This window comes from Actinia tenebrosa, unplaced genomic scaffold (assembly GCF_029948245.1).
Source record: "Actinia tenebrosa isolate PJP-AT-01 unplaced genomic scaffold, QUT_ActTen_1.0 PGA_scaffold0__85_contigs__length_37466705, whole genome shotgun sequence".
Classification (NCBI taxonomy): Eukaryota; Metazoa; Cnidaria; class Anthozoa; order Actiniaria; family Actiniidae; genus Actinia; species Actinia tenebrosa.
In genome coordinates, this window is record NW_028292569.1 from 29,741,706 (window position 1) to 29,813,794 (window position 72,089).

At 35.4% G+C, this 72,089-nt stretch overlaps 5 protein-coding genes, 1 long non-coding RNA gene and 1 pseudogene across 8 annotated transcripts; 3 read left to right on the plus strand and 4 right to left on the minus strand.

Moving 5' to 3' along the window:
• Window positions 1-10,232: 10,232 nt before the first annotated feature.
• Window positions 10,233-11,492, minus strand: LOC148914040 (uncharacterized). The gene has a single exon (XM_089026036.1). It carries the CDS (start codon window positions 11,490-11,492, stop codon window positions 10,233-10,235), a length of 1,260 nt encoding a protein of 419 aa, XP_088882162.1.
• Window positions 11,493-19,379: 7,887 nt separating this feature from the next.
• LOC148914041 (uncharacterized) lies at window positions 19,380-20,208 on the minus strand. Its single transcript, XM_089026039.1, has 2 exons — window positions 19,611-20,208; window positions 19,380-19,483 (listed from the first exon to the last, which is right to left on the minus strand). Exons 1-2 carry the CDS (start codon window positions 20,206-20,208, stop codon window positions 19,380-19,382), a joined length of 702 nt encoding a protein of 233 aa, XP_088882165.1.
• A 63-nt stretch (window positions 20,209-20,271) lies between these two features.
• On the minus strand, window positions 20,272-23,337 carry LOC116299442 (uncharacterized). Its single transcript, XM_031708102.2, has one exon. It carries the CDS (start codon window positions 23,335-23,337, stop codon window positions 20,272-20,274), a length of 3,066 nt encoding a protein of 1,021 aa, XP_031563962.2.
• Window positions 23,338-25,894: 2,557 nt separating this feature from the next.
• On the plus strand, window positions 25,895-30,961 carry LOC148914042 (uncharacterized). Of its 2 annotated transcripts, XM_089039572.1 has the most exons (10): window positions 25,895-26,263; window positions 26,353-26,888; window positions 26,965-27,322; window positions 27,461-27,658; window positions 27,848-28,034; window positions 28,300-28,551; window positions 28,821-28,992; window positions 29,251-29,399; window positions 29,486-29,686; window positions 30,084-30,961. In XM_089039572.1, exons 1-10 carry the CDS (start codon window positions 25,910-25,912, stop codon window positions 30,248-30,250), a joined length of 2,574 nt encoding a protein of 857 aa, XP_088895698.1. In that variant the 5' UTR covers window positions 25,895-25,909; the 3' UTR covers window positions 30,251-30,961. The 2 variants fall into 2 exon arrangements, with proteins under 2 accessions (XP_088895698.1, XP_088895701.1); XM_089039575.1 differs by lacking the exon at window positions 29,486-29,686.
• On the minus strand, window positions 30,462-31,680 carry LOC148914043 (uncharacterized). Of its 2 annotated transcripts, XR_016121628.1 has the most exons (3): window positions 31,508-31,680; window positions 31,147-31,401; window positions 30,462-30,874 (listed from the first exon to the last, which is right to left on the minus strand). It is a non-coding gene; the product is annotated as an uncharacterized LOC148914043 (long non-coding RNA). The 2 variants fall into 2 exon arrangements; XR_016121627.1 differs by having other exon boundaries at window positions 31,147-31,680.
• An 11,659-nt stretch (window positions 31,681-43,339) lies between these two features.
• Window positions 43,340-44,476, plus strand: LOC148914044 (uncharacterized; the record flags this gene model as incomplete). Its single annotated transcript, XM_089026050.1, has 1 exon — window positions 43,340-44,476. A coding segment is annotated over one exon (1,137 nt), but the record flags the coding sequence as incomplete, so codon positions are not given.
• A 4,207-nt stretch (window positions 44,477-48,683) lies between these two features.
• LOC148914045 (galactose-3-O-sulfotransferase 3-like) lies at window positions 48,684-51,163 on the plus strand (annotated as a pseudogene).
• Window positions 51,164-72,089: the final 20,926 nt, after the last annotated feature.

Genomic DNA, 72,089 nt, shown 5'->3' on the forward strand with positions numbered 1-72,089 from the left:
GGACACTGATAATTGTGGTGGTGGTTCTGACAATGACAATGATGATTGTGGTGATGGTGACACTGAAAATGATGATTGTGGTTGGTGGGGACAATGACAATGATGGATTGTGGTGATGGGTTCTGGCAATGACAATAATTGGGGTGACAATGGTGATGGTGACAATGACATCATGATTGTGGGGTTTGGTGGACAATGACAATAATAATTGGGGTGGGTGATGGTGACATGACAATGATGGTGTGTGATGGGTGACATTACAATGATGATTGTTGTGATGATGGTGAACAATTACATGATGATGTTGTGGTAAGATGTGTGGAGTGACAATGGACAATGATGATTGTGGTTGATGGTGACAATGACAATTACAATGATTGATGTTGATGGTGACAATTACAATGATGAGTTGGTGGTACAATGACAATAATAATTGTGGTGGGGTGACAATGACAAGACTATTGTGGTGATGGTGACAATGATTGTGGTGATGGTGACAATGACAATGATGATGTTTGGTGGTAAGTGACTAATGACAATGATGATTGTGGTGATGGTGACAATCACAATTGATGATAGTGGTGTGTGGTGGACAATCACAATGGCGACGAGTGTAAAAAACCCTGTCATGACATAGTATGCAAAGGTTAAGGTACACCGTCACCGTGGTTTTCCATCATGGTTTAATGGTGATTTAATAAAATACATCGGCTACAATATGCCGCCTACGATCTAGCTGTATCATTTCCAATCGTGCGAAAACTGCTCTATTATCAAGGAAATGACAGATGCTCTAAAATGCGAAAACTTAAACCAAAGTTCTTACCGTATTGAAAGGTTTGAGTGAACAACGTCTTTACGGTGTTTAATCCTTCGACATTTGAACCTTAATTAATGCATCGATTGATGACATAACATTGGCTTTTCTAGGAGCAGACCTCTTATTATCCAAGTCTTTCAAGACGCTATTGTAAGCATTTATGACATTCATACTGACATTCTTGTCGTACAGGAGCTGTGGAAGATTAAATACCAGAAATAATAATAATAAGCCTTTGTTTAATATGGCACTATTTCCATTTAGCCCACAGCGCTTAACAATAATACACAAGCTAGTTATATATATAATAATAATAAATAAGGAAAAAATACATCAAATAAAATTTAAGATAAAACCAAAACTAAATCGAATGTATGTAAATCATTCCCTAAAATCCAAATATCCTAGCTTATAGAAAACTATGATATAAGCATTAATACAAAAAACAATAAGATCAATATGCTAGACTAAATAGATGTGTCTTTGGCACAGATTTAAGAGAACCTAAAAGCCTTGCATGGCGTACACAGCCTAAATAAAAACAGAGGTAATGAAACTTTTCCTCTTTCCCCAAATTCCCATTTCCTGGCACTAATGAAATAGTTGAAGATATAGAAATATAGGTAAGTTGTAGTGCTTGGGAACTATTAAGCACTACAACTTACCTATATTTCCTGACATAGAATGAAGAAGGTGAACTCTATTTGGAAAACTGAGAAGTCTAAGACCATCGCCGATAGAATTTAAAAAATTAAAATTGAACCTCCATCTAATGGAAGGTTGTTGGAAAATTCCAAGCTTGTTTTGAGCCAAAGTCTATTGCAAAAGACTTACAATATTGATGATTGAAGAAACATAGGGCGAAAACTGAAGAGCTCTGATAGGATAATCTATCGAGTATTGACCAAATTAACACCAGCGAAGCTTGCATTGAACGGGCCATGATAATTGAGAGTTGGGACAAAATTGAAACTTCCCGAGATATCTTTTATGCTGGGCTGCCTCGGCTTGCAGGAGGTGCATTACTAAATTTTCCTGAAAAAACAATTGATAAATCTGTCGTTCGTTAAAGATCATCCCCACCGATCAAAATTATTCATACCCATAAAACAAATTGAAATATAAGGCGCACGTGGATGGCCTGACTACCATATTCATATCAGAAGACAGAGACAAACAAAACACAAAAACACGCGTTGTGTTCCTAAGCTTGCTTCCCTCTTACTCTAAATCTTCCAGCGGGTTTATATTACAGTACAGAGACATGCGCGCGCATTTCATATTCAAATATAATTTTTAGCCAGACGACGCGCGCGCTTCCCATTTCCCGCCCTTTTGGGAATTCCAAATCAAAATCCCACATTATGTGTATTACTAATGTTTGTGCATACCTCTTCTGGGGTTGTTCTCAAGGTTAACAGCAGCAACACCGTATCGCGAGGTTTTCGCAAATTTGAGGGAATTAAGATAATACTGAGCAGTAGTCCGTTTCAAGAAAGATAAAACGTCATCAGGAATGTTGCTCTCATGCGAGATATTACGAATCGTTATGTTCATTTGGTCTTCAAGCTGCAAAATACAAAATTTTATAAAAGAGTTTATAAGACATTTGTATTATAGCGTCATTTACTACGTCTACCAAAATCCCTCGTACACCTTCTTTTGTTCAGTTAATTAGCGCCAATTGTCTTACTCTTCTCATGAAGGAGAATTGAATTTGAATAAAAAAAAATGCGAAGCATTTTGCCAGTGGTAGTCATCGTGCAAACGACCTATTACTAGTACGACATTTCCACTCAGTCTTGTTTATGATTATCCTTATTATCTTTTTTATGATTAGAGTTTATTATTTTCATTGTCATTGTCATTGCATTTTTTTCTGGCATGAATATGTAGATAAACATATTTCAACAGTTGCAATACTCACAGAAATTTTATTAGCTCTGGAGTCTTCTTTGACAATGCAAGGCACATCTTTTTTGCCCAGTACTGGTGGAAGTTGATAAGCGAGAAGAACTATAGCAATGACGTCATCCACCGCTCTTGCTGAGCTCGAAGCATCGATTTTTGCTCCTACTGAACCAGAAATGACTGTATAGTTCAAAAGTATGACACCGTGGTACGTTGAATCACTGGGTATAAAACTATAAATAAAAGCAAAAATGAACAACATGAACGAGATGAAATAAGGAAAAGCATCTTCGTGACCACCATTAATAGCTCTTTCATTCCAACTTCCCTGTCTTTGCTCTTCTACGGGTTTTTTGTTTACACTTCCTTTGCTTCATTCTTCTATTTGCTTTTCTTTCTTCCTTTCTTTTATTTTTTACATCTCCATTTCCCCCGTATCTCCGATCTTTTCCCTCTTGTATCTCAACCTCTCTCTCTTTCGCTTCTATTTCTCGAATTTCTTGTTTTTCTTATAACCTTCTAATACTTTCTAATTTCCTTCTACTGATTCTAATTTTTCCGTTACCTCTCTTTATCTTTCCTCCTATTTATTCATTTCCCCTCTTTCATTCCACCCTTTTTCAATTCCATCCATTCTTTTTCTTTGTGCCCTCCATTCCTTCTCGCCCACCAACCCCCTCCCCCTCCTCCCCCCCACTCATCACAATTTACAACCAAAATGTTTCCTCACTTGATTCTCGATGTTTTTCCCAGTACGAGCGCAGACGATGGAGAAATACCACTGACATCGACCCAAGGACTTCCGTCATGGTAGATCAAAGAACCACTAACGTTGGAAATCGACGTAATTGCGATAGTGTCTCCAGATGGAAACAGAGAAGGAGTGATTGTCTGTAGTTGTTCAAAGTACCAAACCGTTTTATAGACGATTTTGGACTGGGGTGGTAAGCAAGAAATGGTGTTATTGATACAGCCTCCGAGTATGGGACAATTCGTTTGATCTGCAAAAGAAAAGACATCGTTTCAGCTGAATTCAACCATAAGGAATCCCAATCCATTTTATGGTTGCTTGAGTTAATAAAGCTTGGTTCACATCTCATGACATACATCTATCAAAAATACGCTCATTGTAGGCTCACTTTATTTTGATATAGTAAAGAAACTCAACTCAGAACTACACATAACACTCTCGGTTGTGTATGTTGTATCTATGCCAAGAAGTCCCTCGTGCTTTTATTGTAAAGTATGTTTTACCGCTTGTCTTCAAAGCAAAAATCAAGATGTAAAGGTAACTAAATACTAGCAGACAGAAGCGCGGAAAGAGCAACAAGAATCAAAAGAAATTTGTTTTTTAAAACTATGAAATTGGGGAAGGGTGATGGTGAAAGGGAAGAGAGAGAGGGAGCGCCGGCCTCTCCTTCCTTCTCCCTCCCCCTTCCTCAATCTCCTATAACGCCACTACACAGGCTACTTAAAATTAGATTTACCACATGTAATCAGAATTTAGCCAATCTGCTATATATCTGCACACACTTGGTAGTTGTATTTATAAGCTTTGGTTGCCTGCGTAGTTAACAATATTCTTCCCACTACCACCCCCTATGTCCGGAACCTAATCAAATAACAATATAACACTGGTACTTACATGGGGGGCATTCTCCCGGTGCAAGACAGTAGTCTGAAGACCTGATACAGCGGCTGGTCTTAACACAAAACGTCTCTCCAACAGGACACTGCGAGCATGGAGAGCCATTTGGAATACATTTACGACTGAGATAAAAGAACAAGTATTAATATAAAAGCTATGAACACAGTGTGTGGACCATGTGACACAAAATCCCTTGAGATGTGAATAACGATGAAACTACCACCATGTTGGTTGATCTAACAAGAGAAGCTAATGAGGAATGGTTTGTTTTCGTCAACCAACATGGCGGCTATGACGTAACACGCGCATGCCTCATATACAACAAGCCCTGCACAGGTCATTTGTATTATGGCATCAATTAGAAGAAACCTGGAAAACACTTTGGAAAAAGGAAAAAATTCGAAAAGCATTATTTTCAGAAAGGTTGACAAAGCAGCACAAAAAAAGTTGTCTTAAAGAGTGACTTTAAGAAAAAACTGACTAAGGATTAAAACGCAAAGATCACTTAACATCTTAACAACACCGATAAGAAATTGTAAACGTTTACTAATGTTTACTTAATTATTCACATCTCCACATCCAGGAATTTCAACCGAACATGTGAAGGGAGACGGTGTAAGGCAAAGCAGGTAATAAGGAAATATTGAAATGAGATCTTGATGAAATATTTGAAAGGAATACCTTCGTTTCGCTACATATGTTTAGTAAAAAGGACCTCCCCCAATCTACCCCGAATGCATTCCTGCAGGTTTGCCAAAGAACAAAGTATTTTTTACCTTTTGTCGCATAAGTAAAATCCCTCATGGCACGGTTTTAATTTTCTTTCGAGACATTGTGAGAAGTTCCTGTTTGCTCCACACTTGAAGCCACCGTACAAGGTTTGTGGACAAAAAACCTTTTTAAGCTGGCACGGAAGAAGAAAACCTGTTGACCAAAACCACACGAGAAAGGTTAATAGAGATATATTTATTGAAACGATAGGACACTCTTTAAATGAAAGGTTAACGAAGAGATATATATCGAAATGGTACAACACTTTTCTTAGATTGGGGAATCAAGTTATCACTTCTTCCACTCTCCTCAAAACCTAGACTAAATTCCAAATCGATTTGTGAATTGGCCGCGCCCTAACTTTAATCAGCTCAGAGGTAACTTGTCTCAGGGTTTGGAAAAATTTGACGACTTTTAAATTCTATCATTTATTTTCTTTTTTCAAGAGCATTGTGCATTTCCACAAGAATAAGCCAATGAAGGTAAAAAATATATAACAGCAACTTGAATATCTCCCATTAAATAGAATAGTTTTACTACTAACCTGTGCCGTTGTCAGAAGCGCCAGTGAAGTTCAAGGCAGGGGGATCTCTACATGGGTCTCCCTTCTTTACACAAGCGAACTGCTTTGGACAGAAATCATGGTGAGGTCCACAAAATATATCAGCTGTTGACATATTGTATGTGGCATTCAAAGCAAGAAGAGGGATGGGGATAGTGCAGTTGTCCATGTTTGAGATACACGAATATGATGCAAGGCAGAACTTTTTGCCAGCGGGACACGCTATTCCAAAGGGACTAACACTGGTATTTCCGGCGTTCATCCAGTTTTGCAAAGCTCTCATGGTGCAGTTGTTTGAACTCGGTATGCAGCTCATCGTGAAGCGACAGAAGCTTTTGCCTCCAGGGCATGATTCACCCCAAGGTGACTGAGCAGACATTCCATCCTCGTCCAAGTTAATACCACATGGTTCAGTTTGACATTCGTTAGAGAAAAAGCAGAATTTTTCTCCCGGTTTGCAATGCGGGATGGTGACATTATTCTTTCTGGTGAAGTACTTGGTCAGGTTTCCTGGTGCATTCACGATCAATGGGCAGATTTCATTTAGCTTTCCACACACATCAACCTGTTGAAATATTTTCCCACATGGTGTATCCTTACAAGCGTCCATCTTGCATTTCTCTCCCATTCTGATGCATCTGTATCAATTTTAAGTCGTTTAATTTCAAATTAAACATGAATAAACTATTTGTTGCACAGGGGTCCATAAAACATTTACATGCAAGAGTGTTTCATTTTACACCTGAATCATATAAACTTATGAAATTATATGATATTCAATCCCAAATAAGTTGATTCCATTTTACGACACCCTGCCCACACACCTCTGACGTATTTCGGCTTTCGTATCCGTATTCTTCTATTTACATAAAAAAGTTAGAAGTTACAAAATTAGAGGTTACATAAAGTATAAAACAGACAATTACCTATTGCGGTCGGGACAGAAAGTTTCTCCTGGTGAACAGCAGTGATCAGAAGCATTGATGCACCTAAAAAAGCAAATTATGACATATTTAAACAAAAATAACAAAGTCATAGTTATCTAGGACGCCACTAGAATACGTAACACGATCACCCTGGATGTTAGTCTGCATTTCATCCAGCTAAATTGGCCATGAATCTAAAAGAGTGTTTGTTTCTAAAGCTGCCGTTCGAAAAACTAAAATTAATGTTCTTTTCATTAGTTTTTTCCTGATAAAATTTTTCTAGGTAAAACTCTTAGTTATTTGTGAAGTCACAGTAGTGTTGGCTTAATGACACAAGATAATACTGTTTTCAAATAATATTTTTATAGATTAAACTCTTACTTCTTTGTGAGTTCGCAGTAGGCAAATCGAGGTGCAAAACAACGATATTTGGTGACATTTCGCGTAATCAAGCACTTGCCAAGAACTGGGAAACACTTGTCAACACCATACTTTTTACGTTGACAAAGGGGATTGGAAATCTTGCAGGCTTGCATCCAACCTTCGATAGGAAAAAATATGCATGATTGCAAGGTAACAAGCCAAGGTGAACGACATAAATAGAGGGTGATAATTGAGTAGTGTATGCTTACCGGTTCCTGTGTCGTTTACTCCAGTGTAGTTCAAATTAGGGAAAGCATTGCACTGACTTCCACCAGGGACGCATTTCAACTGGTCGAGACAGAAATCATCGTGTCGTTTGCAGAGATCGTCAATGTGTGAATGATTTCTATAAGACGATCCGTTTACAGAAATGTTACCAGCATTTCCATGTGGAGTCATCAGGTTGTATTGGCATGAAGCATTGGCACTGATGCAACTCATCGTGGCAAAGCAGAACTTGGTACCAGCATTACAGACATGACCATTTGGACCATACGTCATGTTACCGTTCGTTATCCATTCATATATTCTTCGAACGGAACAGACAGCCTCACACTGCATCGTCAGACCACAAAATGATTTCCCTCCAGGACATGACATTCCCCAAGGGGAACTAGGGTTTCTGTTATTGGGGTTTGAACTGTTGTTGTGTGGAGCACTGCTGTTATTGGATGGTGCACTATCTAACGTACATGGAGCACCAGAAGGGGTACATAAACCACTGAGAGGACAGTAGGTACCGTTGCCATGATAAGCCATTTGGTTGACGGCAGAAATTGCATGTGAAAAGGTCGAAGCGTTCCCATTTACTAGAGCATCACAAACTGTAAAACGACCTCCGCACAGAATGCTGGAATTGGAGAGAGTATCCTTGCATGGGTCTGCACTTGGTTGGCAGGGGACTGATGGACTTTCATAGGGACAGGGCTCATGGAAGGGAATGCATCTGTTAAATTCAAGAGCAAATAGAGTCAGATCTATAGATTAAATTTATTGGTATTTATAACTTTAGTCATATAAACAGATATTTCCGTGCTTTTGGGGTTTTAATGTTTGAGCTCAAAACAAAGCAAAACAATCAGTTAACCATGGATAAGCTTAGTTTTGTAAGTGAGGCATGGTAGGTTCTTTTCTGTGTGTATCTTTATTATAAAAGCTTTACCTTCAAACAACAGCCCTATCGAGACTAATTATTTCGGTTAAGAGTTTTACTGGAATTTTGATAGATAATCTAATAAATATTCTAACAATATTCTTAGTCTTACCTTCCTTTTAAATGACATTCGTAATGATCACGAGGGCAGCAAGTCTCGTTGCTAAACATACATCTTCCGGTTTCGTTACAGAAGATCTGATTAGCACCACAGGATGGTAACGTCGCATTTGGTGATGTTACGTTAGGTGATGTTACGTTAGGTGATGTTACGTTAGGTGATGTTACGTTAGGTGATGTTACGTTAGGTGATGTTACGTTAGGTGATGTTACGTTAGGTGATGTTACGTTAGGTGATGTTACGTTTGGTGACGTCGTTGGTGGTGATGGAAGTGGTCTTGTATAATTTTTTCCCTCACAGTGAGAGACTTTGGGAAAGCAATGAGCCAAACCAGCCAGGCTACGAGTACACACACTTTGCCGTACTTGACAAAGCTGCTTCCAGCCTATCACCAAAACAAACGTTAGTAAGGTATTCTCCTCGTAGGTACAGGAGCTGAAAATTAATGTTCAATGAGACAGATTTTCTGAATAGGGCATTGAGGTGCAGATGAATAAGAGTATTTGACAAAGTTCAAAAATTAGAAAATTTGTAGCTTTAAAGTGTAGGACTTGTAATTATCCCATTGTTTAGTAACTTACTGAATTATTTTCGTATTTAAGTCAAGAACTTGTATAGAACATCCCTATGAAGTACTAATGGTACTTAAAGGAATGTCATGCGGTTTTAAAGTCTATGAAAAACACTACGCCTTCCAATTCAATTTCTGATTCTTTGTCTATGGATCCTTTCCAACATATTCTCATAGCAGCTCATTTTGGAGGACAATATAATGAATTTCAGTCGGTTTAAATTGTCATTGTGTCATCATCCTTTGGTATAGGAATTGCGGGGTTTCGATCAGATGATCTTTAAATTTAATTATCTACTCCAAATGGTGGTCAAACACTGACCACTATGTGCTGTCAACCAGAAAGAATGCTACTCAAAGCGCGTGCGATGCATCTGATGAACATTCTGCACAAGACGACGAGGTGACGTCTAGTGAAAACAATATTGTCAGGGGTCTAGAAAAACAGTAATCTAAGAGTTTTTACGTACCTCTCCCAGGGTCGGGTCGGTTAGTCATGTTTACAGCTGGAAATGTATTGCAGTAGTAGTCACTGGCCAGTTCGGGCGCAATTTAGCCATAGATTTTATTTTTGATTTTGCAGCTGGTTTTAGGCTTGATATCATCCGATTAAAATATTGCCTAGATATTATTAATGAAATAAAAAATGAGAAAACCAAATGAAGCTCTAATAATTGATTTATGTTTTTAATGTTACCAAAGATAATATTAGACAATTAAGGTGTGATTTTTAACCACCCCACATCCTAGGTTTCCGATGCTAGGTATCCTATGCTAGGTTAAAAACTAGGTTTCCTATGTTAGAGCCACATCCTAGGTTCCGATGCTAGGTTAAAAATAATGATATATAAAAATGACTTAAAGAAATGGTTCTTTATTAACTTAATAAATGGAAAATAAAAAGAGATCAAATAGAGATTATTCCTTTGTTGGAAACAATCATGATAATAGGCATGTTATTAAAGCAGTTAACCTAGAATCAGACGAGGAAACGTATTATCATAGCATGTATGCGTGTTGTAAACATATTGGGGTAAACTGTGGTATAATTAAATTGTGTGCAGAAGGAAAGAACCATGTTAAGAGTGGTAAATCTAAGAAGGATGGACAGAAATACAGATTTGAATATGTTGAGGAACTACCAGAAGGTGTAGAAGTTTTGAAATCTACAGACATGAAGATTGAATAGTAATAGTTTATATTTCATGGTATAAATATTTTTACATCATTGGTTTTATCAATCAGTTATGTAATTTGAATAACTTTGAAGGTCAAGAGACCGGCACAGCTGTGCTGTGACGTCATGACACACCAGTGTCGGAACATTTACCGAAACATAAACCAAGTTAACCCAGCGGCTCCAATCGTGACTAATGTGAGATTTATATCATGTGTTTGTGATGATTTTGTAGGTTTTATATTAGGCTTATCAGGAATACTAGGTTTATTAGTTGTATTTGGTGTTTTATTATTAGTTTCTGGTTTATCAACTTGATGTGGTAGCTTCGTCTTTGAACCTCCCATATTATGTGTTTTGTTTTGTATAAGATCGTTGTTAATATTATTAATACCAAATTTCATATCATTTGTTGCTCGCTGTAATTTATTGTTGTATCCAACTACTGATTGGGTATTTATTATCATATTGCTTGGTAAGAGCCAACACCCAGGAGCCAAGGCATAATCTAACTTAACTTTTGCCTGTTGGATTGCAAATTGATATCGTTGAATACTTTTAGATATATCATTTTCTATTATTGCAGCTTCAAATAATGATAGAAATTCCTGTTGTGTTTCCTGTGTAGCTCCACTATTACCAACTATTGGACTTCTAGTGTTCATTTGTGCACCTAAAATGCAATATACATAAGTTTCGATAGATCTATTAATCCTACCAAGACCAGCCTTAGTTAAACCATTCCCTTTTTGTGGAATGAAATTTAGATATTGTGTAGTAGCTTCATCATTATATATATAGTTTATTAACGGGTTACTACCACCATAAACACCACCCTCATCTTTAAATAATGGTCCATTTCTAACCTTTTTTGTACTTGTCTTATTAGGTTGGAAGAATGTCCCCTCATCACTAGTAACAGTATGATATCCTGTATTCCACAGTAGCCTCAATGTATGAACTTCACTATCAGTTAATTCATGACCACCAATTCCCCAATATGCCCAAATATGACCTAATCCATTATTATACCCATGAGTATATCTAAAATCAGCATCCTTACTTATACCAAACTCAGATTTTAGTCTGTTCAATACGACTTTATTATATTGACCATTCTTGCTATCAAACATCGTATCACCTGGTAGTATATAATTTAATTCATATAAGATTCGTCTAACAGTGAAATGGAGGTGGAACATAAATATTGGATTATCTAATAAGTCCATTCCAACCCCACAACCACTAGTAGAGCACCACAGAGCGAAATTAAGTGCTTGCGGCCAATATCTCATGTTAGGTCCTGCTAACCACTCATGTGATTCTTTTGCTGAGGTATGATGTACAGGTACATTCATGAATATGTCTCGCAGTTTTGCAGTGAATGTGTTATTTTTTGAGACGAGCATTGTTAATTTTAGATCATGTTTCAACCTATTATCAAACGATACAGCAGGGATTGGATATTTTTTATTTGTAAACATTACAGCCTTTGGGAAGTTAGATTTATCGGTGTGATTTACTTCATTAGGTATATATTTTTTACCTAAAACATTTTCTAATACAGTACCAACATCACCGATATAATGATGGATAGGTCCACCTATTTTATCGATAAAGACATCATACCCCATACCATTATAGTTGAAAGTTACACCCTTAGAGTATATATGGAATTGAGATAAGTCAGCATGTGGGTAATACTTTTTGAAAGTTTTAACATTTTCTTCTGTCATCTTATATTATAATTAAATAATATAAGATTAACTTTTATGTATTTAATTGATTTCTTTGTCATATCTAATCTTATACATGTATCCACCATACGGGTCTCTGTTGAAGGAAAGAGTTATTTCTTTTGATTTACGAGTTGGTTCACGAGCTCCTTTTTCAAATCCTCCCTTAGTTTCTCTATGTCGACGGGTTCGTTTTTTAAAAAGTTTTCGTTTTTTTTACGTCTGATACTAGATTTAAGCTTTTCATATTTTGTCGACTCAGTCATGATCAATTCGAACTCTTTCTCATCAATTTTATTATCATGTAAGGCTTTTGAGACGATGTCACTTATACTATTTTCCTTTGATATGATTAGTTGGATGGTTCTCTCATGCTTTGATATCTTCTTAGTGAGACGTTTTACCGCGATACCACAACAAGCTGATGTCAGTCCTAGGATACCACCGACAGCACTAAGAGGAACACCAACGATAATGCCAGGGCCTGTCAGACTTGTCCCAATCCCTGAAGCTGTTAGTATTCCACTAAGAGTTCCTGTAGTTACTGCACTTCCATGGAGGAATGATCTAATACGTACATACTTCTTTCTAACATGTTCATAATGTTTATGCTCTTCTCCTAGTTGAGATAATACAATATTTACTTTGTGCAGTCTAAAGTTTCCACCATCTACTGGTAATTTAGGATAAATTTTTGGTTCTTCTAGAAATATATCTTGGTTTGACATCTTAATATTATATATTAATATTTTATTATTTATATGACTTCTAATACTAAATGCATTGGGTATAAACCATCATTGATTAATTCATTGTTAGTGTCCGTAACCCAAAGTTGAATACTATTAATATAATCATTACTAATAGGTATGTTCAACCTCTCCGGATCGTAACTTATTTCATTATTAAAGCTTTTTGTGTTGATATACATCAGAACTTTGGAATATTCGTTATTTTGCATAACATTATTTGAATTGATGATACTACAATGTATATATATATACCACTAGGAATTTGGGCAAATGTTAGTTTATTCCTTGATTCTGCTTTAAGATTAGTATTAAGATTTAATAGTTTCGCTAATGGATCATTTAGCTTAATATCTATGCTCGGTATTAGATAGTTTCCTTCTATGCTAACAGGTTTTGTACCAAGAAATATTTCTTTATCGATTATGCTTTTTATTTGTGAAATATTAGAGTAATGACCTTTAGGGAATCTTATCACTTCACTTTCTGGATATGTAATGGTTCCTTCACTACTAAGATTAACCATCTTATTCATGAAATTACAAGATATCAGTGATATATGCTTACTTCTTTGAATTGGGTCATCGAACCAAATAGTGTTATCAGCTACTGTTTTTTCAACATGTAATATTGTCATTATATATAATATATACTCATCTTTTCTTTTTATATCTTTCTACGACATACAAAACGACAGCCACTATGAGAAGCCATGCGTTCTTAGCAAGGAATCCTACGACCTCCCCAGCAGTCCTGAAAAAGAATGAAGCTATAGCTCCAACCATCCCTGGTAATATATGAGCTAGTTTCTGTCCTATGGTTTTCAGAGAATTTCCAACACCATTAGCAACCTTTGCTAACCCAGCTTTCAAGTTACTTACGATAACTCCTATGATAGTACCGACCGCTAAAACTATAGCTGTTACTGTTAGTCCATGACGTTTTATGATCTGTTTGATCCTATCTTTTAGCGACATCTTTTCCTCTATGGATTCTATCTCATTTTCGAGTGATTCCCTTTGTGATTCCAACTCTCTAATTTGTCTCTCTAACCTACTTTTGATCTGTGTTTGGGCTTCTAGATTTTCATTTAACTTGTCGTTTTCATTTATTAGATCTTGCTTTTCTCTTTTTAATCTATTAATATTCTCATTTAAATCATCATATTCTTGACTATTTGTGTCAATACCATGCGTCCTTTCATATGCTTGATCTATTTCTCTTTCTAGTTCACTAATACGACTTTCATTAGATGAAATACTAATATTATCAGAGTCTATTTTCTGATTCGATACTTCTACCTTCGGAAATATATGCTGTTCTTTTTCTTTAATATTTACTAATCTCGAATTTAAATCATTCATTTTCTGCTCAGCTGATGGTCCGAGGTTGTTTTTTATTTTATCTGTCATTTTACCGAATGCTTCTGGTTTGAAATCTTCACCAAACTTTGTGAATACTGAATACCACTTTGCTTTATTACTATAATAAACTTCAACGAAACCATCTGATTTTGGTCGTATATCTAAACCATTTTCTCTGGTTATTTTGTTATCAGGGAAATACATATCTAATTGTTCTTTACCTTTATTATATCGTTCTATGTGCTCATTACTCCAACCTAATACTTCTTTTAATTGTTTCGGTAAATTAGTATCATAAGAACTTAATTTACGCCAAATACTACCAGTGGGAGCTTTAATCTCTAATACACCATTATCAGTTATACGAAAGTTTTTCATCAATTTATTGTAATCACCATCATATTTAAACTCTGGATATTGATGACTTATTTCAGTAGCCAGTATGTTAGCATATTTTATATTTCTTTGTTTTTCTTTCATATCCTCAAGCTCCATATATACAGGAATATTCTGTCCTTTGTTTCTCAATCTAAAGGTATTATTAATTCTATCTATAGCATACTTATACCCATTTCCAAATTTTTGTTTCATCCTAGAATAAAAACTTTGACCGCTTTCATCCTCCTTAGGTATTAGACTCTCATATTCATCATCAACTATCTCGTTTATATCTGCTTCCCCATCAGGTGACAGTGGATCAAAATCAGGAAATATTTCACCTTCCATCTATTATATACATATATGATAGATAGATTTTTATATGATTTACAAGAATTTGCTAGCAATATAACCAACACCAAGCATTCCTCCCCCGACATACATCATCTCATATTGTTTTTGTTTACTACTGGGCTTATAATAGTCTTTGAACTGTGGTTTATCATTTATATTAAAATTAATATCTGGGTGTGCTCTACTATATAACTTGAAAGCCATATCTGTGTCATTCATTAGATTATCAGCTATTTTCTTATCAGTATATTCCTTAGTAAGCCAGTCTTGATAAGCTTGTCTCTTCTTCTGATATTCACCCATTTGTTTTTGATATTCTTCAAGAGCTTTATCATGTCTGATTTTTTCTTGATCCTCGTGTTGTTTATCTAATGATTTTGCTAGATACATACTACCTGTGAAGGCTGTTGCATTAAGAACTGCGCCAGCTACCATCATGACTACTGCTGATGCCATTAATATATTAATATAATATATTTACTTTTATATGATTACATATTTTTAGGGATAATCTTCTGATCTTCTAAATATTGTTTCAAATACATGGTTGTACCCAATACAATAACCCATTTTCCATAATTAGAAATAGAACTAGATGGGTCTCCAAGAAAATTTTCTTTCAAAGCTTTTTTACCCACATATCCAACTCCAGCAGCCAATCCAACGATAACAGCAGAGTCCATAGCGGTTTTAACTAGTTTGTTTTCAGTTGTTGTACTTGACATTTTATATATTATATATATACATTTAATTTTATATGTTTTTTCTATTCCATCCCTATTTTCCTCTTAGGTATATTAGATGGTTTCGAAAATGGTTTATCCACTTCATTTTTTATCTTGGGTTTAGGTTCTTCATTATCTATATTAGATTTAGGTGTGGGAGTTTGGTTATTGCTCTTATTCAATCTTAGATATAAATCTAAAGCTGTTAGTGTGATGCCAACTAATGTTAATGCAGTTGTAAGACTTATTTCAGGCATCCATTTAGTATTACTATCATCTTCTTCAACAACATTCTCTCTTTCAAGAGCATTTTTAGCTTTTTTATGATACTCAGCTAGGCGTCTTCCAGCAGCAACCTTCTTAGGATCCTTTACACGTTCTACTTTTTGCTCAGGCTCCTTAGTTATTTGTTCAACTTGTGTATTATCTTCAGACATATAATATATAAATATAATAAATATTTATATAATTTCTATTACTATTTTCATTTCTGCTCAAGAGTGCTCAAGAGTCTGCTCAAGAGTGCTCAAGAGTCTGCTCAAGAGTGCTCAAGAGTCTGCTCAACAGTTTCATTAATATACTTATCCATATCATCTAATGGTTCCTTCTTATTGAGACTACTAAGATCTATATGTTTAGCGACTTGAAGTAGCCCACTCGCTAAGGCGACTAAACGGCCACCTTTTAAGACTACATACCCAGCTGCATTAGATAGCTCTTGTCTTACTAATGGATTTTCTTTCAGATCAGAAGATAGTGATTCCTTATTATCGATAGGTAAGAGATAACTCGCTAACTCAATAGCAGCCTCAAGGGTTGTATCAACTAATGATCCTGTCACATGATTACCCAAAATGACTTGATATCGGTTATAGTATTTTTCAACGTCTATCGATGCTAATCTCTTAACATCTCCGAGGGACATTTTTTGTCCAGTATATGTTTCTATCGTGCCAAGAACTGCTAAAATAGATAATTGTTCACGTTTCTCTTCTATATCAGCAGTACTATCATCTTTCTTAACTGTTGATTTCTTCTTTTTAATATGTTTCTTTTCCTCTACTATTGGTTCTTCGGGTATAGTTTCTAATTTATTATCAGCATATTGATCAAGTATGGATTCCATATTATATATTATATTAATATTTAATTTTTTAAACCATTTGGAATCTCCACGTATGTATGAAATGGATGACGTAGGCAGAAACAAATCCTAGCATATTTTTCTGATTTTAGTATCTTCATATAATGTTTCCTATGCTCAGCGTCTAACTCTCCACCATATTCATCAAACAATGTCTGATTCGATATTCTATTCGGTGTGAAAAAACTAACTATACAACCTATATTATCCCTAAACGGTTTTGAGATTGAGGTTAAATGCTGTGTTAACACCCAAACTGATATATTAGAATGCCTTGCACTAAATGCTAAGTTTATGAATTGATTTGACCGTTTTTTAACCTCACTACTGGATGCAATATCATCTAAGATGACTAGCGTCGGATAACCACAAAAAACAGTTTCGATATCTAGTAATATTTGGTTAAGATCATCTATATCACTACTATCAGGTTGTACAACTATAAATCGCGGATCATTATTAGCAAAACCTCTATATGTTTCATTTCTAGAGTATGTTGGACAAACTAAGATGATATATTCGAATATACATTTATAGGAATCTCTTAGGATATCAACTAGGAATTGTGTTTTACCACAGTTAGTAGGTCCAACGATTATACAATTGTAGGGTATCCTATGTATTAACTCTTCCATATGTATATTATAATACTAATTTTTTAATACATTATTGCTTTCAAATCAGAATTTTCAACTTCAAGAACAGCATCAGCTACTATATACATATAGCATCTAATCTTTCCTGCTGTTTTTCCTACAGTCCTAGTCATCTTTATACTTACACCATCTCCTATAGTGTTAAGATGAAGACCTGCTCCATGTAGTATATCATCATAGTATGTTCTTGTATCAATCCATATAGAGTATTTACTATTATAGAAATCCTTTTGTGTTATATTATCACTTAATCCATATCGTTTGACAGCACTATCCCACATGTCTGTAGGTAGCATACCATTTTCATATATTTTCTTAGACATACCATCAATATCGATCTCTATCTTCGTTATATTTGGATTTACGAATTTCTCACTATCTCTAGCACCATTTTCATATGGTTTCTCGAACAACATTAGTATTCCTGTTAGACTACGTATAGGATTATTTATACTTTGATTAATAATGCTATCATTTACGTTATCTATCTCGAAATCTTTATATTTTTTTATAAATTCGTAATAAAAACCCTTTCCTAGTTGGTAGCTCATAGCTGCTTCTCTAGATAGTTCTCCACTTAGGATACTCTCATACTCTAGTTCTATATTATTAAGTTTATAAGAGAATGTCTTAGTTTTATCAGACGTGGTACTAATATTTTTATCCTCAGTTAATTTGATCTGGAATTCTATTACGTTTCTCAAACCTCTCATATTAAGAACACCATGTTTATCAATGATTTCGTGTGATAATGGTATCTTATATTTTTTACCATATATTTCACCCAATCTTACTTCCTCAGCATCAGTTGACTTATCACCAGCATCTGTCCTTATCTTACGCATATCCTCACTAGATACACCTTGAATAAGCATATTGTCACGTTCTATGACTAGTTTGAATAAGTCCTTATATGTATAATATAAATCATATCTGGATAAATTTAAAATTTCTGTTCCACCATATGAAAATTTCATATCCTCTATTAGATTACGTCCTATATTATTAACTACTGTCTTATTAGTTTCATCACTAGTTATATCTAGATCAAAAATTAAACCTATACTGTTTGGAACATATACGAAATTATCAGATAGTTTTGGTATGGTTACACGTAATGTTTCACCTGCCTTAGCACTACTAGGATTGAATGTTACTCTATGTAGTTTCCTTTCTGCTTTCAAAGCAAAGGTCTCCTCGATTCATGGTTAACATCTAGCACTTGTGATATTGATTGACTCATTATATATAGTGTATATAAAATATCATTGTTTTATATATTTTATATATTTTATATATGGATAACAGAAAATTATCGAATCATTATTATAGTCCACAAGGCTATTGGAAGGGTTATGAAGCTATTAATAAACTAGCTGATGTCACCAATATTGATAAAGCTATAGTGAAAAAGTGGTTGGAAAAACAAGCATTATGGCAGATATATTTACCACCACCGAATTACATCCCAAGATATCACTGGAATGTTGAAAAAGTTAATCAAATACATCAGGCAGACTTATTATTTCTACCTCATGATACCGTAAAACGAAAGACTTATAAATATGCTCTTGTGGTCGTTGATATTGCAAGTAGATACATAGATGCTGAGCCTTTGACGTCTAAATACTCATCAGAGGTATCCAGAGGATTTGAAAAGATATACTCTAGACGTTTGAAATGGTCTGAAACAATTATCATAGACCCTGGTACTGAATTCATGGGTGATGTCACAAAGATAATGAAAAATAAATCTGTTAAAATACAAAGATCAGAAGCTAATAATCATAGAGCCCAAGCATTAGTCGAGCGCGCTAATCAAACCATTGCTGAGAAACTATTTAGCTATCAGTATGCAAGAGAAATGAAAATGGAAAATAATGAAAGATCTCGTGAATGGGTTGAAAGACTGCCAGCCGTCATACGAAGTATAAACAGTGGTGTAAAAAGAATAACTGGAAAGGCTCCTATTGAAGGAATTAAATTGGAAAAGGTAAATGAAAATCATGTGAAATATGAAAGACCTGTTGGTCTAGATGAAATTAGACTCCCTGCTGGCGTAAAAGTTAGATATTTGTACGCTTATGGTGAGTTGGAAGGTGGTAATAAAAGAGCGACAGATCCTATATGGTCATTAGGAATATATGACATATCAAAGGCTGTCGTTTCAGCTAACCAACCTGTATTATATTACCTCTCTAATGGTGCACCTAAAAGGAATTTTGTCAGAGAAGAATTACAAATTGTACCCGAAGATACTGTTCTACCACCTGATAATGTTTTAAAATAATTTGCTTGACTTACTTTGTTTATAAACATTTTGTGAAGCTATTCTATCATAATGATCGATTACACCCTCATAACGTTTTATGTATTCACCTCTTTCATGATCATATAGCCATTCATCAATATTTTTATAACCATAGGCATCTGTATGGATACCATCTGCGTGTATATCACGTTTGTCATTATCTCTTGATAAAGCTACTTTATTAACTGTTTCGGTGTAAATTTGATGTCCGTGGCTCCTGATTACATTCATCTTTCTCATAATTTGTCGTCCTTCAAATAAGCATTCCTTATAATCATCAAATGAAATATGGTTTTTTACAACTGATTTCTTAATACCTTTGCAACGCTTACCAATATGTTCTTCTGTTTTATAAGCATATAGTTTAGATCTCAATCCTACAAATTCAGTAATCTCTTGGCCTGCTGTCTCATCTTTCATCATACCAATAACCTTTTTATTAACCCTTTGTTTTACTCCTTGGTGATCTTCTGGATAATTACTTGTATCAAACTTTGTCTCGATATCTTTCTCGATATCTTTATAAAAATCATCTGTTTCAATCTCATACATGAGACTGTCAGTATCTGTGAATAGTAGATTCGATCTATTACCATATTTTGGTTTAACATAATTATAATGGAAGTCGTACATCAAATTCTTCGAAATATCTAAGATGCTCATACCTACGTATATAGGTTTATTGAAAACTAACTCTGTTTTACCCATATGAATAGCAGCTAAATTTTCTGAGAATATTGTTCTTTTCTTATAATTAGGCATATTAATTAATTAAGCTGTCTGTTTTTCATTTGTTACTAGCCTAATATCCTGTCTATTGCGTATGTTTTCCATGGTCTTTCCAAAAACGCTATTGTTCATCAGTTTGAAAAAGTTTTTTTCGAAATCGTTTTTAGCCTTTGTACGGAGTTCTGTGTTAAGACTAATATATTGTTTCAACCACTCAGACTCATGAAATGTAACACCTCTATGGATATTCGTTATTTTCAATCCAAGACTTTCATACAATTTCAACGTCTCATGGTGTACTACATATTTCGTCTTATCAGCTAGGTTAGGAATAAGTTTTTCTACTCTATTGATCATTAGCCTCTCAGGTGCTAATGGATACTCATTATGAAGATTATGTAATTCAACAGGATACTCTAAATCTACTTCTAGTATACATGGATGCTTTTTCCAATTCTTGAGCTCTAGTTTATTCATCCATTTAAACCCATGTGTAGGTAACTTCTGTGACATAGCCCACCCATATAAATTATTAGCATCTAGGTATTTGATGAATCTCGACTCTTCCTTATTATTGAATGATTTCATGTATTTGTTATTAGCTTTTGCATAACGTTTACTAATCATTGAGATCCCTCCTCTTATTCCAGATTCTATCATTAATAGCATTTCACTATCTGACAACAACTCAAGATTAATTTTCGTCTTTTTCAGCATAGCATCCCAAGATAGTCCCGGAGCTGTGTAATACCAACATGGATCTAACTTATAATTCTCCATACATACATCTCTGAACGCTTCAAACACATCAGCTAATAGTATTACATCACTCTTAAGATATAGATCATGATACTCTTTCATAGATCTTATTTTGAATGTTTTCCATATTTCTTTTGCATGTTCGTAATCATCATCTGAAATATCACGACTATTCAACTTGCTATAAAATTCACTTTTTGGAGGTAGATATGTTTCATTTAATTTGTCTAATGAGTTGACATAATCATATGGATAAACACCTTTTCTCAACAATAGTCTCAGCTTTTTCCCTCCATAAAACTTTCTTAGATTCGATGTCATCATATCAGATGGATTTTCACAATTCTTACTACCAAATAAGCATGATCTACACTCTCCACATTTTTTATTATTTCTTACACATGAGCAAGTCTTACATTTCCCACAATCTGTAATATTACTAACTAATACATCCAACGATGAAGCCATAAATTTTAAACTATCTATGAATCTAATCTCACGTTTAACATTGCACACTTTACCATTCTTGTCTTCAAATGTATCTACTATTATCTCCTTTTTGAAACTAATATACTTTTCTTCGTTGTTTGGTATACAATCTATTTTACCATCTGTAGAACCTAGATTTTTGATAAATAAATGCGCATCATAACCTGCTAAATTATGAAATATCACTGGTATATGCTTCGGCATTTTGTAATTCAAATTACACTCGTTATGTGCTGCACCTCGATACTTACCTGTAAGATGATCATGATCTAATACCTTATCACCATTCAACTCCTCATCACAAATATGACATCGTGTAGCTTTATCATAATTCATATTATCCTTGTCCGTCATATTAACCTTCTTATTGTAATGATATTTTTTATAGATATTTTTAACAGCCTTTTCTACCGATTCTACAAATCTTTGACTAATATCCTCATCCTCTGACTTAGCAGTATATCTATACAATTTTGGTTTATATATACTATCATCATAACATTTTACCATATAACAATAACCGGATGGTTTATGTTTTTGGTATCGTTGAGTATATGATCTTTCATCATTTTGTTGGCATGTATCGATACTCTCTGTGAAGCATTCAAAATCTGCATAGATGGTAAAGGGAACTCGCATGGAGTGCTTATAATTGTTAAACGAGATTGTTGACCCCTTTTTTGGTAATGTAATCTTAACCGCCTCGTGGTTCTTACAATACTCGTAGTGTATGCCTAAAGCCTTCTTAGTCTTAAACGAGTTTAGACACCTTTCACAATAATACCTACAATGCCCATTTTTAGTTATTTGAGATGATATTAACCTACTCATATTCTTTATCCAGCAATAGTGATTAGCCTCTTCATTCGATATTAATAATAGATTTATCGTTTTCTTACTATCTTCATTTTCAACCTCACTTATCCCAATAGGTACAGACTCATTGATATATCTATACACGTTTACTCGATATCCTGGATTATTACTCTCAAATTTAGTAATCTTATCCAGCTGAACAGGAAATTCGATATCATCCCAACATAGTTTTTCACTATTATTTCTAAGAGCTTTAGTTATCCTTTCATTATCCCTTTTTTCAGGAAATAATGCTCTTGTAACTGACCACTTGAAACATTGGTTATCTTTATTCTTAGGATTAATAATAGCTTCTTTACTCTTCAATTTTCCTGGCAATGGAATATAAGATTTTGCTGTTATAGGCTTATATTTATCTATATGAATATCTAAATTCTCCACTTTATTGAATATCCAACCCGATCCACTATTTTGGAAATTACTAATCTTTTCTAATATATCACCTGTCAATTTTTCATAAACATCTTCTATATTCGTAGCTTGTACAATAATGACTATATTACTATGAAAATATCCAAATGTGTATACAATCTCTTTTTTCTCCTTTTTATAAAATACACACTCTAGTACTAACTTCATTTTAATTGGCTTTTGCTGTTTTTTAACCGTTCTAATAACTATGGCCTTATACTTTTCTATAAACGATTTGGGGCCAATCTTTTCCTCACCTTTTATTCTGTAAGACGATAAAAAACCCTTCATTGCTGACTCTTTCTTGTATGCAATATTCATTTCCTTTTGTTCAGCTACTAGCTTCTCTTTTTCGTTATAGATATCATTTACTGTTTTCTTCAATGCTTCCACACGTTCATTTACAGTCTTCTTAACATCTGGTGGAACATATGATATGATCCAGTCAGCAAACTCATTTAATTGCTTCTGAACACTGTATGCAACTGTTTCGATCATATTCTTATTAGATATATTCGTAGTTTTTACCGGTTTTAAAATTGGTATATCAATTTCTGGTACTGGTTCATCCATTATACTATTTGACATATTATTATTATTATCAATAGTCTTATCCTTATATCTATTTTCCGAACGCATTTTCTTTATAATATACTATATAATTATTTCTTTAAGCCACTTTCATACAAAATTTTTTTTACCCTAGCATAGGAAACCTAGGATGTAAACCTAGCATATAATACCTAGCATAGGATACCTAGCATCGGAAACCTAGGATGTGGGGTGGTTAAAAATCACACCTTAATTGTCTAATATTATCTTTGGTAACATTAAAAACATAAATCAATTATTAGAGCTTCATTTGGTTTTCTCATTTTTTATTTCATTAATAATATCTAGGCAATATTTTAATCGGATGATATCAAGCCTAAAACCAGCTGCAAAATCAAAAATAAAATCTATGGCTAAATTGCGCCCGAACTGGCCAGTGACTACTACTATTGCAAGTGCTGTTCATAGCAATGCACCCTCCTGTCTTGCCGCAGAGTTTTTCGTTGTTCTCGCAGGGCGACCCGGATGATGCATTGAAAGGCACTTCACACGACGCGTTTACAGAAGCAATACAGCTCAATGTCGCTAAACAGAAAGTCTGTCCAGTCGAGCACACCTGTCCGTAAGGTCCATACGTCATGTTTCCATTTAACTGCCAATCGTATAGAGCCTTCAAGGAACACGTAGTGTTGACTGGAAGACATGACATCGAGACAGAACAAAACTCTTGGCCTGCACTGCAATTGGCTCCCCATGGGGTCACGTTTCCTCCAAACCGAGAAGCGACTGTGTCGACATTACAGGTGGAATTTGGTGCGAGACATTCTCTTGTCAAAGGACAGAAAACCTGACTATCATTACAGCGATTGGCTTCAAAAGAAAGAATTTGATGAGATGCATTGCCATTCTCGATTGCAGTACAGATCTCATTGAGAGAGGTACAGATTTGATGCGCCTTTACTAATTCAAGACAGGCGTTCAACTCTGGTGGGCATCCATTCTAAATTGGAAGAGAAACGAGAAAATTATTCAAAGATAAATTATGTGTATGTGTTCCCTCAGTTTTACGGCTAAATTTTTTGACACTGAAATAAAGTTTATGTATGTACGTATGAATAAAAATATTTGTCCTTTGCTTAAGAAAATTTTAAAATTACTATAAGAAAAATTATAAAAGTTGATGTAAAAAGATGTTGTGTGGAACCTCGGGAAAAAAAGGTATCGCTAATCTCCACCGCATAGTACAGCAGCGGCGCAGCTTAAAGCCCCGTTTACACTGGCGATTTTTGCTGCGGTTTTTGTGGTAATTTTCAGAAATATTAAATCTTTTGTCTCGTCCTTCTTTACTTCTTTACCATTATTTATTATGGACAAAATCGCCGTATAAATCGCTAGTGTAAACGGGGCTTAACTTAATAATTTAGGAAACTATATTTAATGTTTAAAAAAAGTTGGAACCTCGAGAAAGGAGTTTGTCAATTTGCATTGACAATCATCTTTTTTTTATTATTGATTTTTCCAATATCTCATATTTTTATTATTCTTAACTATCTATTTTCTTGAGTAAAGTATATTCTTGCTTTACAATGAAAACATACATGAGTTTCTTAAGAGTATAAGGACCAAAGAGCACGTGGAAAAGGCATTGTAGTCATATTAAACTAAAGTGATTTTCTAGTTTTTTTTACACGGTATTCCATCGTCTAATCACTATTCCAATTAGATAAGAAATAGCTAAAAAGCAGAATTGCTACAAGAAATGTTGGGGAATGTCTTGGGAGAAAAAACTTAATTGACTAATTCCCCCTCTTTTATTTATGAAAGAATATGAAAGCGACGGATATATAAAGAGAAGATATAACTATTATTATGCCCAAATGAAAACGAATTAATTCTAGACCTCTGTATGGACATGCGAAAAGGAAAAATCATATAGGAAAGATGTTTTTGAGTGTTATTTTTTTAGTATTAGCATAAAGATAATCCGAAAGGAATATAGTATTGTACATATTACATGCAAGTTTTTTACTAAGAAAAACATAAACTTCAACTGCAAAAAAAGTTTTGAAATCGAAATAAAGATAATTTCTTGGATCTCGCGAAAAAACGAGGAAGGCATGTGTCTTGAATAAAACTGTATTTTTTAAGATTTTTTTAATGGAAGTCTTTGTGCAAATACTTGAGATGCTAAAACAATACATTTGCATTAGCATTAGAATATTAGCATAACAATAGACCAATGGTTGTTTTTTGTAATTAGCGATAAATATTTGGTGGTTGTCATGGTGACTGGTTTATTGACGGTTCGTTGCCAGTACACTTAGAGCGTCAACTACTAAATTGATTAAAGTGTATATCAGGTCTAGAATTTTTTTACGGTTTTGTCATCTCTAGATGATATAGATAAATATTCCAAAAAAAAATTTTCGATTTCGAATTTTTTTCACCTCGAAATCAGCCTTCAAAGTTAGATTTCTGGCGATGCCCAGTCGTGTTGGCCGTGTTTTGGGAGACGCTAATGGACTGGCACTAGTTTTTCTGTGACGTAAATTCGGTGACACAGTTTAGATCGGCCTTTCGAAGTAATGTAAATATGCCTAGTAGGTGCGTGGTTGGAGGGTGTTCGAATATAACGAAGAAAGGCATAAAACTTCATACGATCCCTTATTTTAATGATGACCGACCAATAGCAAAGGCTAGAAGGAAAAGATGGGTCGATTTTGTGTTGAAAAGACGAGCAAAATGGACGCCTACGGCGACTTCGGCAATATGCTCGGAGCACTTTTCTCCAGAGGACTACAGTCAGCGTTACTCTTTCGGAGAAGACGACAGAAAGCTGGCACACTTAGTAAGGGATGAGACCGGAATTGTGTCATACCCAAAACTTTACCCAGTTCCATCGACTAGTTCAGCTGAAGCCAACAATTCTCAAAGAAATCGCCGAAAGGTAAGTCGTCGATTGATAATAAAAAAATGTCACACATATTGGACTTATATATGCCCCAACTGTAGCACTATCGTTTGTTTACTATATAGATTCTTAGAGACATGATCGCTGCTAGTACTGGTGAGTCCAGAGAAGCCGTGGGACCTGTTAGGGAGCTTGAGAATGAAGACAGGTTACCTGTAGACAATGCAGAGGAGCCTGATACAGTAATCAGTACCGAGGATTGTTCTTCAGCGCGGGATTTCAGCACCCAGACTCCAGATTGCTTGGCTTGCAAAAAGCTCAAAGAAGAAAAACGATTGCTACATAATAAATGCATCGATTTAAAAAACAAGATCGATTCTCTGGCAAAGGAACCCACTCCAAAATCGTCCTGTGGTATTCAGTGTAATTTAACACAGCTGAACGACCATGAAGAAGGTCTTGGAGAAAGGATCGGAGAGAATTTGGAACAAGACGATGAGTATGTAAATATGGAAGTGGAGGAAGATGATGAGGACACAGTTGACTATGACATTACAGAGGAAGAGCCTGAGAGTATCCCTGATGACGTTGACTATCACCCCTACACAGATACAGAGACAGAAACTGAAACGGAGGATGAAGAGCATATGACAGGAAAGAGGTATGGAATAAATTTGATCTTTATAGTTTAAATCTTGACAAAAAATAATTTGTTTTGCTGTTGTTTTGTCTTACAGATTCAATTCAAGCAACTATAGCACTAGAACTGAGCCTAAGTACATTGTCTTCTTGTCCAAGCTGTTATTGTTGTTCTCCTTCTGCCACTCCTGCAAGACTGAAAACCCTGTTGTGACATACCGAGAAGTAGGGACTATGGTCAATATCACTACTACATGCCAAAACCCCAGATGCCCAAAGAAGGAAAATACTTGGAGAAGCCAACCCAACATGACAGGCACTAAGATCCCAGCTGGTAATATTCTCCTGTGCTTTGCTGTCCTAACTGCAGGTGCTTCTGCAAGCAAGGTTTTCAAGCTATTTCAGCACATGGGAGTTGCCTGCATCACACTTACTACTTTCTTTAAACATCAAGGGGTACACAATGTTTACAAAATGCTTTATTTATAAAAATGATCTATCATAGTTGAATTTAGTTGAGTAATGCAAACAAGGGCTCTGTACCTGAGAAGTAGGAGAATTATTTTCCATGTAAATTTATTTTTTGAATTTTAGGAAAAGCTGTTTCCTTCCATCCTGCTGTTTTGGAAAAAGTACCAAAAAGTAATGCTAAGTGAAGTAAAGTCACTGCCAGAGCCCCTAACACTATCTGGAGATGCCAGGCATGACAGCATGGGGCACAGCGCCAAATTTGGAGTATACTCAATCTTCCTTTGTAATTTGCCGAACATTATTCATTTTTCCCTCGTACAGGTATGTTATCATCATTGGATGTTATGATTCTACTATATCTGTCCTTACTGCCAAAACAGGTAGTGAGAATTAAACTTGTAAAAAAGCACTTTGTTGACTTTACATTCATTATGTTCTGTACACACATTCTTATTTGACTCTATAAGATAATTAATGCTAATCTTTGCATTGTGCCATTGTTCCTTTTAGAGAAATGAAACTGGTAGCAGTACGGCGATGGAGTACGTTGGTTTCAATAGGAGCATCAACTTCCTTCTTCAAATTGGCCTTACAATTGGCACCTTCGTATCTGACAGACATCTCTCCATTGCCAAACACATGCGAGAAAAGCTGCCAAATATTACTCACTATTTTGATCTTTGGCACCTAAAGAAATGTATGAATATCTAGTGGTATTATTATTAATATCATATTTTATTAATTATTGGTGTGACATATTTTAAACCTCTACACCACTTATTTAATGAAGGCAAAGCAAATATTAGTAAATATTTACTACAGTTATCTTTGAATATCTCTTGGTCAACTATACCTGTTTTCATGTCACCTTTGGAGTCAGAATGATTGTTTATGAATACATTTATTCTAATGGCATATGTATATTATGATAATAATAGTAATATATTGCATTTAATTTGCAGCTGTCAAGAAGGCTCTGAACAAAGTTGCAAGAGAAAAAGGATGTGAATTAATCAGGGACTGGATTCAGCCTTGCTTAAACCATCTCCATTGGAGTGCGACATCAACTGTCTGTGGAACCGGAAGAATCATCTGGTCAAAATTCAACTCCTTCAAAAGCCACATTCTTAATAGGCATAAAGATCTACCTGACCCTCTGTTCAATAAGTGCTCACATGCCGATGACATAACACCTAGGAAATGGCTTATCCCTGGTACTCTTTCTCTATTTTTATGTTGATAATTTCAAAATTTGTCACCACTGTTTTGTTCACACGGTTTTGGAAGAGTGATCCAAATTCCATTTCCTGGCCAAATCCCATGCTCTCAAATTAGTTATGTTTTTGAGCAACTCCAAATCCCACTTCTTATTTGCAAATCCCAAACCTGGTGCATAAAATTGAATTTTTCTAGCCCAGAAAAGTTGACTCCTAGTACCTAGCACCTATTTGACTGTTATAATTATGTTATTTTTCTTTATTAGATTCTGTGGCATATGAGAAACTGGACAAAGCATTGAGCAAAAAAGGAATTGTTGCTGGCATTAAACAGGCTTCTCCTTTATCGCAAACAAGTTGCCTCGAGGGATTTCACTCGCTACTAAATCAGTTTTGTCCCAAAATGATTGCATTCTCTTTCCCTGGAATGTATTGCAGGTATCTAGTACTGTGTATAACTTGTATTAATATGTATTTTTGCTATATATATTTTTCTAATATTATAATCATAGTATTATTCTCATATAAAAGCTATCAAGAAATAAGACATAAATGCATGACTAAATATTTGCATTCTTGCAAAAACTTGAATTGCAATATGCAAAATAAAGAAACAAATGAAATCAAACTAAGATATTCGAATAATAAGAATAATAATTTGTTATAATCATTCTCTTTGTTTTCTTTCCTTCCAAGACAAATACTTGCTGTAAGCCACTTCAACTACAATATCATTAGAGAGACAAAAAAGAAGCCAGATGGATCAGACCAAGTGAGATTTATTTATCCGAAGTTTAAAAATGGGGAGGCTACTGTTAGAGATGTGAGAATAAAACCAGATTATGGTAAGAATTGCTATTTCGGCACATCTGATTTAACAAAAAGTCAAAAAATACTTGTATACATGTTATTGTTTATCTTTTATCAATAGGGTATGTGGAAGAGACATACATCACTTTTCTCGAAGCATTGCAGAAAGAAGACATGTTAAGGGAGGCACAGAAAGAATTAAAAGAAATGACCCCACCATCAATGAACACGATGCTGGTAAAAGAAAGTAAAACTGTGGCTTTGGAAAAAAAGGAAAAAAGAAAGAGTATGGTTGTAGACAATGTACCACCCACAACACCATGTGAGTAGGATGTTATTTCCCATTGATGTTTCTAAGTTTGAAGAGTGCCATCATCATACCTGTGAAATTTGCTTAGCTGAATAGCACTGAATAGTGCTAACCAAACAAAAGAAAACAAATGAATTTGTGCTAATTATTACTACTATTTAGATTTTGTACTATTTCACTGGTTATACTGACTGCACTCTGTTTCAGTGTTTAAATATCACCAAGTCCTTATTCAGTGCTTTCACTATAGATCTTTCTTCATAATTAGACTGTTGTGTCTAAGTCATGAAGGTTTATTTCTAATATGGTGAATAATCTAACAGTCATAACATAATAGAAGTATAATATAAACTAACAATTTTGTCATCAACTATTCACTTCATGCTAATTTGTGCATTACTTTTATCAGTATCACAGGTACTTGAACAAGAAGCCAAAGCTGCCGAAATGAAGAAAACAAAGAAGATTGGAGAAGGCAGGATAGAGAAATCAATCCCTCATTGCACTCATTGCAAGAATCCCATGAAAGGACACAAGAATGTGAAAGACTGCCCTAAAAACCAGAAAAGCAGTTAATACTCTCTTGCTTTTAGAGTGAAGTTACTAAACCTGTGAAATAGAAATTACTTGTTAAGGTGTAATAGTCAAATAGACACAAAAGAAAACAATGGCATTAGAGTCTCAGTGCTAAGGTGTATTAGTCTACTATCCATTTCACTGGTTTAGTGACTTCACTCTTATATTAATATGTAGAAATGTTTCATTTTGTAATACTATTTACAATTAATTATTTTATAATTTTTTATTATAGTTGTAAGTGCAATACAAAGTGACAAATACAAAACAACCCTCATAAAGGCAATTTGATTACGGCAATTTGAGTCATTTCTATTAGACCCATGATACAAAGTTGTATAATTAGTGAGGAGAGTCGAAGTAAAACAAAAGAAAACAGTGAATATCTACTACTATGTAGTGCAATTTTTTTCATGCTTCAAGTAAAATCACTCTAATGCAATGTTCTGTTTATAATATAATATGTATCACTCGTTATCTTCGTATCCACAAAAATCGGTGCTAGGAAACTGTTTTCTTATCGCGTGGTATGCACAAGCAGGCAGTGGGATTCTCTTGGATCCTCCTCCTTGATAACCATGAACCAATTGGGTGAATTCCCTGTAAGCTGTTGCACGGAGAAGCCTAAAATATGAAATGATAATTTGTTAGTATATAAACTTATCAAACAAACAAGAATATATTCTTGAAATAAACAACTGTCAGTTACAATTGCTATTTACATCATTATCATGGAAATAAGTAATACTTTAAAACGGCATGGTATGACTTGTAAAGCACGTGAACAGTAAAAGATATAAGAAAATAAGGAAGAAAACATTAGTCATAGTTATCTTACTTGTTCTGGGCCCATGTAATTAAAACTAAGCTTAGAAGAAAAAAAAGGATTTACTCACTCTTCTTCACTGCCAGTTTGTCTATACTTATATCCGTCGAGAGTGCGGTACTTGGCACATGATGAACGTAGGGACCAGCGATTTAAACAAACAGGCTCAAACCCTGGATGTAAGGTCACACAAATGGGAGGTACTTCCAATTCTTCGAGCACTTCGGAAGACTTCAGTGACTCGAGACAACCCTCTATTTCGTGACAGCAATTACACTCTTGAGGTTTTTGAAGTAAGTCTTTCTTGCAATGACCGCATCTACACCTAAAAGAGGAAACGTTTAGATTTGCGAGTTAGTAAAAAAATCAAAACGAAACTAAATATTTTGCAAAAAGAGTGAGCTTGTAGCTAGATCTTGATAGTTACGTACCAAGCGCTATTCGGCGTGACGCCATCAAATCTTTCTTGAAGCTTTTCATTTCTCTTCTCGATCTTTGAAATTTCTTCGTTATATTCCCTGAGCCAGTCCGCATCAGCAAGTGGTTCTGAAGAATATGGTCCTACCAATTCGTGAGATTCAGACCTGGGGTAGCTATCATCTGACTCGTGTTTCAGCATGCATTCGTCCTCTATTTCTCCATCCTCTTCCTCTGAATATATACTTGAAATCTCGCTTTCAGAGCTGCAATCACTCCCGTAATAGTTCGTAGCCATCTTGTGAAATTATATATTGAAATTTATGTTTTTTGAAGGAATGAAAGTCACTAACGGGTCAATGTTTACAATACTTTGTCTACTCGTATCCTTGACAATCGCTTTTCTCGGTTCTCGAATTTACGTCACTAGTTACCAGTCTCCCAAAACACGGCCAACACGACTGGGCGTCGCCAGAAATCTAACTTTGAAGGCTGATTTCGAGGTGAAAAAAATTCGAAATCGAAAAAATTTTTTGGGAATATTTATTTATATCATCTGGAGATGCCAAAACCGTACAAAAATTCTAGACCTGATATACACTTTAAGAAAACTACGAGTAAACAAAAAACAACGCCACCAAGAAAAAGACAGGTTGACGCAAAACTTGAAAACAAAAATTAAAAAAAAGTACTAAATCACGAAATAATCTTCAATCCCCTCGTTTCTGGACTTCATACTATATCTGGATTACTTGCACAAAAAATACTCTTACTGCTCGCACGGTGTTTGAGACAAATCGAATCCTACTACGAGTTCAAAATTTATTTAATTTAAAAGCTGAAATTTTCGGGAAATATGAAATATAAAACCTCAAATGTTTGAAAGCTGTTGTTGCATAATATGAAAGGACTACATAACAAAAACTTAGCAGTCGATTCTTGTCCAGATTTCTTTCCACACTGGAGTTTTGTAAAAATGGTTTCATTGATGCAATAAGCGTAATTCAGTTAATCTTTAATAAAGCCTTTCAAAATCTTTTTAAAGCGAGTCCGTTCGTAACTCAGTTAAAGATTCAAAACTGTCTTATAGTCCTTTAAGCTCCGATCAACTACTTCACCTAAATTACTCTTAATGATTCCTCTAGGTAATGCAGGATTATATTTGTAAACCACGCATTTCCCCCCAAGCTCTCGAATTCTCAATTACAGAGACTTGAAGACTCTACCTTCGTGAGAGTTAACTCATATTTTCAGCTGAATCGGATGACAGTCGAAATCTTCTTTTCGGGCCAAAATTTTCGAAAAAAGAAACTCTAAATGGCTGAAACATCTAAAAGGACATCTTGATTCTGTCTTTAAAACGTAAACGATTTAAAACGCCGCAGTCTGCGCTAACAATAACTGGATGGACTGATTCACCAGGAAGAAACTAGACCCTTTCCCTAGAATCGCGAGTTTTGATTTACAAACAAAGTGACTTCTTGTTTACTGTTTACCAATACAGTACTTAAAACAGTTAAAGTTTTTTTGAGCATTTACTTTATTATTCTTATATTTATCTTCGATGAAAGCTCAATTCCCGCGAAAGCCATTATTTGCGTATGGAGTGTACAAGATAAGCGCAATGCAAGAAAAGGCAAAAACTTTACATTGTTGGCTCTAAATTTATTTTAGAAAAAGAAAAAAAAAATGTTCCAAGTTTTCCTGTCTTTTCGCTTTCATTTCTTTGCCTTTCAAGCTTTCTTGCCGTAAGCGGAGCTTTCTGGACAAGAAATATTCGTTATGGTGTAAAAAATAGTCTAGAAAATGTAAAGTCGTTTATGAGAAAATTTGGAACATAAGATCGGGATAAGAAGCTTTTGAGAACAAACCTGTGAGACATTTGAGGAGGCTGAGACGTTTGAAGCACTTGAATTCCCAAGTAAAGTCCCGAGGAAGATAGCTAGAATAAAACAAACATTAATCCTGGATAATCTATATATTTGGTTTAAACACAGATTACTTTGACAGAGAATCAATACTAACCTATAAATAGCTCGAAAAATCTCATTGCGTTTGGACAAAACTATCCAGCTTCGTTTGCTGGTATTACATAAACCGCGTCTTTGAAGATATGGTAGCAACGGGCTCTTCTGATGTAAATTATGTACTCGCTAAATTTGCATCAAGAGATTAATAATGCGCTTTGGGACCAACAAAACAATATGACGTAATTTCAGCATTGTCATTTTGAATCTAATGACGTACGCCTTCCAGCCTGTATTCGAGTGGTGTCTAAGTGACTGGCATTTGTTGTGTCCACACAGAGGAATCAACCAATGCGGTGCGCGTGCTCCTTTATCCATACTATCAATTTTTCGTCATTAAATGAATAGGTTCAATTTAATCAAACAGAATCAACATTAGGGATTAAGACCGATTTTGATAGTAAAAATTATTTATTAGTTATTTTAGAAATGGTAGCTTCGTTAATCATAATTGAAATTATAACTAGTACTTTAGTGAATCGTTGACTAAGGCACCTGCTCACAGAGTCTACATCAGAAAAAATCTGTTAACATTCGGTCAGCTACGATTTCAAGCTCACGCCCCCTCGTGTGAGCCCATACAAATTTTCTCAAAATAATGACTATCTAGGCGAAAAACAGAAGTGGATTCAGTTCATTCAACTATTCACGGACTGTATTATATGGTTTAGATTGAATTCTATTAAAAAAAACCACAATACTTTTTGAGTTGATTGTACGCTATTGGATGTATTTTACAAGAGAAAATGCATGAAATAACCGGGGTCAAGCTAGAAAATCGTCTCTCCTTGATATAAAACAGAAATTGTCAAAAAAACAGCAGTGGATAGGAATTTGTTAAAATTTAGAACCGTATTTTTGCTGATTTTATAAGCTCATACCATCTGTTGGCCTATACATTCGCCTCTCATGGCCTATTTACACGGCACGATTTGCCGCGCGCGACTTGACGTATACGGCAAAATCAGCTCAAAATCGGGTCGTGTAAATGGTCCTACGACAGACGTACGCGGCCTCAAGACTTGTCGTAGCATTTTAAACTTTGGCTTAAAACCCTACGACATGCCGTAGGAAAATGACGTAAATATGACGATTTTGACCGAGATTGGAACTGAATTCGAAACTAGTTAATTCCAAAACAAAATGGCGGATTTCCATGAAAATGTCTTTACCGGTAATTAAACACGAAGTGCAAAAATTCTGAATGATCCCATCAAATAACAAGGTAGACATGATTATTTACTGCACTTCTCAACTGTGTACGGTGGCATTTTACAAGAAACATTTGCTGTAATGACGAGTAAATTGCTCGCGTTTTTTTCGTGCCGCGTGCGACAAGTTGTGCTCGTGTAAATGGTACCAAAATTTGCCGTATACGTCAAGTCGCGCGCGGCAAATCGTGCCGTGTAAATAGGCCTTTATGGTTTCTTAGGTTTCGTAGCCTCGAAAACACGCTAACTACTAGCTAGCAAAAGAACAGAAGACTTACGGGTCATTTAGGATGTTTTGTCACGCAGCAGTACTTGTGCTATATAACTTTACTTTTAAGAACAACCTTCTGCTTTGGAAAGAGAAGAAAAAGACCGAAAAGAGCAAATTTCCAAATGCATGGGCAATTTTTTCTAATGTTAATAACTGATGATTCATCTAAAGTAATTCCTTAAAAATGTAACAAAATAGCTTATTATTAGCCGAGTTTTTGTTGCTGAATTGACAGAGTTTTGGCGATTGACCGAGTATTTTGTTGAATTGACAGTTTTTGTAATTGACCAACTTTTGGTGATTGACAGAGTTTTTGTAATTGGCATAGTTTTGGTGATTGAAAGAGCTTGTAAATCGACTGAATTTTCGCAATTGCCAACTATTTTTTTAAAGCGTTGATTGACAAAGATAACGTATGAACACGTGCATATGTAATGCGATACACTGATAAGTGTACACTTTCAACACGCGCCATATTCGATTGCCAGCCACTGTGATCTCAATTTCTAGCCTTGTACTTATTTTGATTTCTTTGATGATTCTTTGGCCATTCGATCTTTTGATTATCTGTGTAGTTTAGTAAATCTGGAATTTGGAACACTTTTTGTCACCTTTCAGGATCAAGATTCTTATTGGTCAGAAAGGTCTTACTTAATAGAAAACAGTATTCCATTATTGATCTTTTGATTTTTACTATTTTCTGATTGGTCGCCTGCAAAGGCTACTTATCTAATAACAGCCCTTAGGGATGAACCATGGGGGGGGGGGGGGGGGGGGGGATTTACGCAACCACCCTTAATAAGTACGCTCACAACTAACAGCACACGACAAGGAATAACACGGAAGTCATGCGTGAATCTGAATCTGAATCTTTATTTAACCACGGTAAAATACATCAGTCAATTACAGCTAAAAATATATAACATAAATGCCCACTAAATACAGATATATAATATACATGCTTCAGATACTGCTTTACATGTAGGCCGCGTGAATAATCAACAAGCAGCCGTGAGCGAAAATATAGTTGAGAGCATGCTTATTTTTATTTCACTGCCTTAAAACCCTTCAATACATATGAATTAATGGAGAATATTTGTAAAAGATGCATCTTTTAGTGACTTCATTTAGAAAAAAATCGTTCGACGATTTTTTGAATACCGCTTTTACCGATATTTGCTATCGCTTTGACAACAAATGGGGTCATTTAGCTGCATATCAAAAAATCCATAACGTTAGAAAGACTGAGTCACAATTTGATTCATACTCAATAAGGACCGTGTCTATATCCGTATCTACATTTTTGCTACTAAAAATATTGAATCCACTTAATTAAAGTCCCGATTTTGAAGGTATGAAGTTGACACGCTGGAAATAATAATAAAAGTCCATGAAAATATTCATCGCGTAATATTTGGAAAACGCTCTCATACATTATTTTTTTTCATATTGCAATATGTTGGGTGTCTTGATGAATACTATCGACTGGTGCAAGTCACTTTGAAAGTTTAGGTCTAGTTTTCGAGAAAATAAGCGGTAAACGATTTCTATGATGTCATCATTACGTCATAATGAAAAGGCTGCTTTGAACTAATTTATCATTTTTGAAACCTTTAATCCTTTCCCGACATTGTGTGAAAAGCGCTTGCAGATCGAGTTATTTAAGACGGAGTTGTAGCCGTTTCAATGCGGCTAAGTGTGCCAGACCAAAACTACCCAGGGCCTCCTTAAGTTAAGTCTAAACAAATCTTCACACACTGCATCAACGGCCGGTTAGATTATTTTTGGCTTTGAAAGGGGGGTGACGGGCACCCTGTGCCCCCCTGGATACGCCCCTGGATATGTATTGTGACCACTAGCTTGTATACCACAATAGCTTTCATGCAGTGATATGAATTACTCTTTCTATGATTTGTTATAAACATACTTTGAATAACGAGATCTGATGTTTTTGTGTGGTATTTATTGTAACTAGTGCCATCATTATATACATTGTACAGCCAAGTTATTAGTTTGATCTAATATATTACAATTACTGAACAATGAAGCGATGTGCATGTGTGGTCGAAATTTGATCAGAAAAGCTGTGGATTGGCACGCGATGAATTCCACCAATCAAAATGGCGATGACGTAGTGAAGCCGACGACAAAAAATAAGAATACGCACGCAAAGCTTGCATGTGGCTACTGCTATTTTTCAGACCAAACGGCATATACAGAGAAACGGTAGGACTAATTGATGCATCCAATCATTAGAAAAGGAAAGGTCAAATATTTGTAAAGTTATGAGAGTTTTTCATGTGATCACGTGACTGGTGACGTCATATGTCACATGATTGGCACCCGTGTGTAACCAAAGTCCGGCAATGTCCGGGTTTAAATGACATTGTTCAAATATTTGTAGAGTTATTACAGTTTTTATATAGCCACGTGATTGATGACGTCAAGTGTTAACATTCACTCACTTTCTCACTCCGATGGCATAGTGGCTACAAAGTTGTATTGCAATAACCACAAAAACAAAATAAAGAAAGGCAAAATTATCAATATTAAAATATAATAATAAATTTATTTGTAAAGTGCAAATTCAACATACGTTTTCAAATGCGCTACTTAAATAATATTTAAATAAAATATCCTATTTTACCCATTTAATGCTAAAACCTAGCTACTCTTGGTTGATTAAGAAAATAATAATAATAAAAAGTATAAGTACGCATATAATTCCAAAATTCAAGCAAAAGCAAAAGCAAATAAATAAGTTTTTAGTTCCTTTCTGAACTTATTCATTGAGTCAAGGTCCCTTAGTTTGCAAGGTAGTGAGTTCCATAGTTTGGGTGACCAACAATAAATGCTCCATCTTCCAGAGTTGAAAAAGTCTTAACTGTTTCTGACTTCATTGTTTTCGGTCTTTCTTTGATTAAAGGCAATAATGATTGTCGCAAGACCAAAGAAATGCGACTTATTCACCTATTGGGCACTCTTACTCCCAACGGGATTAACGAACGCTTTACTTTCAACTAACCCTTTCTTTTGTTATTTAATTGTTTGTTTTTAATTTACCTTTTCATCATTAAGATCAATATTGGTTCGACGTTTGCCGCCACGGAGGCTCTTTGATTCGGTGCGCCGTTAGTCCGCCGTTTGCCCTGGGCCTCTGATTCTCTCTGATTTGTATGGAGTAATTATATATTCAAATGGTCATATCTAACCAGTAACTTGATAGCAGATTAACCGAACGTATCAGTGTAACGCACGCCCTAGTAAATTCTTACCACTTACTAGAAAGTACGTTACACTAATGGCGTTAAAATTGAATTAAGCTGCTCTCAAGTTACATTACGTTAATCTGCTATCAAGTTAGTACGATTACCGGAAATTAAGCGTATCAGGGTCTTGTTTCAAATATCGACAAAGGAAACCCAATAAAGCACTTACTGATTGTTTTAATTCATGAACAAATTCTAAACAAAGGAAACCCAATAAAGCACTTATTGATTATTTTTATTCATGTACAAATTCTAATGCCGGGCTCCCTGTGGAAAGGATTAAAGGTTTCAAAAATGATAAGTCAGTTTAAAGCGGCCTTTTCATTCTGACGTTATGATGACATCATTGAAATCGGGTTTTTTTTCTCGAAAAATAGACCTAAACTTTCAAAACGACTTTCACCAGTCGAGAGTGTTCATCAAGGCACCCAACATATTGCAATATGAAAAAAAATTATGAGAGCGTTTTCTAAATATTACGCGATGAATATTTTCATGGACTTTTATTATTATTTCCAGCGTGTCAACTTTATACCTTCAAAATCGGAACTTTAATTTAGTGGATTCAATATTTTTAGTAGCTAGAATATAGATACGGATATAGACACTATCCTCATTGAGTATGAATCACATTGTGATTTTCTTTCTAACGTTATGGATTTTTTGATATGAAGCTAAATGACCCCATTTGTTGTCAAAAGCAACAATGTCATTGTCTAAATGAAGTCACTAAAAGATGCATCTTTTACAAATGTCTCCTTTAATTTCATTTGCATTGAAGGGTTTTAAGGCAGTCAAATAAAAATAAGTACGCTCACAACTATTTTCGCTCACGGTTGCTTGTTGATTATTCACTCTTGACTTCCGTGTTATTCCTTCACATGCGCACACCCCGTGCCCTATATTCTCCGCATACTGTAGTCAATGTACTTTAGAGTTCTTTCTTATTGAAACTCCAGTGTTTACTATTATTTTGGTTGAGAAAGTCTACAAAGTAACTACTATAAAACTGGGGTGGATGACCATAACTGTCGAAAAATTCTCATTGTTCACCACCACCCAGTGTTTTCCTGGTTCACTACTTGGGTCTGTATTTGCTATGTAACCGCATGGGTATGAGTCTGTAGATCTTGGAAGGCGGTTTTCTGCAAACACGCTTCCAAATTTATTCTGTTCTAGTCGTACGGTCATCCTCAATAACTGTCTTTTATCTGTTTGGTATTCGGCATGCTGAGTAGTCAAAGGTCACATGACGTGAAGCGTCAATCTCGATTGTTGATTCAATTTTGACGGCGTTGGGTAAGCCTGTGCTAAGCTGAATCTCCAGAGACACGTTCCCCTTCTGTTTCTGGTTCAAATGTGACGAGGAACCGCAGAGATCTGGGGTTAATTCAAAGACGAGGATGGCAAAGCCTTTGTTGTTATCTTGTCGCTCGATATCTACTCCAGAATCTGCGAACAGCCTTCCAGCTCCAGAAAACAGCGTCTGATACGCTTCCATAAAGTTCATCTCATTGGCTTGTGCGAGTGCGATAAAATTGTAAGGGTTTTTGGTAAAACGTCCATAAAGAGCGGTAGAATCCACCATTGCTAACACCACACGTTTAGGTACTTAGACCATTAATTATAAGAATATGTGAACCGCGTAGCACTTATGAAATACATGAAGATATAGAAATATAGATAAGTTATAGTGCTTGGGAACGAGGTTATTCTGGGCGAAAGACTCTTGGAGTTAAATTCGAAAAAAATTCATTTCCGACCTCGCGGAACAACCTCGTTCCTAAGCACTCTAACTTATCTATATATCTATATCTTCAGACCATTATTTAGATTTCCTTTATGACTGATCGATGGGTTTCCTGTGGGTATCAGTGGTATACGTCTTGCAATCTGTTAATCAACCAAGAATTACTACACATTGGTAATTGGTTATCAGCCAATAAGTTATCTCTTAATATTGATAAAACTAGTTATGTGTTATTTCACCCACCACAAAAGAAAATACCATTAAATTTGCAATTGAAAATCTTCAATAAAAATATTAAACAAGAATTAACTATAAAATATTTAGGTATCATTTTTGATCGTAACTTGAACTGGAAAAAACATATCCAGGAACTAAGTAAGAAAGTCTCCAAAACCATAGGCAAAAATGAGACATTTTGCCACAACTGAAGTAATGATACAGCTGTATTATGGCTTAATGTATTCTTTGATTACCTATGGTATCTCAGTGTGGGGCAATGCTTATGAAACTAACCTGAAACCATTTATCTCATTACAAAAGAGAATAATTGTGCGTGTGATCACTTTCTCACCATATGACTGTCACTCACAACCACTATTCCTTCAACTAAACCTATTAAAATTCAAGGATATGATATTCGCATCAAATGCATTTTTCATGTTTCAATATAAAAACAATCTTCTACCAAAAGCTTTTGATAAATATTTTCAGTGTGTCTCCTCAGTCCATAAGTATAACACTAGATTAGCTTCAAAAATGACTTATTATACTCCTGCTGTTAGGACAAACTATGGCAAATTCAATTTCAAATACATTGGGCCCCAAAGTTGGAATAATATTGATAAAACCCTAAAGCTCCAAACCATTTCATTCATTTAAACGTATAATCAAAAGCATACTACTTGATAGCTATCAACAATGACCTATTGTTGCTGGTTATTAAGAGTAGTCTATATTACAATCAATCCAATCATCCAGTATAGTCATAAATTCATTCATATATATATATTTTCCCCTACTTTTCTATTTCCATTTCAATTGCCATGTTAATTAATTACAATAAAAAAATCCTTGAACTTATCTATACTCCAACTCAGAAACTGAGTTTGGCTATAGTTAAGGCGACCTTATCAATGTGTTAAAAACATTTACCAGCTGCTCAGCTCGATAAGCTTGCTATACCGAGCAGCTATTACCTGAACCTTGGTTAAATAATAATATTGTAAAGCTAAATTTTATATATATCTATATACGTATATAGTAAAGATTGGATTAAAGACGAGACATGTTCACTGTAACTCCGAGTTTCGTGCTTACGCACTCATCAGACAGACTTTAATGAAACATGTTCCTATTACTGTGATATTTATATACAAGAGGTGTAATGATTATTTACAAACGAAGTATTGTTCGGAAAGGAGTTAATTAGCTAGGCCTGGATTTCTATTGTTTATCAGATAGAACTTGTTTTCATTTCGGCATTTGGAGATCAATTCGGATCGCTTGTTTAAAAGAGTGTCGCTGTTTGCTTTGATGATAAGTAGCTTTTCTGTTAAGCACAGGTCTATGGCGTTCCATTCATGCCAAAATTCATAGTTGACATTCGATATTGTAGTTTAAGTATTCTTGTTGGTTTGTACGATTGGACATTCAAGGTTAGATATTTTTTAAGGAGTTTTCACAATTCTACTTTGTAGTTAAGAGTATGTCGATATTGTAGCTGAAGTATTCTTGTTGGTTTGTACGATTGGACATTCAAGTTAAGAGTATTGAACATTCAACTTATGAATATCCAACCGCAATCCACTTTACATGTCGTCATCGCGGGCTCAAGGTACGAAGACTCCTCAAAAACATAGTAAGTTTAGCTAATTTTCTTATCCTTTTTTCATAAGAGAAAAGTGTTAAAAATTCCAAAAATATACTTAACTCGATTATTCATATATTTTTCCTTTGTTTCAATAATAATAATAATGTCTTTATTAAAGAAATGATAAAATACATATCATTAACATGATTATAATCATAAAACTAAAAACTGATTAAAAGATTACTAATTACTAAAGATTATTCTATTTACAAATGAGTTTTTAAAACGTTGAGAATTAACTCTAGGTCTAATAAAATATGATTTCCTTAAATTATATTTGGACGTTTGTATTTTAGGCGCTATGCTATGCAAAGGTCACTACTAACCGATTTCTTATATAACCTTGTGTCAAATTTATTTAAAAGATCCTGAATATTATAATGGCATGTTGTATAATTTCGTTTGTAACAGCGATCTAAAAAGTTTTGTACGGTGGTAAGCTCCGGAGGGGATGCTCCATAAACACTAAGACCATAAATTAGTTTTGATATAACAATTGTTGAAAATAAATGGTCAATTTCTTTTTGTATATATCCTTCCTTCCTAAGGGATCTTATAACAAATAAAGATTTGTTTATAGCTATAATGGTATCTTTTACATGAAGGTCAAATCTAAATAGGTCAAATTTCATATGTTGTAGTCACCCAAGCAGGAGATTCTGTGTAATCATGAACACCTATTTGCTACAGTCTATTCATGACATTATCAGTGGTTTAAACAGATTAACAGATGACTCGAATAATCAAATGGACTTCGAGTTGGTAGTTAGTAAATTTGATTATTTTCAGAGAATGTCAAGTTGAACAATACCATTGAATGTCCAAATGTGACATAAAAGTACAGTGTTTCAGATGCGAAAGCGATATGTTCAATACTATAAAATATATGAATAATCGAGTTAAGTATATTTTTGGAATTTTTAACACTTTTCTCTTATGAAAAAAGGATAAGAAAATTAGCTAAACTTACTATGTTTTTGTTATCGTAGATTGATAAGTTTTACACCGTAGTGAAAATAGAAAACTGACGTTTCGGACGTTAGTCCTTCGTCGGAGTCAATAGAAAGTAAGAGTGAGAGAGATGTTTATATAGTAGAGGATAGAGAAAACAAACCAATAAGAAGAAAACAAGCCATAAAACAAAAAGAAAACAAAAGGATAGAAAGCAACAATGGGTGAGAAAAAAAGGAGGAAAAAGAAAAGAAAAAACAAAAAAACTTAAATGTAGGCGAAGCGTTCGTTCATCCCGTGGGGATTAACGGTGCCAAGTGAATGAATAACACGCATTTCTTTTGTTTTGCGATGATGGTTGCTGCCGTGGGTTAAACAAAGACCAAAAACAATAGCATTAAGCTCAGAGTGATTAGCAGAATTGAAGTGCCGAGCAACTGGTTTATTTAAATCTTTCTTTCGAATGTCGTAAAGGTGGTCTCTAAAACGATCACCTAAAACGATCACCTGTTGGCTACATCGAGCAACAAATTTTTGATCTCTACCCAGGCATTAAACCTGAATTTTTTGGTCGCTACATTGATGATTGTATTGGCGCTACTTCTTGTTCAAAACAAGACTTAGATTCTTTTATTCTCTATGTCAATTCGTTTCACCCAGCTCTTGAATTCACTTGGGACATTAGTGAAACTTCTGTCACATTTCTTGACATTTCTGTGAGTATTTCTGCTAATCATCTTAATACCACCATTCATTATAAACCCACAGACTCTCATTCATATTTACTTTATTCCTCCTCACACCCTAAACACACTCTCAATTCTATTCCTTTTTCGCAATTCTTACGTTTGCGCCGTCTTTGCAGTGACGACACTGATTTTTCTCACAAATGTCAAGAAATGCGTTCCTTCTTTCTTAATCGTGGTTACCCTATTACCATCATCGAGCGTGCTATGCTTAAAGCCTCTTCCATAGATCGTAACACTGCTCTCACCCCTAAATCACGCAATTCTAACCTTAACCGCATTCCATTCACCATCACTTACCATCCTATTAACAACTCTATCAAACCTGTTATTAATCGTAACTTCAATTTACTCAATTCTGATCCAACCACGTCTAACATTTTCAAAGAACGCCCTCTTTTTTCGTTCAAAAGGGATCGCAATTTACGTTCTTTCTTAGTTAAAGGTGTACTTCCTTCTAATAAAGAACCCGGTACTTTTCGCTGCTCTCGCAAACGTTGCTACACTTGCCCTTTTGTTGCTTCATATACTTCTATTAAAGGTCCCAAATCCACCTTTAATATTACTGATCATTTTGATTGTACTTCTTCTAACGTCATCTACTGTATTCAATGTTCAAGCTGCAACATGCTCTATGTTGGAGAAACTGGCCGCCGATTAGGTGATCGTTTTAGAGACCACCTTTACGACATTCGAAAGAAAGATTTAAATAAACCAGTTGCTCGGCACTTCAATTCTGCTAATCACTCTGAGCTTAATGCTATTGTTTTTGGTCTTTGTTTAACCCACGGCAGCAACCATCATCGCAAAACAAAAGAAATGCGTGTTATTCATTCACTTGGCACCGTTAATCCCCACGGGATGAACGAACGCTTCGCCTACATTTAAGTTTTTTTGTTTTTTCTTTTCTTTTTCCTCCTTTTTTTCTCACCCATTGTTGCTTTCTATCCTTTTGTTTTCTTTTTGTTTTATGGCTTGTTTTCTTCTTATTGGTTTGTTTTCCTCTATCCTCTACTATATAAACATCTCTCTCACTCTTACTTTCTATTGACTCCGACGAAGGACTAACGTCCGAAACGTCAGTTTTCTATTTTCACTACGGTGTAAAACTTATCAATCTACGATAACAAAAACATAGTAAGTTTAGCTAATTTTCTTATCCTTTTTTCATAAGAGAAAAGTGTTAAAAATTCCAAAAATATACTTAACTCGATTATTCATATATTTTATAGTATTGAACATATCGCTTTCGCATCTGAAACACTGTACTTTTATGTCACATTTGGACATTCAATGGTATTGTTCAACTTGACATTCTCTGAAAATAATCAAATTTACTAACTACCAACTCGAAGTCCATTTGATTATTCGAGTCATCTGTTAATCTGTTTAAACCACTGATAATGTCATGAATAGACTGTAGCAAATAGGTGTTCATGATTACACAGAATCTCCTGCTTGGGTGACTACAACATATGAAATTTGACCTATTTAGATTTGACCTTCATGTAAAAGATACCATTATAGCTATAAACAAATCTTTATTTGTTATAAGATCCCTTAGGAAGGAAGGATATATACAAAAAGAAATTGACCATTTATTTTCAACAATTGTTATATCAAAACTAATTTATGGTCTTAGTGTTTATGGAGCATCCCCTCCGGAGCTTACCACCGTACAAAACTTTTTAGATCGCTGTTACAAACGAAATTATACAACATGCCATTATAATATTCAGGATCTTTTAAATAAATTTGACACAAGGTTATATAAGAAATCGGTTAGTAGTGACCTTTGCATAGCATAGCGCCTAAAATACAAACGTCCAAATATAATTTAAGGAAATCATATTTTATTAGACCTAGAGTTAATTCTCAACGTTTTAAAAACTCATTTGTAAATAGAATAATCTTTAGTAATTAGTAATCTTTTAATCAGTTTTTAGTTTTATGATTATAATCATGTTAATGATATGTATTTTATCATTTCTTTAATAAAGACATTATTATTATTATTGAAACAAAGGAAAAATATATGAATAATCGAGTTAAGTATATTTTTGGAATTTTTAACACTTTTCTCTTATGAAAAAAGGATAAGAAAATTAGCTAAACTTACTATGTTTTTGAGGAGTCTTCGTACCTTGAGCCCGCGATGACGACATGTAAAGTGGATTGCGGTTGGATATTCATAAGTTGAATGTTCAATACTCTTAACTTGAATGTCCAATCGTACAAACCAACAAGAATACTTCAGCTACAATATCGACATACTCTTAACTACAAAGTAGAATTGTGAAAACTCCTTAAAAAATATCTAACCTTGAATGTCCAATCGTACAAACCAACAAGAATACTTAAACTACAATATCGAATGTCAACTATGAATTTTGGCATGAATGGAACGCCATACAGGTCACACCTCTTAGAAATGTTGCTGTATGGTCTGGCTGAAGTGATGATTGTCCATTCTATGTTGTAGTCTTTGTTGTTATCTTTAAGGTCCCAGATGTGTTTAGAAAGTTCGGTGCTGTTAGCGTATTTTCTATTTCGCAAAGATAGTTTGTGCTGAGTTTGAATGTTCCTTCTGTCAGGCCAATGTAGTTTTTCCCAGTAGTGTCCTCGTTTGTTGTGACATGAGCGTTGTAGATGATGTTGGAGGAGAGGCAGTTGTTGTTTAGAGGGCATTGATCTTTTTTACTGCAGTTGCATGTTTTCTCAGAGGTGGTGGCGGGATCGGTATCGGTGTTGAAGATTTTCTTGTTGTGTTTGGTAATGGTGGTTTTCATGTTTTCCATGCAGCTGTAGCTCACTTTGATATTATTCTTATTCTTATTGAAGATCCTCCATACAGCAAGAATGTACAAACCAACGTCGGAAGCATCTTCCTGAAGCTCATACACAAACACTTTCCCAAGCACCACAGATTTCACCGGATCTTCAATAAGAATAATATCAAAGTGAGCTATAACTGTTTTCAGTGTAAGAATAGCGGGTCTTGAGTCCGGCATTTGCTCCAGTTGATGTTGAGTCGGTCTCATCCATCGCTCCTGTTGTGTCTTTATAATAAAGACCTGCACTAAGACAATTCATAATTCAAAACCATTTTCAGCATACTCTTATAGCTATACGTTCCTCTTGATTGGGTGACTTGAATACCATTGAGAAAAACATCCACTTGTTTGACTTTGCAAGAACATGAATCGTTGACAGGTGCTACTTAATTTTTCATCAGTTGTAAGATTCGAACCATTTGCCTTGGTGATTTTCACTTTGATAAACAGCATGGTCTTTGCTAGATCCAAGTAATTTTCAGATCCTGTAATCTGAAATTCTATAGGTGCCGTGGAAGATATTCAGGATATTGGTTGATGTTCTATCCACTGACTCTTATCAATAGCCACTTGTGGGTGGTATCGTGAATGAATCCAGTTCACTTTTCGTAAACGGAGTGGAATAAGGGTGTACAAATGCCATATAAATGTTCGAAAATGTCTTTGTTCGCGAGAACTATCTTAACTGTTTTCGCTTTGCTAGCTAATGGTGAAGTGAAGTCTTTCTTTCTAAACTCTTTTTCTGTCTTGAGCTGCCACTTCCTGCTTTGGAGGTTATCTTATCGTAGTCTGTGCTGTTTGTTGTATTCTTGCTTTAGCAGAATCTTTGACAGCATGGAGACTCCCTCCCTGATTGAACTTGTAATACAGTTTTTCCAACAGCTCGTTGGTCCATAGAACTATTACTTGGAAGAGTCAATGTAAAACTGACTTGTTGTCATGATCGTTAGGAGTCAAATGAATATACTACACAAAAGATTTGATTTTATAAACTTTATTCAATATTACTACTCACGACTCAGCTATTATACTTGTCTGGATATCCTAACCATTTTACAAAGTACTTCCTTTGTTTGCCACGTTTACGCTTTTTCAAAATCTCTTCTATCTTATTCACTTCTTGATCTCCTTTGAGTGTTTACTCGTTTTAGTTCTCGTTCATAAATAAGTTCCTTCTAACACATCCCCGTCGAATTCTTTTAACTTATAAAATGGCGGATTACGTGGGAAGAGCTTCGAAATAGTAAAAATGTCCTCGCTCCAGTTGGGTAGATAACCTTTCTCAAACAGTTTCTTAGACTTGGATATGCGCGCTTTATCATAGGGTGGTCTTCTCATCAACTTATTTCCATACAAAGTTCTTTATACTTCATTTTCATTGCTCTCATTGCCGAGGCTGGGGCTCTCTTAATACTCCTATGATAGGAATTATTTTATGTATCTATAATATCAGGTAACACATCTATAAATATTTTAGAGTTCCTTGCCATGTGAAGTCGGTACTTCCGCTGTTTCAGACTTGGATTATAAAGCACTCAATGATGGATCCTTTGATGTCTGTGTTATAGGTATGATAAGACCCAATGTTCTTGTCTTTTAATTAAAAACGACTGGATTAAACGATTCGTGAATTCACTTCCACGATCAGAATGAATGTTTTGGGTTTTATTCTCCGGTTCATCTAATATCTAATGTTTGAAGGCTTTGACTAGAGTTACGGGCCTCTGTTGTCTTTGATGGGAACCACCCATGCATACTTTGACAACACATCACTGACAGGTGAGCATGTATCTGTAATTGCTATTGTATTTCTTGAGGACTGCATGTCTATCAAATCCAATTCCCAGACAGCGTCTATCGATCCGACTAACACCTGCCCTTTTAACCATTCCTGAACCTCTTTCTTCGTGGTTTTCTTATTTTTCTTTTTGGCAGCATGGTATAAGGCATTGATCATTTTCACCCCACAGCAGACGAGAACACAGCAAACTCTTTTGAAAATGTTTTGAAGATTGAGATTAGGGATGGAACTTAAACCCCCTCAACCCAAGTCTTTATCCCATTAAGTCATACACGACATTATCATAGTGTTTACAAACTCATCAAATATTTCTTAGGGCAATGAGTGACCATTCTGCTTGGAAACGTTTGGTGTTCCAGTCTCCACGCCACCATAGCCAACCTTTAAAAAAAATTTCCGCTATGCAGAACACTTATTAATATTGTTTTGTTATTGCAGTTTATGAATTAGTTAAAAGAACATGTCGTCGACGGGATACATTGGAGTTGTAGTTTGGATGCTGCTACGTCCAAAGAAATTGTATCGTGTCTTTGCAGTAGTAGCAACGTTATGCGTGGCTATAACACTGTGGCATGTAGCATTGCATATCAACCCTCGTCCAATGCTAAGCTGGAAATACAGGTATGTATTAAGAATTTTTTTAAATTACCACGTTAAAAATTATTGGTATGTATAATCTACTCAACTTCAGGGCCGTGAAATGGTACGCAGGAGCAAGTCTTGATCCCAAATTATTGGCTAAAAATTTGATTCCTGATCCCACAATTTAAATAATTTGATCCCTGACATAAAATGAAAAATAATTCACGAGTACATTTGTTGTCAATTTTACCGGCGTTTGAACCCGATATAACGTTTGAACCTGTATTGTCGATCCCGATTCCGTGGCCTGTGATCCCGATCCCATGATCTGTGATCCCGATATCGTGGCATGTAATCCCGATCCCGTGGCCTGTTATCCCGATCCCATGGTCTTTATTTTTAGTTTAAGCTATGTTTAATTCCAAGACTTTTACTCGTTTCACGCTCAGGAATTTATTTATTCTTTTAGACAATCATGATTCAACGATATTATCACATTGATTATAGAATTACACTTAGAATTATCATAAATAGAGCTCATGTAATCAGTTCAATACAGAGAGTAAAATAAAGATCCCGAAGCTCATACCGAGAGCGGTCGTCCCATAACAAATCCCATAATCATTTTTGTTATTGAGCTAGAATCCTAGTCCCTGCGCTTCTGCAATAAATCCCATTTTTAGGCCTGTACATATGGAGGCGGGTTGTCCAGGCCGAGGGGCAAGTCCTCTGTGTTCGCATTCGTTGGGATATAGTAGAAAACAAAAGACGTGTCTCTTTTAGCAGGGACAACTCGCCTCCATAGAGACAGGGTCTTAGAAACAGGGACTCAGGCTAATCACTGAGTATTATTTTGTTCATTCATTTTCTAGTGATCAACAAGCGAATACCCTTACAACTTGTATTCGTAAAAACACCGTCATGTTCCTCAAAACGCACAAAACTGGCAGCAGCACAGTGAAAAACATTCTAAACAGATACGGAAACAAATACAACTTGACATTTGCTTTACCAAAGTACGAGTCAACGTTTAATTGGCCTCAGAGGCTGAATACTGACTACATTGCCATTTCATGGACTAGGCCACATATACTTAGCAATCACGCTAGGTATAACAAACAAACGTTACATCATTTATTCCCCAAGGATAGAAGTATATATAATAACGATAGTACGTGAACCGTTTGCTCATTATGAATCGATATTTAACTATTTTGAACTATGGAAAGTAGTTGGAATCAAAGGAAACGACACTATGAAAATTATGCAGAAATATTTAAGAAACGCGACCTCAATGAAATCTGCAAAACTAAAAGATAAGTCAACATCACGATTGCTACGAAATCCCATGCTATAATAATAACAATAATAATAATAATAATAATTATTATTATTATTATTTATACACGATAAGTTAAATACAGCGTAGCTGATGTGGTCGTGTTTTAATCCTAGGTCCTAAGCTATACTAGTCCTCTCACTCTCACCCACACACATTCTCTCTCTCTCTCTCTCTCTCTCTCTCTCTCTCTCTCTCTCTCTCTCTCTCTCTCTCTCTCTCTCTCTCTCTCTCTCTCTCTCTCTCCCTCTCTCTTTCTCTCATTCTCTCGATCTTATCTACTACTAAGCTAATTATTACATAATTTAATATTTTGACTGGAAAGAGTTATTACATCTTTAGTTGAGATATGTCCTTTTTAAGTTTTTGTTTGAATATGTGACCTGGGACTTGACTTTCGTTATTAACAGGACAAAAAAGCTGTATTAGACAACATCAATTTCCTGGAAAATGAGTTTGATCTTGTCATGATCATGGAATATTTCGATGAGTCTGCGTTCCTCTTGAAAAGGTTAATGTGCTGGGATTGGGACGACATTGGTTTTAGTAAACACAACGAAAGACAGAAAAAGGAAAAGAAACCGATTTCGCCTTCATTCAAAGTGAACATTCGTAGTTGGAACAAAGCAGATTTTATGCTATACGATCATTTTAATAAATAAACCTTCTGGAAGAAAATTGCAGCAGAAGGGCCTTGCTTCTACGAGGATCTCGCACGCTTTCGCAAAAGGAAAGAAGAAGTCTATAAGCTTTGTGTTAACGACTCGAAACCCGTAATAACTGAAATATACAAAAGAAAGTTTGTCAAAGGATATGGGCTAAAGAAAAATATTGGGAAGAGCAATCAAACATTTTGTGCGAATTTACTAAAAAGTGAATTGACTTTCTATTCCGAGAACAAGAAAAAACTCTCGAAAAGAATGGAAGAGATTAACAGTCGTGGAGAATTCAAAAATGAATTTCACAAAGATAACGATTGGAGTAAAGCTACTGATCTTGCATATATTCACGTCAGGTGACTGGTCACTTCAACACAATTTTTGCGCATGTAATTCATGGTTTTGTCAGAAAACTCACCTAAATCAGAGTTCCTGTCTTGTGATCATTTAGTCTTGTTGTAGGTGATCAATGTATGTTTGTTTTCTTCAATAGCCATTGAGAGTGGTTTCCCAAAACCTGTGAAACAAAGTGTAATAGAGTGCTTTCATTATATCCGGTGCAATACACCGAAAACACTAAAGCCTGGTATTCACTAGCGACGGAAGCCGAAGCGGAAGCAGAAGCAGAAGCGTAAGACGTATTATGTTCCTGTGAAAATCAAAAACCGGAGACATAACAAGAAGCAGAACATCGACGGAAGCATAAGCAGAAGGAACGGAAGGTTTCCTTTTTCTTATGCTTATGCTTCTGCTGCCGTCGCTTATGTCGCTAGTGAAAACCAGATTCTTATGCTTCCGTCGCTCACATACAGAAGCACAAGGTGGTAAGCCAATCAAATTCTCGTACTCAGTCCCCTGCACGGGAAACTTCCTATTGTTTCTCTTATGCTTCCGTCACATTCATTTACACTAGAACATAACGATCTTATGCTTATGCTCATGCTTCTGCTTCCGTCGCTTATGTCGCTAGTGAAAACCAGCCTTATTTTAAAGAAAGAAAAAAGAAAAGCATGTGACAGTAACGGGAGGTGACCGTAGTAAAGTGTATTTCACGGGTTTATGATAGAGTACTAACACTAAAAGTGGTGCAATATACTTTGCAATATTTAGTGCTGAATAGCTTTTTCTAAACAACAGAACACAATAGAATTAGCGTAAATTTGCGCACAATCTTTTATAATAAACAAGATAATATGAAGTACTTACTTAATATTCTCTTGCCTCAAATGATTAATAAGGTCCTTCACCTGTACCAACGGTTTTTCATGAAAAAAATGTGGCTTATCAAAAATTTACTCCGTTAGACCTCCCGGTACACAAGAGTGAACTTGCACTGTAACAAATTCCCTCACCAGGGCCGTAGCCACCCGTACCTTTGGTCTGGTTTCAACCGGACCGACTTTCGGTTAAAAAAAATATAAGAAAAATATTTTTAAAATGTAAGAAAATCTCAAAAACCTCGAAAACCGGACCAATCACAAATTTGTAGCTACGGCCCTACTGGCTTTACGATTTCTTAATCCTGTAGTTCATACGTCGAATTCCACGTGTACCGAATACAATAATCCTTGTCATAGTTTAAGAATCGATTCCACTGCGCATGCGATTTTATCCCGAATTTCTCACCTTCTTTTGTTTAATTAAGAACAAAAGAAGGTTTAGACAAAAGAAGATGAGAAATTCGGGATAAAATCGCATGCGCAGTGGAATCGATTCTTAAACTATGAAAAGGCTTATTCAAACAATAGATAATAAGGTGGTCTTCTGATCTACACATTTGGCAAAGGTGAGATTCGAAGTATCAACTGGGCCTAGCCAGTTTATAATGTAATGTTAATATTTCGAAATAAACAAAATCGAAATTCGAAATCTAGAGATAATTGTGTTACAAAACGTTTATACTATCTAAAGAAAAAAAGCGACAAATCTAGAAAAGGTATAACTCACCCGGTAGCCGGTGTAACTTGACTGAATGAATTTAGATTTGAAAAGGCGTTTCCTTGCCTATATACTACTACTTATTTATTCGAAAAGCGTGTACTAAAGTCGAGCATAAAAGAATGCCATTATACTATTGTATTTCTTTGTTCCAAAGTATTTTCGTAAACGAGGCAGTTAACTTTATTTATACAGGTTTGCTCATGAACAAAAGGCTAAATTACCGAGTGTCTTGAAAATTAAACCGAAATATCATCGGAAGAGATTCAAGATACATTCCACAATGGGACTGATTTTAATAATTCACAACCGACTTTTTTTTGTTGGTTTGTTTATATTAAACTCCCCGAAGGGATGAATATATCCCGTAAATTACGGCCTCATTTATCCTCCAATTATATAGAAGGCATAATATAGCTTTCAATATTGTTTTTAAAAATAGTTTTCAGTGTATGAGTAATAAATGTGTTTTTTATGAGACTATAGCCTAGTTTCCATATCATCGCTCACGATCGCCGGATCGCTGAAATCATTGATGCATGGATCGCCCACGATCGCTATCAGTTTCTGACATATGTTTCCATTAAGTCGCTGAAGTATATGCTACAGCGAGCTCCTCTTGAGTTTGTAGCTCTTTTATGAGCCAACGGATAATATGGTCAGTTGTAATCTGTATGAACCACGCGTGGTAGCATTGCGTTTTGACAACATGGCGGAGAAAGAAAGCTTCTTTCTACAAGAAAGCGCTGTTTTTCTGCTTGCTTTAGCCAAGCGAAGATCACATTTGAAACAGAAAAGATCTCATCGTTTTTGGGTGAGATATATCTTCAAAAACAGAAAACAGCAAGGTCTTTACCATAACCAATGAGCTTCGACTGTTTGATCGAGAATATTTTTAGAAATGTGTGAAATAACTCAAGATCAATTTAGAATATACAGTCTTCACGCAAGGCCAATGTTTCGTTTTGTTTAGTACGTCGCTATGCCTACCACAACTGACAGATGCGTTATGGGATACATTTTGATCGCTCTATCGCTGAAATGTGTTTTCATATAATCGCTAACGATCGCTCACGGTTGCTCACGATCGCTGAGATAAAACTTTTTCTATCTCAGCGATCGCAATCGCTCACGATCGCTCACGATCGCTCACGATCGCTTACGATCGCTCGATCGCTGAAAAGTGTTTCCATATAATCGCTCACGATCGCTGGGCACAAATTGGTCAGCCGCAATTTCGCTGTCAAGATCGGCCATGAAAACTAAAATTCCACTGTTTAGAGATGTGTAATGAAAGCTCTAACAGTTAAATGAACTGATAAATTCAGTAAAAACTTACTTTATAAAATGCGAAAAATGTTTCGTCTTACCAGGGGAGTGAAAGTGGTTCACGCTCGGACTAATCATAAAAACTGATTAACGAAGGTATGGTTCAAATAAAAATCGTAGCCTGGCACTCAGGAACTTGGTTCCATCCCCATAGAAATGCCTGGTTACGCGGCAAGTAATAAAAGACAAATTGCGAAAGAAATAACGACTACTACAGGTGTTTTTGTATATCTATCTCATTTATTATTAAATCTAACGTGGAAAAAATACTTAATGCTAACGTTTTACTTATTTTTAATTGTAATATCGTTTCATTAGAAGTTGAGAATAGAAAATTTTAGAAAAATAGTACGATTGTTTCGTAAAGAAGATATTAAACCGCACCTATTTTTTCAAAACACATTGTCGGAGAAAAGAACAAGATAGGTTATAGTCCCTCCCCCTCGGGTCCCCTCTTGCCTTATAGTCAGGCTACATCGAGGATTTTGCTCCACCAACTAGTCCAGAAATATTTCCGGAACTTCCTTTGTTAGAGTGCTCCAGTATTAAGCTCTCTCTGTTCCGGAGTTTAAACATTGGTAGTGTGGACTATACAGGAATTTGTGGCTAATCTGAGTCATCTCTGCTATGGCCACAAAATGGTGACTATGATGATGATGACGATTGAGAAATGTTGTTTCCAAGCGACTCTGCCTATTAAAACTGTAATAATATTAGTTGTACGCTATACAATACTAGCACTGATAGATATTTTGAGTTTAAAATGAGTCACACTTTGTTTAGTAGACACATAAATAAATGAGTAGGTGTTCGGAGGTACCACGTTACTCATTGGTAGTGATCTCGATAAAAAGATGTCGGATATATCACCAGTTACTTCAACTTTAAACGTTTTGTGTTTACAGGCATTAGCTACCTCTACTGCTATTGTCACATCGTTATAGTTTCTCGTTATTTGGAAAAGACAGTCTCCATGAAGAGTTTTGATCTGTGGTTCTCGACCAAACATGGACGTTTTTGCTAAAGACTTCATTTCTTGTATAGTTAATACATGAGTAGGATTTGTAGATCCATTTTTTGTTTTATTACAATCACAGGCACATAGTTTGATGTTCACCGATTTGTCGACACAATCTTTAAATATATTGTACGTAGATATACGTTCAAATGATTTTAACACAGCCCTTCTGTCCTCGGTAGCTACTTCTACTTTAAACATCTCTTCTTGTTCAAGACCGTTAGCTTTCACATGAAGATTGAAACGAGTTAAAGCTCCTGATTTAGTCTGGATGATGTTGCGGAATGATGTACCGGTGTAACGTCGACAATTACCAAATCCATTGACTTTCTTACCTTCTGCACCTGAAACGAAGAAAATAGGGTTAGGCCAAGTGCAATATATATTAATGTGCTTTGACCGTGAGTGTAGATTTGCAGGAGCATCGGTCTGTCCACCGGGAAGCAAGGGGTTTGAACCATCACCCGGGGCCGTGTTAAAATAATCGAGAATGTTCTAGCTTTGTAATTATTTCGGTTTAAAATTGTTTAGCCTTCGCGTCTTCTTGGATAAGGACGTTAAATTGGAGGTCCCGTCTCGACGCACTCACACACTAACTATTTATTAATCGGTGAGATGTAAAATAACAACTGAGGACGCAGGTCACGACCATCCTCAATGATAGGCCACACTAACACGAACGAATACATACTAATTACTAACTGCGAACTGTAATTTGTATAGCGCATTTTAATATGTCAATACTTTATTATCATAGTTAACGATTTGACGATGAATATTACGGGTAGTATCACCATCATCAGGTCCACATCATAGTTAGGTTTATAGAACTGAGAGTGCTGTGTCGGATTTACAAGCACGAGGCTGAAAAGGTCGAGTTTCTGTATAGCCATTACGGGAAAGTCAAATCCGAAGTCGATTAACATGAGTCAATAAATCACCAGATAGGCTGCAGATGTAAGGGCCAGTGGACCCGGTCTAACTCAAGCAGGGACTAGAGGAATTGCTCTCTTAGATCCGCTGCGTTCTGCAAGAAAAAAACGCACGGGGAGCCAGAGTATTCGCTTCTCGACAAAATGGTTTATCCACTCGCTGATGAAAAATTGACCTTCAATAAATGCTAGAAATCAGCGCATTGAGATGTTATTGAAATGCGCCAATTGAGCGTTTTCACATGACGTCACAGCGGCCATGTTGGTGTACCAAAACAATACATTTTCTATCCTCCAGGAATTGAACTCTATTTTTATGCAAATACTGTGCAGAAAGTTTCTATGTTTTATGGCTGCCTTCTCACGTGAGTGAAAACGCTCTATAAGCACTACATTACACTACATTACATTATAAAGCAAGTATCACAGTTACAATTGTTTTTTTACCTTCTGAGTATTAATTTTGTATATCGTTATTCAACTTTCCCACAGCGAACTCTGCTATCCACTGCATCTTAGGTGAATTATCGTCATATTTCTCCTCAGATTCAACACACTGGCATTTTACCAAAGGCATCAATGGAACATCACTACATGTACGATTCGGTGACATCTTCGCAAAAACACCTGATTTATCAGAATTGTTTGAGTTAAGTCTGTTTTGATCATTAATTGACATGATAGCTCGATGGAAATCTAATACAGTAACAAGGCGATTTTGATTAATCGTAAGAGCATCCATTATGTTCTTGCCTAATATCTCAGCGACTCCACTTGGCACTATCATGAAGGAGAATGGATTGTAACGTTCGTAATCACCACTTGTTGTTGAGAGAGCAAATGCTGTTCTTCTGTGTCCATGATCTCCGAAAAAGATCGTCCAAGTTAATGGGTCTCTGAAATACAAGGCAATTGAAATAGATAGATTGATTGACTTACTAAATGAATGAAAGAATGGGAGATTAAATGAATGAATGAATGAACGAATGAAAGAAGGAATTACTGATAGACTAAATGAATGAATGAATGAATGAATGAATGAATGAATTAATTAATGACAAATGAAAAAGCGATAAGATGAATGAATGAATGCATGAATGAATGAATGAATGAATGAAGGAAGGAATTACTGATAGACTAAATGAATGAATAAATAAATAAATAAATAAATAAATAAATAAATTAATTAATTAATGACGAATGAATAAGCGATAAAATGAATGAATGCATGAATGAATGAATTAAGGAATTACTGATAGAATAAATGAATGAACAAATGAACAAATGAACAAATGAACAAATGGACGAATGGACGAATGGACGAATGGACGAATGGACGAATGGACGAATGGACGAATGGACGAATGGACGAATGGACGAATGGACGAATGGACGAATGGACGAATGGACTAATGGACGAATGGACGAATGGACGAATGGACGAATGGACGAATGGACGAATGGACGAATGGACGAATGGACGAATGGACGAATGGACGAATGGACGAATGGACGAATGGACGAATGGACGAATGGACGAATGGACGAATGGACGAATGGACGAATGAACGAATGAACGAATGAACGAATGAACGAATGAATGAATAAATGAATAAATTATGAAGTAATGAATAAATTATGAAGTAATGAATAAATTATGAAGTAATGAATGAATTATGAAGTAATGAATGAATTATGAAGTAATGAATGAATTATGAAGTAATGAATGAATTATGAAGTAATGAATGAATAAATGCCTATGAATGAACGCAAAAATGAGTGCCCATTTAACCAATGATGGCCTACCTTGCCATTTTGTAAATAAAATCTGCTACTACGCCATCAATGTTACTGATTCTTTTATCAGTTTCAGAATGTCCAGTGTTGATATGTAAGTACGAAACAAACGGTGCTGCATTATCTGTAGTCCTTACTCCGCTAGCAAACCTCTCGACGTAACGCAGAAAATATGATTCATAAAATCTACCATTTAAACAAACTTTCTCTGGATCACCATAAGGATTTGTCTTTCCATATTGTTTAAGAACTTGACAAGAGAAATACGTGTTTCCAAAATGGTCGATGTTGTTCTTGCCGGCTTTTTCTTTATACTGCGCCCACCTTTAGAAATAAAAAAGAAATGTCAACACTATCATAATGACACCACATCACAGCATGCAATATGCATCTATAAGTGCTTAGGGATGACGAACCATTCGATTTTTAGGGGAGGGGGGGGGGAGGGTTGGGCAATTTTGTTCTAGCAGGATGTTTTATTCTTTGTCCTCAGTTGTGAACGAATTTTATTTTCAGCTGGCACGATGTTTTTTCTTTAGCACATTTGCATTGCACGAATTGTTTTCGCTCTTTAAGGCCTCGTACGAACTTTTTGTGGTTATTGCCCAACCTCTCCCCTCCCTCCTCAAATATCTAATGGTCGATCCCTAAGCGACTGGGTACATGAAAAAAAACAACACAGAAATGTTAAGATCGCTTGCATATTTTGACAACTACTCAATACAAGCTTATGACGTTGCTAAGATACTTTTGATACTTTTTAAAATAATTTCAGCATAATCCTTTTTGTCCGAAATAACATTTGGTTGTAAAGTAGTTTAGGGAACCTAAAAGAGAGCTTTTTTTTCGATTGGAGCACGAATACCAGTAATCTTGATATTTCTTAGCAGAGTTCCCCATACCAATATATCATATAATATATATTTGTATCAATAATTATTGCTAGTAATTAATAAATATTAATAAATACCTTTCTGCACTAGGTGAGCTAGTGCCCCTGATCTTGATATCATTTAACAGTGTTCCCCAAAAGTCATACCAGCAGAGATCTTCCTGGAATATTGTCTGGTATCCTTGTTTCTGGAAATGACCATACATTACATCAATTCCAACATTGGGTTGTTCGACTTGCTTCTTGCCATACGCCTTATTATCTATTTAGAATACGAAGGGAGAATAAGTCTTGGTTCACACTAGAGCCACACAATGCCACAAAAACCCTTAATTAACGATATATGAACATGCATTGGCGGATACAGGATTTTTTCAAAGAGGGCGTTGTCACATTAAGTCGGTGGAATATAATAATTATTGGAGAATAAAATTTCAAGTCTATCACTTTCATGGGTGAGGGGGGGTGGGTGGGAGGGGAGAGGGTTGCAACCCCCACAACCCTCCCCCTAGACAGGAAAGCACTTTGTATCGATGCACGGCGAGCTATGCAAGCAATGATCGACAAAACACCATTCCTATAAAACCAAACTAAGTCCTTACCTACAAAGAAGCCAGAGAAAAAAGCTCTAATATTTTCAAATGTACTAGTACCAATGCTTTGAAAGAGTTCAAAGTCCAATGCTGTGGCTGGAATATCTTCATTGTAGACCACGTCCCTAAAAGCATTTATAGATTTATTCATCATACGATAGAAATGTGGTCGCGAGATTGAATCTAGAACTACTACATTGATGTTGATTTTCCTCTCGTCTTTTGTGTCATCTTTCTTGAGGAATAACTGTGGTGAAAACACAAGTGCTTGAAGAATACTGCCACACTTCATAAAACAGATAGTATCTCCTTCTTTTAGCGTAGCTCGTACAAATGACCAAACTTTGTCAGTGCTAAAAGGAGTAATAGGATGCCATGTTGTTATGTGACCCTGTTTAAGATCTCTTCTTCCAAGAGAAACAGTCTCACTGCCACACACTTTTGATGAACATTCAAGCTTAGTGTCGTTTTTAAACCAGCAAATGTCTTGATAATGCTTTTGTGGGCATGTTGTAGTTTCAATGGGATCTCTGGGACTTCTAAAATATTTGTTGATTGTCTCACACGAACTTTTATCTGGCCTGTATAAGGGAAAAGAATATTTTGTTAAAAAATGCGTCAGAAAAATGTACAAAAAGTACAAAAACATTTAAAAATCATAATTTGTCAAATGGACTGAATTTTCTATATGGTTTCCATAATAACATTTCAGGGTGTGCTGATGATAGGCTGCCCTTTCCAGTTTGGATACTACATGCACATTGATTGGTTAAGAGCTGAGTGTTATTAGAGTGCTGGCACAGAATTGACGTCACAAAGGTTATGTAGAACATTTAGGGCACGTTTATATGGAGGCGAGTTGTCCCGGCTAGCAGGGGCCTAGTCTTTTGTTTAGAAATCCCAAAGAACACTAAAACGAAATGATAATAATATAACGTTTATTAAGCATTTTAAGAAATCTTAATGCATTTACAATAATTAAATAAGTAATATCATCAATTATTTACTATTTACAATGTGACAAATTGACTGAAAAGCAATCGGTATAAATAAACGATGTATCTGCTAAATTAGTCGTAGTACTTTTTGAAAAGGTAGGTCTTAAGAGCGGATTTAAATGATTCTAAAGTCGAGTTCTGTTTTAAGGATTCTGGCAGTTCATTGCCAGAAATGGTGCACAGTAAGAGAACGCACGCTGACCGTACGTTTTAGTCTTAGTAAACGGTATAGAGATGAGATAGGTTCTCTCCCCCTTTAGCTAAATTACCACTGAAGGTGAGGTCGTATTGTACCTCTGCTGACAGAACATTTAATATTAAGTATTGTTGACATTCCCATTCTATATATTTTTTATTTTTACTCTTGCAGTTATACAATTTATATTCATTACTTTATTATAAGTTTTGACACGGCTCTTAGGAAGAGCATTTCGTATTGTGAGATATCCGTGTTTTGATAAAGTTTATGTATTTAGAGCGAGAGGAAGAGCGTAGAGAACGAGTGGGTTAGAGAATATTGAGCAGAGATGGCATATAGCATAGGGCAAGATTATGAAGGATTATATAAGTAGTAATAAGTAAAATTAATCTTATAGTTATACGAGAAAGAACGGGTAGCCCATGAAGACTTTTCAGTATGGGGGTGATGTGTTTACAACGACGAGTGCCAGCAATCAAACGAGCTGCAGAGTTTTGAACTCGTTGAAGTTTAAAAAAAAGACTTGTCTCGCTTATACGAGATAATTCGCGTTCATATAAGAGGCCCTTAGTGTGCCCTCAGTCGCCATATTGAATTATTAAAGAGGGGGTTGTCACATTAGGATGGCAGAATAGAATGATTATTGGAGAATAGAATTTTTTACTCACATGTAAGGTTTACATGCACTTGGTAGTTCATTTGTTCCATTCTCTGGAATTAATAATTTGGAATAGTGGCATGGATACATATCGGGGAAAACACCTGCAGGATAAAGTACAGCTTGGTCAGATCAATACTCAACATATGATGTGAGAGTTGTATGAACATAGATAATATTCAAATTAGAAACGTACTAACGGGTCGCCTGACCTCATCTCCCCTAAATTCTAAAGCTATGTAAAAATGAAGTCCAGAAATGAAAAGAGCATCTTAGAATACCACCCATCGAACAAATCTTCAGAAAATTCCCGATTTCAGTTTATTGTCCCGAGTTTCGTACTATTCTTGGTTACGCTGTTTTAGGCTCGATTGGAGGTATAAATAACAAGTTGAGATAAAACAAGGGCATGTGCAGGGGAGGGTTCCAGGGAAAGTTCCGGAAACCCCATTCGTGGCAAACAAACTCTTTGAGAATCTTTACTTCCCAAATTAGTTGGGGAAAACATTTATAGATAGTCCAACAGCTTGTTACACGTATTAGGAATCAAAAATGCCTGTATGATTTTGAAGCCGATCTTACGTAGGATACGAAACTCGCTTAATCATTATGATCCCAATCATAAAATTATTTACCCGGCTTTAATAATTTGTGTTTGTTCGATGAAACAGCAGGCTTTTCTGAAACGACAAAATTCAAATGGCAAGAATTATAAACAGTTAATGTTAATAAGCTCGGCCAGGAAATATCCATACCCCCACCACGGAGGAATTTGTTATTCAAAATTCCTCTGTGGGTAGGGTAGGGATATTTTTTGGAAGCACACAATTAAAAACATTTCTAGGATTTCACAACAAATTTTGTATGAAAACTCAGAGAGTAAATCAAATGCAAAGAAAAAAAACATTGGGATTTAAATCATCGTAGATTCATTTCTTCAAGGTAATTAAAATTATCAAGCTTTTGGGCTTACTTCGAATCCGTGGCCATCCTTAGGGCACACTATGGTGTAAACGGCAGTCATTTCCTACACTGCCTGGTTTATAGCTACATTATATTGTAAGGTGCACTTGAACACTCACTTTTTTGTCACTGGCTAACCATGCAGTGCATGTGGTGAGAAGTGTGTGAGATAATATTTATAAATATTAGATAAATACACCAACATCACGCTTGAGGAGCATACTTAAGGTTACCATCTACGTTCTTAAGAAGCTGTTTCACAACTATACATTTCAAAAATTAACTGATGGTCATATTGCGGAAAACATATACCATCTATATAGCATTTTAAAGCTTATATGATGTAGAATACGATGGTGCATTTTGTTTTTTTCTAAAGTGTTTATCTGCATCATTCAGGTAGTGAAAAACTAGCAAAAAAATAATCAGGCGAATTTTAAAAGGTACAAGTCAAAAAGTGCTTTTAAGTTTCCTATCATTTTCTCACCAATGTACTTGTCTCAAAAACCGTGTCAGGCTTTTTCCAATGTTTTTTAGTTGTTGAGTTATGGCCTTGAGTATCAAATTACATCTTGTTTTAACAATGATTCAAATTTGTTAAAATTACAAAGCAATGAAAGTAACCTTTTGACTTATACTCTTTCAAACAAAACCGATTATTTTTGCAGTCTTTTTGTTCTAGTGTAGGACATATTTATTTTTTTTAGCAAAAAAGCACACTATTGTTTTTTCTAGTATTTCAGCTTTAAAATGATATATAGTATACATATATATATATATATATATATATATATATTGTTTGTAAACTAAAGCTCCTATCAATCCTCAAGTGAGACACACTCGCGAACGTAGATGGTAACCTTAAATACTACATTTATCGGGAAAATAACTTCATAATCGACTTAGTCATATCGATGTTGATGCAATTCTAAATTTTTAAAGTGATAGCTTTAAAACTGAAGAAGATACGAATTCTTAAGATGAAGCATTTTTGCAATGAAATGTATGTGGGAGGGCAAGGCATGCCGCTCGAGCCTCGTTTTCATGAAAATAAAGGCATTTCTTTGTAAAAAATTAAACTGAAGCTGCTATCTGCTATCTTGCTATCTAATTAAGTTCTTCTTCACTTTTAAAGCTATTACTTTGAAAATTTAAAATTATATCAACATTGATATGACTAAGTCGATGATGTCGTGATTTTTCTGATAATTAACTGTAATGATTTACAAGAGGTTTTATGTGTTATGTTTTGGCACAGGAAACCCGGCTATATATATTTTTTACTTCTTTTAGAAAACTAACTTTGCTCTTTGTGGGTTTCCTGTGTTGTGATCAGTTTCCTTTTACATAAGCTGTAATCAGATCTGCGCTGTAAGCTGATAAACAATTCAATAACCGTTGGTGTTTTGTTTCTCATGGGTTGCTATCAGTTTACAGCGCAGATCTGATTACAGCTTATGTAAAAGGAAACTGATCACAACACAGGAAACCCACAAAGAGCAAAGTTAATTTTCTAAAAGAAGTAAAAAAAATATAGCCGGGTTCCCTGTGGTTTTGGAAGCATGAAAGTTAATTATTTGAGAAAAAGTAATGTACGGCAGCTATACCTTTCAAACCCCTTATGAAGTTTCTTTTTGAAGGAACTCCAGGAAAGATAAATTTTTATAAGAGATGTTACATGTAGAATCACAATTAATGGTACTTACCTGGGTACTTACTATAATTAAAATTTAAGGTATGGGATACAAAATAAAGAAAAACAATAGCAAACACTAAAACATTGAACACAAAGAAGAACTGTTTCTGAAACAAAACAGACAAACATAAGTTAATCTTTACCACTTTTTTGTTTGCGCGTTTAATGGGGGGGGGGGGGGGGGAGGGGTCAGTGCCCACCTAGCTCCTAGGTCCTCGCTACGCCCCTGCTTCTGGGAATAGAAGCGTTTGTCTCTACGAATTCAACCCTGAAACCAAAATATGACGAACAATGAAACTTACTTCCATGTGGTTTGAATTGGGTGAAAGCGTTTATAACAACACGTTAGCCGATTAGGTCTCTTGCCAAATATTAGATAAAAGGTTAGGATGCAAAAAAAAAAAAAAAAAAAAAAAAAAATTATTGCTGGTCATAATTTAAAGGAGTTTGGGAGTAGTTGACCCCCCCCAGAGGTTAACTACTTTTGGGTGTAACCATGTTCATTGTACTTACTAATGTAGTCAGACGAAACATTTTGCTGTAAAATATGTCACTCTACACAGTCATAAAAACAATGTGCTCTACTCTTCAGTATTAAATCTACGACAAAGAAATATGAAAAATCAGTTTTGTACAGTAACTGTTATCACCATAGTTAATGGAGTTGAATGGAAACTCCATAGAACAAAGCTATTGTTTTGCGTTTGATGTTGAACCGTACCATCACGTGATACTGACCGTGCACAATGAACCAAAGCAAGTATGGCTAAAAATACTCATTTTGTTTAGTTTTTAGTTTATTGAAATTTGCCACAAATATAATACGAGTAAATACACAATATACAAAGCTAAGGGCGGCCGGAGAAGAAAACAGGGCGATAGCCCCAATAGACCAGTTTCGAATTCCAAATTACCGCTGTGTTCCTTGATTACAGACTCATTTGCACATGATTAGCCTCGTATCAGTGTTTAAATATTCACAAATACCAACGGAAAAGTAAAGAATGCACAACTTCAACAATACTAATACTTTGAAACTCGACAGACCTTGACTGGAGCACGTGAGTATTCTGCACAAACTCGAGGCTAACCCTGCGCAAATGAGTCTGTAATCGCAAAACACAGCGGTAATTTGGAATTCGAAACTGGTCTATTGAAATTCAACTCCTTTTCATGTTATTTTCATGTACGAAGATTTTGAAAGTGAAAACTTTTATACAAACTTTGCGGATAAATATTTCCACGCAGATACAATTAAGTTATTACTGACGATAAGTAAGAGAGCAAGAAAAAAAGCGGTTTTCTTTTCAATAAACAATTAATCTTAATCACATAGACTATGATTAATTAACAAATAATAACTATCTTTAGATGCTTTGTTAGAGAAAGAAACTCTAGCAAACTCTGAGAGCAATGAAAATATGAAGTATAACGCACTTTGTATGGAGATACGTTGATGAGAAGACCACCCTATGATGAAGCGCACATACGATAAAAGCAATAAAAGCACGATAAAGAGCGTCTACAAAGATCATCTGCAAATGAAACAATGTGAAAAATGGGAGTCTAAACCCCTTCATGGCCAGTACATCAGGCAAGTCAACAAAGCGCGCAGATGTCGACAAACAGAGAACACACAGTTGGTTAAAAGGAACAGGTTTGAAGTCAGGAGACAGAGGGGCTTCAAATTATAGCAGCACAAGACCAGGCGCTGTCTACAAGGTATTACGAGAATAAGATCATGGGAAAAGATGTTATTACTAAATGCAGAATCTGCGGTGATTACGACGAGACTATATTGACCACATCATATCTGGATCTTGAAATTGAAATTTAAAAAATGTGGGGTATGGAAACAAAAACCATACCTATTGTCATTGGGGCACTGTGGTCAATTCACAAAGGACAAGAACAATGTCAACCATTTAAGAGGGGACATCTCTATTACAGAAGTACAGAAGATTGCTCTCCTTGGAACTGCACACATCATTAGGAAAACTCTTATGATCTCTATCACAGGAGTACAGAATATTGCTCTCCTTGGAACTGCACACATCATTAGAAAAACTCTCATGATTACTTGAATTACTTTACTTTCTATTTTCCCTTTAAATTGATTTATTTTATTTTAATCACACCTCGCCTTGTAAATATATTATTGTTTTCACAAGGCCCATGGATTGGACACGGTAAACTAAGGATTTTGTATGTCAAATTGAGATAATAATAATAATAATAATAATAATAATAATAATAATAATAATAATAAACTCTATGTTTACTGAGGGTAGCACTAAATAGCAATATATATCAGCTAACAAACCTGTGGCCCTCTAATATATAAACTATGAAGATGTGTATAAAAAACTATAAAATTATAACTACAAGATGAAAACCCCTACAGTAAAAAGTAAATTATAACTAATATGTGATTATTATTATTGAAAGAACCAAAGTTAGTAAATATAGAATAATAGCTTAAAATAGCTTTAAAAAACAATGAAAATAGAATGAGATTATACTATAAAATGATTTATCAAACTCATAAATAATTCATGAGGAAAACACAATAGAAATCACGACCATGAAGGAGGTTTTATATCTGATATAGATTCGTCTTCATTTGCATAAACTTGAACTTGGATTTTCTTGGCCAGATTCACTTCAATTTTGAAAATTTTAGTGAAACACAAAGGAACTAACCTAGACGTTTGATAAGCAATCTACAGTATGAGTGGCCGGGTTGTATCAGATATACAATCACTCGGCTACGCCTCGTGTTTGTATATCGGATACAACACGGCCACTCATACTGTATATATTATTTCAAGTTTTTTGATTGTCTAAGAAGCTTTTAAATGCAGTCAAAGAACCGTTTTGACGTAAGGCTACTAAGACAAGCTATTCCTAAGCTGACATGTAGTTACACTAAAAGATCTCCCTCCCTCTGTCTCACGCTTAAAAGAAGGACATACTAAATTATATTGGGAATATCTTGTTGTGCGAGAATGCAAATCACAATTGCGCTTTAAAAGACCACCCAAGTAAGAGGGTACATTGCCTTCTAACCTCTTAAATGCTAAGATTAATTTATTCATCTTTGCTTCGTCATAAAAATGTATCCAACCTAGCTTATTGAATAAAGGTACTAAAGAAGATTGCTGGTCAGCATTAAGAATTATTCTTGCTGCACGTTTCTGCATTCTACCTAGGTCTACCTAATAATTCCTTATCACAGTTGGTCCAAACAACAGCTACGTAATTTATGACGTGCCTTATCATGCTATTGTAATATAAAAGCCGCTGCTTTAGAGGCAAATAACCCCTGATTTTCCTTAATACTCCTATTCGTTGCGCTAGGTTTTTGTATACATTTTCAATGTGCGAGACTCTATATGGAACTTAAGGTGAATTTGATTAACCATATTAACTCTGGATGGTTGAGTATTACTAAGGAGCATCGCGCGGTCGCGTTGTTGTTGGTATAGTACAAACAGAGTCAAGTACGGAACGGCCGTTAAAGAAGTAACGCTCATAAGCTATTCAAACCGTTTGACCTTTGGAATAAAAACGTCTTCATCGCAACAGCGAACGAAGGAACACGGACACAAGATAAGTCAAACAAGTATAACGTTAATTTAACTCCAATAATCGAAAGGAAAAATTACTTATAGAAATCCAACCGCATTCGGTGTCCTAGCGCCCTTGGTTGAGGGGGTTTAAGGAGGGCGGAAAGTCTTTTCTTCCTTCACATACGCTTACAATTATGAACTAAAAAAAAAATGGCTATAATATGACAGCAAGTAAAAGCGGAAAAAACAAAGATTACAATGAACATGAAAAAATGACGTCAGACGTTGCTATGACAACAACAGAACCCTTGGTATGAGATTAAAAATGTTAATTTAAAAAATCATAACTCAGGAACCAAATGGTGAATTGTTTTAAAAACCGGAATATTTAAAGTTTGTATCGTAATCTTCTTTTTGGCAAAAAAAAAAAAAAAAAAAAAAAAAAAAAAAAATCTGTAAGAGGGAATTCGTAAAAATCAATAAAATTCGTTTGGAATAGTTTCCTCTTACAGAATTTTTAAAATTTTTCCATAAGTTTTCGAAAACCTAAACTTAAGCCATATGCGAAACTTGAGGAAATCTCACCACAGAGTTTTTGATTTTTTTCAGTTTGAATATTGGAAATTTCCTTGAAACTCATTCATCAGCAAGGGCATGCCTCAAAATACAACATCCTTAAGTTTGGACAAAATCCATGGGGGATTTTTTTAAACCGACCCGAAAAACTATTTTTCGGGAATTCCCCATAATTTTTGCATAATAAGGACGATGGACATGCCATACTCAATATTTTAAACTTCAATCAATTGACCAATTTATATTTAAAGATTAAATGGCTGTAAAGAGAGGAAGTATATTTTAGCGCGCTTTGAATGCTACTGGTCGAAGCTTTCCGTTACTGCTTTTAGCCACCTTAAGTTCCATCCCTAATCTCAATCTTCAAAACATTTTCAAAAGAGTTTGCTGTGTTCTCGCCTGCTGTGGCGAGAAAGTGATTATTGAAAATTCACAGATTGATAGAGACCAAACGAGCTGTTGGAAAAACTGTATTACAAGTTCAATCAAGGAAAGAGTCTCGGAAGCGTCGATGCTTTATACCATGCTGCAACAACAGAGGCCCGTAACTCTAGTCAAAGCTAAGCCTTCAAACAGATATTAGAAGAATCGGAGCGTAAACCCCCAAAAATTCATACTGATCGTGGAAGTGAATTCACGAATCGTTTAATCCAGTCGTTTGTAATTAAAAGACAAGAACATTGGGTCTTATCATACCTATAACACAGACATCATTGAGTGCTCAGTGAACATTGAGCTGAAACAAAAATGCAATTAAAATACATTACATTCATATATTTATATAAATCTAATGATTTGAGGAGTCTAAAACAGAATTCAAGATTCCCTACTATAGACCCCTAATTAAGTTAAATATAATAAAGTGTTAAAAACTTTACAATAATATAGATAAACAATAATTACACAGATTTACAATAAATAATTGACATGAAATTTATCATAAAAGAAAGCTAGTAAATTCTTGCGAAAAACAGGAACTGAAGTGGCCTCTCTAATGTTCAAAGGTAAATTTTAATATAGTCAAGTAAATCCACGCGATCTGATTGGTTGAAAAGCATGAACCATTTGCCCATGGGTTGCACGCTCACGTCAGCTTTTTTTGCTTCGGCGAAAAAAAAACCTTTTTGTATCTTTTTGCTGACAATTTATCTAGAAAAGATAACTGAAAATTATTGAAAAAACTAGCGAAAATACTCATCAGTCTCCGACATTTAGCATAGAGTTGTTATTTGATCAGCCTAGTAATAGAAAATCAAGATTTATTTTCAAACAGTGAGCTGGACAAGATTGTGTTAGAGCTCACTCCAAAAAGACAAAGCAAACCACAAATCGGTCGGTGTCTACATTCAAAGGGTTTTTAGCAATGATTAAACAAATACAAAAATATTGTTATCGTGTATTTATTCAACAAAAGTATTTCCAAAGTAATAAACTATAAATATCACGCTCACCGTCTACTTCGCAGCTTCACAACTGCAGTGAAGTCCTTTCTAAAGCTCTACATGGGAGTGAAAGCCGACAAAGCATACTACCCAGTGAAAATTAATCCAGTTCAGTCAGTTAGTTTTGATCCGTGTACAAGAAACTTTCCATTGCTAAGTCATTGTACGATAACAAACTTGAACATCGCCAACAACAACAAAGACAGCCACTGTGTTTTTCTTTGATTTTTTGGGCATTACTGTACTAAGAAGTGTCAAATGTGCTTGGCTTACAGTTGAAAATCACTCTCTCCGTAGTTTTGGACATTTTTGATTCACTTGTAAGCTAAATTTTTGCCATTATTTTAGTCACAACAGTTCATGTGGCTTAGAATATTTTCGCCAACACTGCCGGTCGCAATTTTCGCAAAAATACGATACATTACCTACCTTTATGAAGCCCAACTAGTCGTAGTTTGTCGAGGAATATTAAGAGCTTCTTGTAGTCTACACTGACACTGGTGAAAAACGCACTGCGCACGCTCGGAGATGGCGTACGTAACTAAGGGCGACTCATATTTTTGATGCCAGTGTTTTATTTGTTTTACAAAATCGCAAAACTTACTGAAAACTTAAGGTTGTCCTTTTCGCAATAGCAAGATAATTTCAGTTGTGATACACAGCTGATTTATACAAAAAAACTTTTGTTTATACTAAGCAAAAAAAAATTATTTGAAAATGCCGCCACTCGCGGCCCGACGTCGACATCCAGCATAGCTAATTTGCAGATTATCACATGGTTGGATTCTATGTAAAGAAATCTAAAAATATCTGTAAAATTCCAAAACGAATATTTAAGAAATAGCCTTGTCGGTTAAGATAAGGCATACCTTTAGATGTAATAAATTGCTATTGTTCGCCATATTGTTTTTCTCCCAAAGCATGCGCAGTGCGTTTTTCACCAGTGTCGTCTACACTGCTTCTAAAAATAAGGATTGTTTTTCTTTCCTGGGCATAGAGTACTCAAGTGTGACGTCACGAAAAAATGAAGATTGCCTTTGATTATTTTCGATCTCTAATTTCTATAGATAATCAAAAAAAGGCGTTTACACACCAAATTTGACGAGAATCGGACAAATATCAGCAGAGATATGACCATTTGAATATATAATTACTCCATACAAATCAGAGAGAATCAGAGGCCCAAGGCAAACGGCGGACTAACGGCGCACCGAACCAAAGAGCCTCCGTGGCGGCAAACGTCGAACCAATATTGATCTTAATTCACTCACCCATTATCATTATAATTATAATTGGACATGAAGATGCACGGCGGAACGCACAGACATTTGTTTGTTATTCCCTGATTAATGCATATCCTCGTAATGGCGAAATATAGCGCTCGACCACAATCAAAACCTGTTTTTCATCCTTTTTTCCCCTCTCTCGAAGCATTCACAATACGCAACGCTTTTCCCAGCCTTCCAGCCTGGCTCATTATCGTAGCTCTCGAATACAGCACATTTATTGTAGTTCGGCATGTCACAAACCAGGCAAACATATTTCGTTTGGTCAAAACAAAAACTACAAGACTCAAGAGTCTCGTCTCGTGGCAAGGATTTTCTAGACGTGGACATGTTCAGTTTGAGTAGTTTTGAATTCATTTTCGTACCCAGAGCTCCTCGGTCTCGTTCATCACTCATCTTTGTATAGCTCATGCTCACCAGGGGGAAGGGGGGGGGGGGGGGATGAGCGTTTGGGAGGTAAGGGAGTGGTTGTTTTCACGTCTTTGGTGTAAGTCATGCGACTTGCATAATTTATTTACTATTTTGCATAATTTATGAATTCAGTTTTGATATTTTTCTCTTATTCTCTCTATTTGATTGCACACACCGAATGCGTAATTTATTACTACTATTCTCACTATGGAATTTGAGCACGAAAAGCTCAAAAAAACCCCGAGATGTTTCGCATCAACGCTTATTTGCATGAGTCGTCTCGGGTTCTCGTGGCATGCATTTTCTCACCCTGCTTCTTATATATACGTTCCCGTTCTCTCTGGAATGCGAGATCTATACGCAATAAATCTGCTATTTTTTTCAAGATTGTATTTGTGACAGGAGAATCGATCTTGCTGCACTTACCGAGAATGGTTAGAGTTGAATGTACTCCTTTCGGTTATGAGATGATGGACTGCCCGCGTACGTCAGGGCGTTGTGGTGGTGTTACTGCTTTGGTTTATTGTTCTGAATTATCAGTCATACAGATTGACGCTGGAGAAAAGCCTTGATTTGAGTTTATTGCCGAGTTTACTGTCTCAAGCGATAATTCTGAATGTAGACTTCTTATTGTGTACCGCCCATCATACTCGGAGGAACTATAAGCCAGTTTTATAAGCCAGTTCATACTTTAAGAATCGTTTCCAGTGCGCATGCGATTTTATCCCGAATTTCTCACCTTCTTTTGTTTAATCAAGAACCAAAGAAGGTTTAAACAAAAGAAGGTGAGGAATTGGGATAAAATTGCATGCGCACTGAAAACGATTCTTAATTCATGAGTTCGGTGATTACCTGGAAACTATCCGCATTTTATCGCCAGTACAGTGTAGTTTTTAGGTAAGGGAAGAGAGAACGATTGATATACTATAGTTTGGTTGTTTTTAACCAACTGTTTTTGGTTCAAGAAAAATACAGTTTTGTTCGCT

Coding starts and splice junctions, on each gene's coding strand:
- LOC148914041 (XM_089026039.1), bottom strand. CDS start 20,208: ATGGGTAAAACAGAGTTAGTTTTCAATAAACCTATATACGTAGGTATG. Junction 19,484..19,610: donor TATCCATACAGATGCCTATG/GTTATAAAAATA, acceptor AAGTAAGTCAAG/CAAATTATTTTAAAACATTA.
- LOC148914042 (XM_089039572.1), top strand. CDS start 25,910: ATGCCTAGTAGGTGCGTGGTTGGAGGGTGTTCGAATATAACGAAGAAA. Junction 26,889..26,964: donor GAGCATATGACAGGAAAGAG/GTATGGAATAAA, acceptor TTTGTCTTACAG/ATTCAATTCAAGCAACTATA. Junction 28,552..28,820: donor TAGGAAATGGCTTATCCCTG/GTACTCTTTCTC, acceptor TTTCTTTATTAG/ATTCTGTGGCATATGAGAAA.
- LOC116299442 (XM_031708102.2), bottom strand. CDS start 23,337: ATGGATGAACCAGTACCAGAAATTGATATACCAATTTTAAAACCGGTA.
- LOC148914040 (XM_089026036.1), bottom strand. CDS start 11,492: ATGCTCGTCTCAAAAAATAACACATTCACTGCAAAACTGCGAGACATA.